The sequence below is a fragment of the Leucoraja erinacea genome, chromosome 24 (assembly GCF_028641065.1).
Source record: "Leucoraja erinacea ecotype New England chromosome 24, Leri_hhj_1, whole genome shotgun sequence".
Classification (NCBI taxonomy): domain Eukaryota; kingdom Metazoa; phylum Chordata; class Chondrichthyes; order Rajiformes; family Rajidae; genus Leucoraja; species Leucoraja erinaceus.
The window spans coordinates 19,758,699-19,814,804 of record NC_073400.1 but is presented as its reverse complement, the minus strand read 5'-3'; the positions used below and the strand labels follow the sequence as shown (position 1 = coordinate 19,814,804).

General features: G+C 44.6%; 1 protein-coding gene across 1 annotated transcript; it reads right to left on the bottom strand.

Annotated features, from left to right (window-relative positions):
- Positions 1 to 17,718: 17,718 nt before the first annotated feature.
- Positions 17,719 to 36,496, bottom strand: LOC129708734 (hemicentin-1-like). Its single transcript, XM_055654691.1, is given in 8 exon segments — positions 17,719 to 18,859; positions 19,775 to 19,863; positions 20,314 to 20,451; positions 25,429 to 25,710; positions 28,254 to 28,535; positions 32,924 to 33,241; positions 36,212 to 36,315; positions 36,317 to 36,496. Coding segments are annotated over 8 exon segments (1,518 nt in total). The 5' UTR covers positions 36,403 to 36,496; the 3' UTR covers positions 17,719 to 18,640.
- Between the last annotated feature and the right edge of the window lie 19,610 nt (positions 36,497 to 56,106).

Sequence of the window (56,106 nt, the reverse complement as noted above, 5' to 3'; positions counted from 1 at the left end):
CCAGCCTTCATGTCCTCTCCATGGTAAAAACCAGTGGAAAAATAATCAGAGGACTTTGCGCATCTCCTGTGTCTCCACACAGACATGACAGCATTAGTTTCTGAGGTGCCTTATTATTTCTCTAGTTACCCATTTACTTAAACAATCTCTGGATTTTCCTTACTATTGTCTGCCAGAGCTATCACTTGCCCAATTTTCGAGTATGGTTCCGAAACTGCTCTGGAGATAGTTGCTCCCATCTACCTGTATGGGACCATGCCTCTTTTCTCTTGCCCAGAGCTTCAATTTCTTTTATCATCCAGGCTTCCTTACTCACACTTGGCTTGCCATTCACTCTTACAGGAACATGCATGCCTGAACTTTTGTCATCACATGCTTAACGTCACCCTGCTGGGCGCCCATGCGTGTCAGGACCTGGGGTTAGTCTCATTCCACCACGGCATTCAACTCCAACCATGGGTGCGGTACCCCGACCGCTTTTGAGTAGTATCCCTCTTTCTGGATGATCCTTTGCCCACAAACAACCTGCTCCAATCAACTTGAGCAAGTTCCTGTCTAATACTAAAGTTGGGCTTGTCCCAATTCAGAATTTCAACGTGGGCCTTCCCGGTCTTTATTCATAACATTTCAGTTACTTGCTCTTTCCAATTTCGTACAGGTAGATTAAGCTTTGCCCTCACCCCTGTAGGGCCCTCTACATCTTGCCTAAGAAAACTTTCCTGAACACATTTGACAAACTCCACCCTGTCTAAACTCTCGGCACTATGACAGTCCTAGTCCATATTGGGAAAGTTAAAACCTCCCATTATGACAACCCTATTAGTCTTACAGCTGCTTGAAATGTCCTGGCATATTTGTTCTTCTGATTCCCTTTGCCTATTTTCGGGCCTGTAGTACACTGCTAACAAGATGGTCATCCTCTCCCCCCCCTCAATTTGATCCATATAGCTTAACTGGACAAGCCATCAGTTATGTCATATTGGGCTCTTTAATCAATACTCCCTTTCCTCGTGGTCACCCTTGTACTTCTTTCCTGTACCTTGGCAGTGATCACATCGCTATAACTCCTGTTTATGATGCTCACATTCACTCGATGATCTTGAGGTTGTCCAGCCTCAGTTCCAGCTCCCTAGCGTGGTCTGGAAGGAGCTGCTCTTGGACACATTTCCCACAGGTATAGTCATCAGAGATACCAGCAGTATCCCTGACCCAATGTAGGGGTTTTGCGGTTCCCTTTATTTCCCTTCAGGCCCAACTGCCCGAGTTATTCTCTCCCTTGTCGGGGGGGTCAAACGGCCACCACTCCACTCGAGCGGTTTCCAAGAGAGAGAATACAACAAAAGGGATTCCCCTAGGTTCTAGACCTCGGAATTATGGTGGGATATGATAAAAGTTTGAATTGACCAGAGTGTGCCGATGAGAGAAAACAGAAACCAAGATGGACTCAAAGCAAGTCTAAAATTTACAGGCTTTATTGAACAATGAGAAATCGAATCTCAGCAACACTGCATAATACGTGGCTAAACTTATGCTTTAAACTAAGACTATGGACGGAAAACTATCGGGCACATCGTAAAACTTACTTTACACAATTTTACCCCCCTATATTTTCTTAACCTCTATACTATTTCGGGAATTTCACCAGGTCACTGGGGTACTTACAGTTGGGCTCACGAGCTGTCCAGCAGAGCAGAAAGAGAGTTATAGTTGGGCTCACGAGCCATCCAGCAGGGCAGGAAAAAGAGTGAGTTCTGGCTTGACTCCTGTTTTTATACCTGAGCTTACTTTGAAACCCCCAGGTGGTCCTCTGGATGAAAAGGGTTCTTTTGATGATACCCAGTTTCGATCTGGCATGAACAATAGGCTTCCGATGATAAGGGGCTTGCTGATGTCATGATCCCTCAGCCTGATCGTTATCCCATCGCCTGGACGGGCTCCTATTGTCTCGATGGATGGGTCATCCAAGATGGTGATTGAGCTTGCAGCTGGCCTGTTTACCACCGTCTGCTGAGGCTTGGTTCCTTCCTTTGTGTATCCAAGATAATCTCGTTATCTCCGTCTCAGCCTTTCCTCCCCACACCATTCGCCCAGTTGTTTGATGCGCAAGTCCACATGCCAGACAGGTTTGTGGATTGGGGGGTTTTCCGTTGCAGCCAGCAAATTTGTCTTTTTAAAATGTCCATGTCCTTATCCGAGTTCTTCCATGATTTTGGAGGATTTGCCCCAATAAATTACACTAACATTTTGCAGGAAGAACATTTCACCATTCTACCTGCCATCTCTACTCCACAAAAACTAATAGGGAAAAAACACAATCATCACACAAAGAAACAGAAACTACCTTTACCTTCTTTCAGCCTTAGCAAAGCCTCCTGGGCCAAAGCCCTTCACTTACCCTGAACACGGCACCGCAACACACTTCACCTCAACAGTGCTTTACCTCAGTATGATGGCGCAGTGCTAGAGTTGCTGCCTTACAGCCCTTACGACACTGGAGATCCGTTTTCGATCCCGACTACGGGTGCTGTCTGTACGGAGTTTGTACGTTCTCCCCGTGACCGCGTGGGTTTTCACCAATATCTTCCGTTTCCTCCCACACTCCAAAGACGTACATGTTTGTCGGTTAATTGGTTTGGTGTAAGTGTTAATTATCCTTAGTGTGTGTAGAAAAAAGAAAAAAAAAAGGACATACATGGTAAATGGTAGGGAATTGAAGAATACAGTTGAACAGAGGGATCTGGGAATAACCGTGCATAGTTCCTTGAAGGTGGAATCTCATATAGATAGGGTGGTAAAGAAAGCTTTTGGTATGCTAGCCTTTATAAATCAGAGCATTGAGTATAGAAGCTGGGATGTAATGTTAAAATTGTACAAGGCATTGGTGAGACCAAATCTGGAGTATGGTGTACAATTTTGGTCGCCCAATTATAGGAAGGATGTCAACAAAATAGAGAGAGTATAGAGGAGATTTACTAGAATGTTGCCTGGGTTTCAACAACTAAGTTACAGAGATAGGTTGAATAAGTTAGGTCTTTATTCTCTGGAGCGCAGAAGGTTAAGGGGGACTTGATAGAGGTCTTTAAAATGATGAGAGGGATAAACAGAGTTGATGTGGACAAGCTTTTCCCTTTGAGAATAGGGAAGATTCAAACAAGAGGCCATGACTTCAGAATTAAGGGACAGAAGTTTAGGGGTAACATGAGGGGGAACTTCTTTACTCAGAGAGTGGTAGCGGTGTGGAATGAGCTTCCAGTGGAAGTGGTGGTGGCAGGTTCGTTGGTATCATTTAAAAATAAATTGGATAGGCATATGGATGAGAAGAGAATGGAGGGTTATGGTATGAGTGAGTGCAGGCAGGTGGGACTAAGGGAAAAAAGTTGTTCGGCACGGACTTGTAGGGCCGAGATGGCCTGTTTCCGTGCTGTAATTGTTATATGGTTATATGGTTAATAGTGTTAATGTGCGGGGATCGCTGGTCGGTGCAGACTTGGTGAGCCAAATACTCCGCGTTGTATCTCTAATACTCTAAAAACTAAAACAACTTCACTGTCAATGGGCCATTTTGCTACATTTAATCTTCCTTTCATTGGCTGCTCAATATGGCAATTTATTGGCCACTCATTTCTCCAATCCAATGGCTAGCTTTGGAAATCCACTATTGCTCAGGCATTGAAATACAGTCACTTGTCCAATCCAATACTTTTGCATCCAACATCTATCTTTTGAAGAGATTAAAGGAGGTGTATGTGAATATCTATTTCACCTGTACGGACTACGAGTCCTTGCTGGATGAGAGGGAGCAGGTTCAGGGACAGGTGTTAAAGGCGAGGCCATTGCGAAGACAATAAACAGATATTTATAAATAAAAAGACGTTTTTTGGAAAATATATTATTCGACTGAAAAATTTCCAAGGCATTCCATTAAACAAACTGCAAACTATGAACGTTTAAAAAGAAAAATACATGTAGTGAATCTAAAGCAAAAATGGAGCAAAAAAATCAGCAGGTCAGACAGCAAATGAAAACGGTTAACGGTTCAGGCCATATGACATCTGAACTGTGAAAAATACCAAAATGTTTGTTTTAATTTGCAAAGGAGAGTGATGGCTTGAACAGTGAATCTCTGATAGGATGGTAATTAAGAAGTTAGAAAATAACAAAGAAAAGTGGAAGTAGCAGGTCAGTGTGTGCTAATGGAGAGGCGACCAAAACCTGAGCCAATGTCACAAACAAATGATTTCCAGCAAAAACACATCACTTCTGATAACTCTGCCTGCATCAGAAGATCATGAATTCATTATTGGGTCAGAAGGCTGTATCATTGCCGCACCACCTGTCCTTGGTTGAAAAGTTCTTAAAGCCTCAAACATTTGACCACAATGTAGAAACAACGAACGACAGATGTGGATGTATATCAAAGATAGACACAAAGTGCTGGAGTATCTCAGAGGGACCTGAACCATCACCCATCCTTTTTCTCCAGAGATGCTGCCTGACCCGCTGAACTACTCCAGCACTTTGTGTCTATGTACCTTTGACTATAAGTCCATTGGGTAGTGGTCAGCATGGAACATTCTGAAAGTATACAAGACAAGGTTTTGATGGATCCTGTGGCATGGTATCCTGAGCAGATTATTTTGTCGTGTATTTGCCAAAATGCCTAATCGCCAAAACCCACCAACATACACCAAGACCTCACAAGGCTCGCGTTAAGAGACCCTCCCTGTAAAATCCTTGTACTGTCGGAATCTGACACGCTGCCCTCTGGACAGCTGCTACAGACACTGAAAAAGGGTCTTGACGCAAAATATCATATATCCGCATTCTCCAGGGATGCTGCCTGACCCGCTGAGTTACTCCAGCACTTTGTGGCCTTTTGTGTATTAACCAGCATCTGCAGTTCTTATTTCCACAGAGAGGAGACTGCTGCCCACCTCTTCACTGAGTGTGCATTTGCAAAGACAGTTTGGAGAATGATGCAAGGGTTCATCCTGAGCAGCTCCATAACTGAGCACTATCTGAAAGATGGGCTGTTCCCATGCCACATTCGGAGATGGACATCAAATGTTGCTGGGCGATCATCAACTCTGAAAGACAATGTTTGGTCTGCCTGAAACCTGACCTCCCAGTACAGCAAGATGTCCATGTTGAGGGACTCGCTGATGTTTGGTGCAGCCAACACCAAGGCTCTGTGGGGGAGGATCATATTCTCGGGTCCTTCAGCTGCTGGATACTGAGGGATGGAGTCTGGTGGGGACACCCCTCAAACGTGGGGCTTAAAACTGCTCAGAATTCGTCAGCACCTCTGCTTCTCTATCTTCTGCTGGGACACCCGTGGTTGACTCTCCAGAAATGTTTCTACCCACATGGCCTCATTTGAAGGGCCTTCTTGGATTTCCTTCCTCTTTTCTGAAGCAATGGATTATTTTTGGCTTTACTTGAGAGATACAGCACAGAAACAGTCCTTTCGGCTCAATGGGTCCGCACCGACCATTAACACTACCCTACATACTAGGGACAATCTTACAATTTTACTGAAGCCAATTAATCAACAAGCCTATACCTCTTTGAAGTGTGGGAGGAAACCGGACACCCAGAGAAAACCCACGCGGATACAGGGAAAACGTACAAACTCCGTACAAATAGCATCCATAGTCAGGATCAAACCCGGGTCTCTGGCGATGTAAGGCAGCAACTCTACTGTGGTGCCACTGTGCCGCCATGAATCAATATTAATAATAATAATAATAAATTTTAGTTATGGGCGCCTTTCAAGAGTCTCAAGGACATCTTACAAAAATTTAGCAGGTAGAGGAAAAACATGTAAGGGGAATGAAATAAATAGTAGAGACATGACTAGTACACAAATTAAAGACAGAATTCAATTCAAAACACAATATGAGGCAATTAATATTGCTGTCACTTCCTTTTTAAAATCGTCCTTTCCCATCATGCATGGTGTTTAAACATTTCTACGAAAAGGAAAGCTGTCCCCAGAGAAGGGGAAGTGAAATGTTCCCCATGTTGGCAGAGACTAGAACCAGGGGTCACAGTTTAAGAATAAGTGGTAGGTCATTTAGGACTGAGATGAGGAAAAACTTTTTCAGCCAAAGAGTTGTGAATTTGACAAATTCTCTGCTACAGAAGGCAGAGTTAGATATATCTCTTGGTGTTAATGGAATCAAGATATATGGGGAGAAGCAGGAACAGGTTACTGATTCTGGATGATCAGCCATGATCATATTGAATAGCGGTGGTAGGGCAGAATGGCCGACTCCTGCACCGACGGGTGCTTATCTGTACGGAGTTTGTACGTTCTCCCTGTGACCTGCATGGGTTTTCTCCAAGAACCTCAGATTCCACCCTCACACCAAAATCATAACAGGTTTGTAGGTTAATTGGCTTGATATAAATTGTCCCTAGTGTAGGATGGTGTTAATGTGCGGGGATTGTTGGTCCGTGCAGACTCGGCGGGCCGAAGCGCCTGTTTTCATGTTGTATCTCTAAACTAAACTATTTTCTATGTTTCTATAATGGCACACTCAGGATACACATGCTTCATTCCCTAGGAATAAGTGTGAGGAAGGGCACCGGCCTACCCTGACATATCCTCTCTCATCAGACAGTCCGAAAATGTGAGGACTTAATAAAATATGGATGTTTCAAAGGAGTGACAGGGCTTTACTCTGTCTCAAAGCAGTTCCTACTCAGCTGGTAAGGGGGCCTCACCTGATCGCATTCCCATTGCTCTGCTTTACTCGTCATGTTGATGCACACAGCACGAACCCTTCATTGGCGAAAGATCAGCTAATGTCTTTCAGATGGTCAGCCAAGATCAACATACTTTTTGTCATGCTATATTTTTAATCATTTGCATTTTAGCTATATTAACTTTAAAAATTAATCATTACACTTCAAATGTTGAACTATCGTGGCTCAGCAATCGAGAGTGGAGGTTGTTCCTCAGGTTTGACCTTCAGAGGACTAGTTGGCAATTATGCAGGCCTACTTATAGGCTGGTTACAGCTACAATGTTTCAAAGTGGAAAGCAAGTTAGGCACAGCCGTGGTGTCATAGATAAGAGTACAAGCCCAACACCAGACTCATGAAACTCCTGAAACGGACACTTAGGCTGTGGGCCGAGGAGCTTTATTCTACAGTTTCGTGAGCCAAGTCACCAAACTACATGAAATTTTCACATATTGTGTAAAATAAATTATATAAATCACCCCTGAAACTCGTCATGAAGAGGACTTGCACATTTTTTATTAAATTAGAGAAAAAACGGAAACATTTCGGGTCATTTTGAGTCCAATCAAAGCACGTTTAACATTGAGTTGTTTGCCAGTTGGCCAATCACACGCTTTGCTTCAGGCTAGCACACAACATGGCTGAGGCTGCCCCAGCAGATGCCTGTTTTACTGGAGATTCCGATTTGTTGTTCTGTGGAATAAATGTTGTGGAAACTTGCCGCAGGGTAATTGAATTTAGTGAGAAAAGCATTAAAAAGGCTGAAGAATGTGCTGTTAAGTAGATTGAAGTAGAAGAAAGCCTTGAAAGCAAAGTCGCTGCTGAGGTGCTGGAACACAAGAAGACAGCCAGGAATCAACTCTAACTGCAAGGTAAGATCTAAAGTCTGAATTTATGAAAATCTATCTGTATGGACTTTAATTAATTTAATTGCACCCTTTTATAATGTGAATACATTTAATTCATTCATGAAATTGAGGGCCTAAACTATATGTTTCCATAACACAGTCAATTAAACATTGTCACTAATGCCAGCTTGTTGTAGAGTAATAAGTCTTTAACAACTAATCTCGGAGCTGCCTGCGATAACTTACCGGGAAAAAGTGCTCCGATCGCGGGGCCTAGGTACCCGCGGTATAGTGAAGCCGCGGTCTCAATTAAGAAGCGGCCGATTCGCGAACGCGGAGCCGCACATCATCTCCGCAGGCGGGCGGGTGGGGGATGCTGTAGATGGTGCCGACTGTAGCTGCCGTTTTCAGGCCCCGACAACGGGAGAAAAACGGAGGGATATCGATCGCTATTTATTGGCTTCCATTGCAGTGAGAAATGGTCAGAAATGGTTGATTTTTCTGTAGAAATGAATTGGTGATATGTGAACTAGTTTTTCTATGGTAGTAACCTATTGTTATTCTCATTAACATTAAGAAGAGGTTTAAATTTTATGAATTGAAGTCCATGCAGACTTAATGACTACGAGATTTTTTTTTTTCTATAGCCTCTACTGAAACTTGAAATTACTTATCAATTGTAGTAAATTACAGTGTAAGTCTCATTGACATTAAATAGAGGTTGACACTTGTGTTTATAATTTGTTTGGTTGTTTTGTTGTTTGTCTTTTGCACAAAAGTCCGCGAGCATTGCCATTTTCATTTCACTGCACATCTCGTATGTGTATGTGACAAATAAACTTGACTTGACTTTATGAATTGAAGTCCATGCAGACCCAAGTACTATGAGATGTTTCTTTCTCTAGCTATTCTGCACCCTCTGCTCCTGCACTTGAACTTGAAGTCTTATCTATGGCTGTAAATTACAGTGTCAGTCTCATTGACATTAAGAAGAGATTGACGTTTTATGAATCGAAGTCCATGCAGACCTAAGTAATATGAGATTCTTTTTTTCTGCAGCTTCTGCCCCTCTATGCTTCAGAGCCTGTCCACACAAAAGTGTTTTGTGTGGACATTCACTGTGCTTTAATGAACACTAATTTGATAATTTGCAGACTTGCCATCCCACCTACCTGGACATGCACACATATTTAATTTCCTCATTGATATGTCGATATTGTCTTACATAATATGAAACATGAAAAGATGTAAAATACACCCTGACACATATTATCTTCTATTATTAGGAGGCAGCAGTGTATCCCGGGTTATCATGCAGAGTGCTTCTGCAACATAACAATAAATCGAGCGATAGCAAAGTCTAGAAGGAAGAAAGGTAATGATAGGACTCAAACAACAAATCTTTTTACTTATGGTCATATGATGTTAATTTGAAAAATGAAAAGATATATTTGAGGATGTTGATTTAATTTACTTTTCATTCCTATTCTGTTTTCTTTTTCCTCTTTCAATTGAGTTCAAGACGTTGAAAAGCCTGAAGCAGGTGAATTACCTCAAGAGGCAGTTCCTGATGGTGAAGCAGATGAGCCGGCCCCAAAGAGACTGCTTCGATCCATGACAAGTCATAGTCAACAAACAGCAACTGTCGAGCACACTGGCCGTAGGCATGTCCTACCAGCGCATTGCATCATTTGTAAATGTTCAAAGTACACAAAATAAATAAATTGTGGAAAAAAATTATTATTATATAAGTTTTATTTTAATATGGATCGTTTCACTGTTTATTTGGTCAAATTATTTAAACAATGAGTGAATTACTTATAATAATGGCGTGGCAGTGAATGACTGCGACAATCCACCCACTGATCCACACATACATACATACGCACACTTCCATGCATGCAAACACATACATGCACACATAAATCCGCACACAGACATACATGTACACATCCAAACATACATGCACACATATATCCATCCACACGTACATACAGCCACAGATACATGTTTGAAAGGCACACACAGACACACAAACAAACTACAGATAAACAATGCAACACTTTCAGGGTTCTTTTAGGTTTAAGGTAATAGCCCTCATTTGCAAAGGCACCATCGGGGATGGAGGGGGGGGGGGGGGGGGGGGGGGGGGGGGGGGCTATAACATAAATATAAGCTCATTGTAGCTTAAAATGAATATTCATCGAGTAAACAGAGCATTCGATTCTTGGCCAGGATGTGACATTTACATCAGAAATAAGACGGGTCTCTTACAGGTCTGGCACTGCCCCAGTCCCACTATGGCCGTCACCCCCACTCTCCCCACTTTGGCAGTCAGCGGGGTTCAGTAAATGGGGAAACCTAGAGGATCTGTCCTGATCCTTTAATTAAGCAGGTTCATGAGCCCTTATTACCTGGGATATCTGCTGCAGTCTCATTTAATTTCCTATGAAAGCGACTGAAACATGCATGCCTGGCACTGCCCCGGTCCCACTATGACCGTCACCCCCACTCTGCACACTGGCAGTCAGTGGGGTTCAGTAAAGGAAGGAACCCTCAAGAATTGCCCTAACCCATTAATTAGGCTGGTTCAGGAGCAGGACCTCTGCGACAGTGTCATTAAAAAAACACACTCAAAATGATATTCATCATATTATTTTTATTTTTTTATTTTTTATTTTTTTGTTTATTTTATTAGAAGTTAATACAGCACAAAACAGTACAGTGGAACCTAATTTTAGGTGCCAACTATGTAATACCGTAATCCATTCTATGTACAACCTCTAGTTTTATGTTATGAGAAGAAAGTAAGCAAGACAAGAAAAAGAAAACAATAGAAAGAGGAAAAAGTGGAAAAATAGATGGTAGAGTAGAAAAACATGAAGTGTGTATATAAAAAATAAAAAAGGAAGAGAGAAAGTGGAAAGTAGAAATAGAAGAGAAGGCCCCTTAAAAGAGAATTTTTCAAATCTGTATTCGGAGATGTAGATCTATCCGCGTCATGAACTGAAATCAGCAATCTTTACGGTACCGCTGCATCACATGATTCCAAAAAGTCGATGAAAGGAGACCAACTCCTTGAGAATTGGTCATATTTATCTATTAGTCGGAGTCTCATTTCTTCAAGGCGTGCTATGTCCATCATATTCCTAATCCACATTTTAACAGTTGGTGTGGTTGTATTTTTCCAAAATTTAAGTATCAATTTCTTTCAATATCTTCTCCTATTATTCCAAATATAATCCATTCCGTTTTGGGTTCTATTCTTGACTTGAAAAGCTTTGTAAATATATCAAATATATCACTCCAAAATTTATTCAACTTTGTACATCCTACAAATGAATGTGTTATATTAGCGTTTTGAAACAAACATTTATCGCATCTGGGAGAGACGTTTGGATAAAATTTATTCAACCTCGTTTTTGAATAATATAGTCTATGTAATAATTTGAATTGAATTAAATTATGTCTTGCGTTAATAGAATAGTTATGTGTATTCATCAAATACTTTTCCCATCTATCCTTCGAGATCTTTATCATTAGCTCATGTTCCCAATCTTCCCTTAATGCTTCTGTTGAGGGTGATTCTCTATTTAATATATTATTATAAAAGTATGATATTAATTTTTGTGAATCAGCCTTAATATTCATTGCTTCTTCTAAAGGATCTAAAAATATAGTTTGAAATCTATGTGTATATTTCTTCATAAAGTCACATACCTGTATATATTTAAAATATTGATTATCCTTCAATTTAAATTTTAATTTTAATTGTTGAGTTTGTCCACTTCATACATATCCCCTACTTTCCTAATCCCCAGTCTATCCCATTGTTGATATGTGTTGTCGATGAGAGAAGGTTTGAATGCGGGGTTGTTCAATAGTGGGGTTAGTACTGATAAATTATTTAATTTCAAGGATAATTTTATTTGTTTCCAAATTCTTATTATATTGTGAATAATTGGGTTCTTCTGATATATTATACTATTCAATTTTATCGGTGAGAGCAGGATCGTTCCTATATCGTGCGGATAGCACTCCTCTTTCTCCATTCTTATCCACTCCAACTGCTGAGTGGAACTATCCAGCCAGTACATTATGTTCTTAATATGCATTGCCCAGTAGTAATATATAAAGTTAGGTAATGATAAACCCCCAACTTCTTTAGATTTGCACAAATGCTTTCGTTGAATTCTATGTGTTCTGTAGTCCCATATAAAATTAGTGATAGTGGAATCTAATTTTTTGAAAAAATATTTTGGAATATATATTGGGATCGCTTGAAACAAATATATTAATTGTGGTAAGAAAGTCATTTTTATAGCGTTAATTCTACCTATCAATGAGAGCGGGAGCGTTTTCCAAAATTTAATCGTATCATTCAGTTTATTTAATAGTGGTATATAATTGGCACTAAATAATGATTTGTGTCTTCTCGTAATTTGAATACCCAGGTACTTGAATTTTTCTGTTGCAATTTTGAAGGGGAATTTTAGTAAGTGTCTCGAATCCTGTGGTTTTAAAGACATAATTTCGCTTTTATTCCAATTTATTCTATATCCTGAAAAAGAGCCGAATTCCTCAATTAGTGTTAATAAGGTGGGTATACACGTTTGTGTATTAGTAATATATAAAAGGATATCATCAGCATATAATTAAATTTTATTCTTTGAGTCCTTGCTGTTATATCCGTCAATATTCGGGTGATTTCTAATCCTTTCGGCCAGCGGTTCTATCATAAGGGCAAATAGCAATGGTGATAAGGCACACCCTTGCCTATTACCCCTTGATAAGTAAAATTTTGGAGATAGCGTATTGTTAGTTAATATTCTTGCCGTAGGTCTATCATAAAGTAATTTAATCCATCTAATAAAATTCTCTCCCGTATTAAATTTTTGGAGTACCTTGTATAAATACTGCCATTCTACTTGATCAAATGCCTTCTCTGCATCCAACGTGACCACTGAGATATCTTCATTGTCCTCATTATGAGAGTACATTATATTAAAAAGCCTTCTCAAATTATTAAATGATTGCCTTTTGGGTATAAATCCCGTTTGATCCGTATTTATTAAATTGTTAATATAATTATTTAGCCTTCTAGCTAGAATCTTTGCTAAAATGTTCTGATCCGTATTTAGAAGTGAAATAGCTCTATAAGAACCCGGTTCATCTAAATCTTTATCTTTTTTTGGTATAAGCGTTATTGTTGCTTCTGCTAGGGTTTCTGGTAGTTTATTTTCAGTATAAGCCTGCATGTATAAATTGAATAATCTTGGTACAATTGACTCCTGAAATCTTTTATAAAATTTATTACTAAAGCCGTCTGGTCCTGGGGTCTTCCCATTTTTCAGTGAGTTTATTATTTGTTTTATTTCTTCACTAGTAATCCGTGCTCCTAATTGCTCTTGTTCTAAACTATCCAATTTTGGGAGCTTGCAATTATCTAAAAAATTTGTAATTTTACTTACATCAGTCTTTATTTTAGATGTATATAAATTATGATAAAATTGGCCAAACCTCTTATTAATATCCTTAGGCAATGTTAGAAACTCACCCTTGTCCGATTTAATTTTTGTAATAGTTTTTTCCTTTTCTCGTTGCTTCAGTTGCCTCGCAAGTAGTTTATGTGGCTTATCCCCAAATTCGAAGTGTGCTTGTTTTGTAATTTGGAATAATCTTATTACTCTAGCCGATAGTATTCTATTGACTTTATATTTCAATAAAGTTATCTTATTATGTTTATTTATGGTTGGGTCAGTTGCATTGTCCAGTTCTAATAATTTTATTTTCTGTGCTATCCGCTGAAGTTCTCTTTTATTTTCCTTATTTTGAAAACTTTGGTAAGAGATTATGACACCGCGAATATATGCCTTGAAGGTTTCCCATAATAGCGGTGCAGAAATACCCGGTGTGTCATTTATTTCGAAAAAAAGTTTTGTTTGTTCTTTTATATACTCATAACCCTGCGGGTTATTTAATATGTGTGCATTGAACCTCCAAAAAGGTTTTATACTCGGCATTCCCTCAATTTTAAGTATAAAAGTCAATGGTGAATGATCAGAAATAATACTATTATGATATGATGGTTTATTCGTATACGGGATCAATTTTGTGTCCAATAAGAAATAGTCAATTCGCGAATACGTTTTGTGAACTGATGAATAAAATGAGTATTCCCTACCACTTGGATTTGCTATTCTCCAAACATCAGCTATGTTATTATTTTTTATATAAGTATTTAAAAATTCACAGGTCTTAGTTTTAACAAGACGCTTCCCTAGCTTTATTGATTTATCTAAGTATGGATCTATAACACAATTGAAATCTCCCCCCATTATTATATTTTGAAAATTATGCTCTGCGATTAAATCTATGATTTTCCTAAAAAATTGTGGGTTATCAAAATTAGGCGCGTAAATATTTATCATAGTTAATGGTGTATTGTAAATTTCTCCTGTGACTATAACATATCTTCCCTCTTTATCAGATATGGAATTCTTTAATTTAAAAGGTATGCCCTTCCGAATTATAATGGCCGTGCCTCTTGCTTTAGAGGTGAATGAGGAGTAATAGGTTTGACCTATCCAATTTGCCCTTAATCTGATCTGAGTTTGTTGTTTCAAATGTGTCTCTTGTAGGAAAGCAATATCCATATTTAATGATTTTAATTGTGCCAGAATTTTACCTCTTTTAATTGGCTCATTCGCACCTCTGATGTTCCAACTACAGAAGGTGAGACCTCCGATATTTATTCGACTATTATCTTGCATTGGCTATTATTACCAGACTGTATGATTCATGTGATGCAGCCAAGTACCTCAGAATCCCGAATCCAGAGTTGTCCTTCATAATTTCTACAGCAGTTCTACATCTCCTGACACTATTAAACATAATTAAGGGAAAGAGAAAAACATAAAATAAAGTGTACATAAAAATGATTGAGTCATACAACACATAATTGTGAATAAACAAAAAAAGTGAATGTAATTTATCAAAAAAGCGATAAATTACAAAAAGGCCACCTAAGGTAGCTAGATTTGTTTTTAAATTGACCTCCGTCGATGAGATTATGCACTGGGCCTTATCCCCCTATTAGAATTTGACCCAACGTTAGTCGGTTCCCTCTAATTGTTACCAAAATTATCATATCAGGTCATCGCTGAACAGTTTAAAATAGAATAAAATAAAAGGGAAGGTAGAAGATTTGGATTAAAATAAAAGTAATTATGGGTTAAAATACCTCGTCAAAAATTACACTTTTCATTTACCTGTATGTTAGTTAATTCATTATTAGTATTTAGTAATTAAAATATATGTCTATCCTCCCCCACCCTTCCTGCTATATAGTTAATCGTGTTAGTATAGGACATTACGCTTTTAACATTGGTTGAGTTTATTGCGCGTAATTGGATAATATGATAATAGGTCATATAGTGTGGAACAGATGCCTCATATCATGGCCATTTCAAAAGGAGACGGTCTCATAGTTCTCCGTGCTGAAGGGTTTGGTGACGTGCTTGCAACCTTGAGCTTTTATATGTGCTTTCAGTTCAGAAGATTAGTTCGGCCTGTGTTATTAACAGCACATTCTTGCCAGATAAGACTGTCTGGTAACTGTCTGAAGCGTTCTAGTGTTTTAATTTGAACAGAAAAAACAGTTTCACAGATAAAATGGCAATTAATCTGTTCCTCCTTGAATTTTGTTTAAAATCTCTATATTATTTTTATATAATATAATAATACTTAATTATCAATGATTACATTCATATTTACGTTACATATATATATATTGGTATAATAATATATAGTTTAAATGGACTGCAACACAGAAATAGGCTGCCCATGGTGTAATACGGGCATTAGCCACTAGACGGCGCCTATTTTTCCGATCTCATTTTCTAATTAGTTTAATTGATTAATGTGCAACGTTCGGCAATTACGAGTTATGACTTTCTTCTCAATTATATTTCATTCAAATCTGTGGAAATGTTCATGTAGTTTGGTGACTTGGGTCACAAAATCCTATTTCTAGACGCATCTTTGATGCTCGGCCCACAGCCTAACTGTTCCAAGCTCTAACACAGGCTTGGATTACAAGGTGGACAGATGGATGTGCTCAAAATTTCCTTGAAGAAATACAGCTTCACACTGTCTTCAGGGGGTCCTTGGCCCATGAATGTTCAAAATTCAGGATGGCATTGAGAACTTCCAACTCGTGCATTGGAAACATGCTTGGAGTCTTTTATTTTGTCTTTCTCATCAGTTGAATTCTATAAAGCTCCCAATCCACAGGCCTATGGCTATTTCTGCAACTTTATAAGCTTCTACACTTTACCAACACATACCTGTACCACCCATTAAAGCTTTGAGTCATCTGCAAAGTTGGAGATATCACATTTGGTTCTTTCACCTAAATCATTGATCCATGTTGTGATGGTTCAGTTCCCAGCACTGATCATTCCCCTACCCCATTGGTCACTGTCTCTCACCTGGTCCAAAATCTGTTCATTCCAACAGTTTTTTCTTTCCTGCACTTCTCAACCCATCCAAACCACCTGCTTTAATTTTGCTCACTTACAATTTTTCCGGGTCTTCATTAAAAGCTTTTGCACAATTCAATACACCTATCCACTGGTCACCCCTGATCTTTTCTACCAGTTGTCTCCTGTAAAAACTCCAGTTGATTTGTTAAGCATGATTTCTCCTTTTTAAACACAGGATGACTGTCTAACCCTGTTAGTTTCCAGCATTTTCTTCTTTACTGATGGTAGACTCACTAATATGATTCCTTGTTAATTTTCTCTGCTCTTTACTCATACTGGTTTTTGTCAGATACTTGGTTCCATGGAAGATTATTTGTGCCTACATTTATGAAGATAAAATTGAAAGCTACATATAATTGTTCTGTCATTGCATTGTTCCCATTTAGAATTATCCTGGATTCCAGTCATAGGGAATAAGGATCTGTTTTCACAATTCTTTAATAGCAGGGTTCAAAATTAACGGTTGCCCGGGTGCCATTGACCACTCAAAGCGCCGCCGAGCAACTAAACACCGAGTCATTTTGCATCGGCGTGCGGGAGGGTTTGTATTGAACACGCTGTTAGCGGGTTTGCAGGCAGCGGCCGCTATCAGGGAGGAGGAGGAGATGATGGAGCCGCTGCTGCTGTTGTGTGGGGCCCGTCATTCGCTCCAACACTTCTGAAGCAGCTGCATTAAAGATACTATAGCTATAGGACTTAGAGCTGCACCGCTCGGCCCCGTTGGCTGGCGGTGGCGAGGAGTTCCCAACGACCAAGGCAGTCCGAGGAGCGCTGACCTTCCTTCCTGCCCACCTCGCCCCCCTTCTCTCTCTTTCTCTCTCTCTGTCTCGCCCCCTTCAACCACACCCACCCTTATCCTGGGACCACTCCTCTACATCCAGCACTGATTCCCATTCCCGCCTCTATTCAGTCCTCACTGACATCCCCTGTGCTCATCTCCCCCCCCAATCTACTCATCCTGCGCTGATCACCCTATCCACCTCGCATTAATTCTCCTGCCGCCATACCCCCCCCATCCATCCTACACTTGTACCCTAATTCACCCTGCATTTACCCCTTTCCCATCCATCCTGTAACTCCACCTGTACTGATTCCCCCATCCATCCTGTACTAATCCATGCATTCATCCCATACTGACCCACCCTCCATTTACCCTGCACCTTCCCCTCATTCATCCTGCAGTGATCCTCCATTCATCCTGCACAGACCCTCAGATCCACACTGCACTGACCCACCTCCCCCCTTTCATCCTGTGCTGACCCCCCCATCCATCCTGTACTGATCCTCCCATTCAAGAAGAAGGGGGGGGGGAATAGTCTGAAGAAGGGTCTCGACCCGAAACGTTGCCGATTTCCTTCGCTCTTTAGATGCTGCCTCACCCGCTGAGTTTCTCCAACACTTTTGTCTACCCCCATCCATCCTGTAGTGACCCCCCCCCCCCCCCATTCAACACCACTGACATCCCCCATGCTCTCCCCTCACAATTTTACCTACTCCAACCAAGGCGTACTAATTCACCTGCCTCAATCCATCCATTCTGCACCGACTGCCTTCTAAGAGGTCTTCATTAGAGGTCTTTAAAATGATGAGAGGGATAGACAGAGTTGACGTGGATAAGCTTTTCCCACTGAGAGTAGGGAAGATTCAAACAAGGGGACATGACTTGAGAATTAAGAGACAGAAGTTTAGGGGTAACATGAGGGGGAACTTCTCAGAGAGTGGTGGCTGTGTGGAATGAGCTTCCAGTGAAGGTGGTGGAGGCAGGTTCGTTTTTATCATTTAAAAATAAATTGGATAGTTATATGGACGGGAAAGGTATGGAGGGTTATGGTCTGAGCGCAGGTATATGGGACTAGGGGAGAATACGTGTTCGGCACGGACTAGAAGGGTCGAGATGGCCTGTTTCCGTGCTGTAATTGTTATATGGTTATATGGTCTTATAATTTTGCTGCATGTCATTGTGGGATATATCATGTCTTGATTGGTGAATGTTTAGTTTGTGACTTTATTTGAAGCAGAAATAATATGGGAATGCTTCATTGAGTATAATTCCGACTGGCAACTACGCGCTTCGTCCGAGCATTTTATCGCACGCGTCATGCAAGCCATCTTAAATGACCACCTAAACTGCCATTTGGCAACCTAAAAAGCTGCCAAGGTTGCCCGGCTGGCAACAGAGAAAAAAGGTTAAGCGAGAGCCCTGAACAGTTCAGCCTGGTCCAGTCCCACAGTTGTGCACACTCACTAACCACAGGTGATCACTTTTCCCAACTGTGTGTCATGGAACCCCAAGATCCCATCCTTACCCTCCCCACCCATCCTTTCCAACCCATCCCACCTCCACCCATATTACTGTAGCTCTCCCACCTATCCACACCCACTGCTGCCGATGGGCTGAGGTTAGTGGGATCCTCTCCATCCCAACACCACGGGAACATCTGTCCAGAGATAAGTACATGCCCTTGGATCCAGGGTGGAGTATGGTCAACACCTGACCTATAAAGGGTGGGATTTTCCATGGGCTCGTCCTCTACCCTTGATTGAGGCAAAGTGTGGGATCCCAGAATAATTCACTGTTTCATACTCTTGGATCATGCTCTCCCTGGGGTTTCTGTGCCCTCCTCGTCTGGCTGGTCCAGGAACTGGCATCACAGGAGATTTCACTGTGTCATATATGGTGGCAGGAATCTCCAGCCTCTCCTTGTTCTGAGCCTGCTGAGAAAGCAGAGAGAGTTCAGAGGATTAGAGTTTATAAATTATGAGAGCGTTAGATAAGACAGGCCGTCAGAACCTTTCTCCCAGGGTGGAAATGTCAAATATTAGAGGGCATAACTTTAAGGTGAGCCGAGACTCAAAAGTGTTTAATTGTCATATGTATTGAAAACAGAAGAATTACATTCTTATTTGGAAGGGCAAATTTTAAAAGAAATGTGCGGGACAATTATTTTACTCAGAGATGCTGGGTGCCAGTAATGCCCCACTTAAGAGGCTTTTGAACAGGCACAATTATGGATGGATGTGGATCACATACAAACAGAGATTAGTTTAACGTGGCTTCTTGTTCAGTGTTGATATTATGGGCTGCAGGGAGCTTGTTTCTGTATGTACTGTTCTATATTATCCTTAGTCACCCATTGCATGGGCAAATTCATGAAGGCGTAAACACTAACTAGGTGTGTGGGGGTACACAGTGTACCCCAGTAACTGGGTGTGTGAGGTCAATGTACCCCAGTAACTGTGTGTTGGGACAGTGTACCCCAGTGACTGGGTGTAGAGACAGTCTACCTCAATCACTGGGGATTTGGGGGAGGACAGTGTATTACCAGTGAGAGTGGAGATGGATGAAGCAGCATCTCCTGTCCAACCTGAAGTGGATGTTGCTGAGATAAGTTTCAGTCTGATCTGAATTTTTTTCATTGAGTGCTTGGGATATTTCTGTGCCTTGTTATTGCTTTGAACTGTGGCAGAGTTCGGTGAGAGCTTACTCAACTATGATTTCTAATTCAGTGTGAGGTTGTGTTGTGCCTATATGGGATTCTGTGTCCTGCCTGCTGCAGAGATAGTAAGGATGGCCCCAGAGAACTGAGGGGTTCAGATCGCCCATCCCTGAGGCAATATGTGTCCCTTTACCATCTCGTTCTCCTCCCGAGGCTGTCTGTTGGCTGGATGTCTCTGTGATGGCTGGGGTTGTGCATAGATAGTCTCCATGTTTGATGGGCCTGTGGGGGAGAGTAAGAAGGATGAGTACCTGCCCTCACCACGCATCATCTCCTTTCCATCCCAGTCACTTTAACCCTCATCCCTGTCAACCATTCTATCCCTCCCCTCCTCACCCTTAGCCCTTCCCGATCTACCTCCTGATCATCCCAGTCCCTCCCACCTTTGTACTTCCTTCCCTCCCGATACTGCCCCCTTCCCCTACCTGCAATCAACCCTTGTGCTGTGACTCATTTCCCTTTCCAACCTTCATATTTCTCTGTTCTCAAATCTCTACCCCATTTACCCACTATTCCCTCCCCTCACCACTTCCTCTTCTCCCTGAGTGCACCTTCTCCATTTCATCCTCTGTCCTCTCCTGCACCAATTCATCATCTCCCATCTAGCACCATGTGCAGTCTTTCCTGGGACTGCGACCACTCTGGCTCATGGGCTGGGTATCAGATACTTGCCTCCAGTGACTAGAGCGTTTTGACCTCCTCCTGTTCTCCTCCTTACGATGAAGCAGACCAGAAAAATGATGCAAACAGCTACACAAGCTGCAACAACCGAAATAATAATAATAATTTGATTCCATGATCTCCTTCGTCCTAAAACAACAGAGGAGTCAAAATTTAATTATTCCATTTCCATTCTAGCTCTCCCACGGACAGAGAGTTGATGGGATCCATCTAGCCACATGGGTTTTGATGAAGTCCTCCATTAATACAGTTTCGGTGCCCTCAGTCCACCCTCTATCCACCCCTCAAAACATTCCCCTCCATCCCCACGTGGAATCCAAGGTGATTTACCTAATTGGATCCAAAATTAGCTTGGTGATGGGAGGCAAAGGGTAAAGGTGGAAGAATATATTTTTGATAGGATGTATTTGACTAGTGCTGCACCATAAAGGTGAAAGAAGATGTTGGTTTACCAGAAAAAGATACAATGTGCTGGAATAACTCAGTGGGTCAGGCGGCATCTCTGGGGGACATAGATAGGTAATGTTTCGGGTCAGAACCCTTCTTCGGACTGATTGTGGTGCATGGGGGAGGGGCGCATGGGGAATGCTGGATGAGTGCTGGGCAAAGCCCGGCAAATGATAGGTAGAAACAGGAAAGGGGGTTGATAGGCAGAAAGTTGGGCAAAGTCCAGCGATTTAAAAGACAAAAGGTGAGATAAGGATAGAAGAAATACTTTATTGTCTTTTAAATGTTATTATGGTGCCCGCTGCAACCACTTCATCAGGTTGCACATTCCATTTATGTACCACCTTCTGTGTGGAAAACATTGTCCAAACGTTTCCACTAAATCTTTCCCCTCGCACATTAAAGCTATGACTTCTATTTCTTGATTCTAAAGCCCTGGAGAAAAGACCATGTTCACCCTATCCATGCTACACGTGATTTTATACACCCCTGTAAGATCATTCAGCCTCCTACTCTCCAAGGAATAAAGTCCTAGCCTGCTCTACCTCTCTGTCTTTTGAGTCATGTCAACGTCCTTGTACATCTTTCTGTACGCTTTCCAACAATGGCATATCTCCTATAGCATGTTGACCAAAATTGAACTCAATATTCCAATGGTGGCTTCATCACGGTTTTGTACAACTGCAACATAGCATCCCAACTTCTATATTGAATGCCTATACTGATAAACGGCACAGTGCCAAAAGCCTTCTTCACCATCCTGTCAACCTGTGATGTTATTTTCAGGGAACTATGCACCTGTACTCAGTTCCTCTGTCGTATGAGACCCTCCAGAGATCAATGTTATAATACATTGATTAAGCCAGCTGGAATATATTGTGTACAATTTTGGCCATCATACTATAGAAAGGGTGTGATTTCACTGAAGCAGTGCAGATATTCACCAAAATGTCTGAGATTGAATGTTTCAGTTATGAGCGGAGACTGGACTGGTTGGGTTTCTTTTCTTTAGAGTGGAGGAGGCTGGGAGTGGAGGAGTACTATTATAGATGCATCACATTATGAGGGACCGAGATAGGGGAGATAGTGCAGGGCTCCCTTGGCAGCTTTTTAGGTTGCCAAATGACAGTTTAGGTGGTCATTTAAGATGGCTTGCATGACGCGTGCAATAATGTGCTCGGACGAAGTGCGTAGTTACCAGTCAGAATTATACTCAATGAAGCATTCACATATTATTTCTGCTTCAAGTAAAGTCACAAACTAGACATTCACCAATCAAGACATGATATATCTCACAATGACATGCAGCAAAATTATAAGACAGTATCTCAACTCTTTTTACACATTGCGTTGTAATTTCTATTAGTTCTTTCCACTTCCAAACAAAAATGTGGTTGGATTATTCAGCGTATGATCAACCCGTGTCAATAAATCCTGGACCATGGTAACATATATGCGTACGTATAGTTGTGAATGTTGCTCATTAAATAACTACAGTACTGATACTCCATATTAAGAGCATTGATTTGCCGTTAAAATAAATTCTGTATTAACTTGTCAACGGTAACAGTGACAATCGAACACTGCGGTTTTAATGTTTCATGTGTTCACAATTTAATTAATCCATCTTTATAGATTAAAACAAATAATAACATTGGGAATTAAAAGGCAGAATGGTTAGAAGGCAGTCGGTGCAGAATGGATGGATTGAGGCAGGTGAATTAATACGTGTTGGTTGGAGTAGGTAAAATTGTGAGGGGAGAGCACAGGTGATGTCAGTGGTGTTGAATGGGGGGTTCAGTACGGGATGGATGGGGATAGACAAAAGTGCTGGAGAAACTCAGCGGGTGAGGCAGCATCTATGGAGCGAAGGAAATAGGCAACGTTTCGAGTCGAGACCCTTCTTCAGACCTTTCGCCCCATTCTTCTTGAATGGGAGGATCAGTACAGGATGGATGGGGGGGGGGGGAGATCAGTGCAGGATGAATGGAAGGGGGGGGGGGGGGTCAGTACAGTGTGGATCGGAGGGTCAGTGCAGGATAAATGGGGAATCACTACAGGATGAATGGGGGAAGGTGCAGTGTAAATGGAGGGTGGGCCAGTACGGGATGAATGCGTGGATTAGTACAGGATGGATGATGGGTGAATCAGTACAGGATGGATGGAGGAGGTGCAGGATGGATGGGAAAGGGGTAAGTACAGGGTGAATTGGGGAACCAGTGTAGGATGGATGGGGGGGGGGGGGGGGGGGGGGTATGGTGGCAGGAGAATTAATGCGAGGTGGTTAGGGTGATCAGCGCAGGATGAATAGATGGGGTAGATGGGGAGGGGAGCACAGGGGATGTCAGTGAGGACTGAATATTGAGGCGGAAATGGGGATCAGTGCGGGATGTAGAGGAGGGGTCTCAGGATAAAGGGGGGGGGCGTACGATAGAGAGAGAGAGAGAGAGAGAGAGAGAGAGAGAGAGAGAGAAGGGGGGCGAGTTGGGGGAAGGAAGGTCAGCGCTCCTCGGACAACATAGTCCCGCTGCTTAGGCCATTGGGAATTCCTTGCCACCGCCTCCCTCCTCCGCCGGCCAACGGGGCCGAGCTGTGCAGCTCGAAGATCCTATAGTTATAGTATCTTTGGTGCAGCTGCTTCAGAAGTGTCGGAGCGAATGACGGGTCCTGCACAGCAGCGGCAGCAGCTCCATCTCCTCCTCCTCCCTGATAGCGGCCGCTGCTTGCAAACCTGCTAACGGCGATAACCGCTTTCAAAACAAACCCTCCCGCATGCCGAGGCCTCCTCCCTCCCTCCTCCCAACCTCGGCGTGCGGGAGTGGTTTTTTTTAAGCGCCGTTAGCGCATTTGCAAGTAGCGGCCGCTATCAGGGCGGGCGGGGTGCGGGAGGAGGAGGAGATGGAGCCGCTGTTCGGTGCCCGTCATTCGCTTCGACCCTTCGTCACCACACACCTAGTATCTTTCTCACGCAATACAGCCGTCACCGCCGACACAAAACGTCTCGTTCCCTTTCTCCTGAGATGCTGCCTGACATGCTGAGTTACTCCAGTTTTTTGTGTCTATCTTTGGTACAAACCAGTATCTGGTTGCCAAGCCGGGTAAAATGACTCGGTGTTTGGTTGCCTGGCGGCGCTTTGAGTGGTCAATGGCACCCAGGCAATCGTTAATTTTGAGTCCTGTAGTGTGAATAGATTTTTCTAATAGAAGATATATATTTAAGGAGAGTAGTGAAAGGTTATAGAGGATCTGTGGAAGATTTGTTTCGCCTGGAGGGCAGACAAAATCTGAAACACACTCCCTAAGAAGGTGGTGGGGCAAATATTCTCACAGTATTAAAGCCTCTGGGCAAGGGCATACATTTCCAAGGCTAGAAAGCTATGGATCAAGTACTGGTCCCATTGGGCAGACTATACAAACATTTACAACCACACACTACCAGCCTCAGGACTCTAACTCAGGAGTCAAACTACTGAATGGTCCACCCATAAGCCAGGTATAATCCTGATCTTGCAATCTACCACATTGCCAACATTGGACTTTTTCTTTGAAACTAACATTACAATGCTGCAAATATATATTCTGCATTCCGGTATTTTTCTTTTGATTGTGTATAGCTTGATTGTAGTTATATGTATGTTTAAGAAGGAACTGTAGAGGCTGGAAAATCAAATGTAGACAAAAATCCTGGAGAAACTCAGCGGGTTAGGCAACATCTATGGAGCGAAGGAATTAGGCAACATTTCGGATCGAAACCCTTCTTCAGTCTGAACATGTTACCCACATTATTCTACATTTGTTAGATCCTTGCCCGCTCACTTAACTTGCCTTATTAGCCTTTAATAATTACCTTATGCTCATTCATAACTTACTTTCCTACGTTTTGGGCCTTTTACACGAGTCATGTTAAAATTCATATACTGGTGGAGGCTCCAGAACGAGCCCTTTGGCAATATTATATGTTGTTCATTTATGCCTACTCTGTTTCCTGTTATCCTGCCAGTCTTCTGTTCACTCCAACACAAATTCTGCTGCACTACAAGCTTTTATTTTCTTCAATAACGTTTGATGGAACATCTCCATGAAATGCCTTATGGAAATCTAATAACAGTGCACCTTCATTAGTTTCTGTTCCTTCTTGTTTGTAACAAAGTGCCCTAAGACACATTTCTTCCCTCAGTGATTCTCTCTGGAGCTAACTTATTTCACATAGATTCAAATTGCAATTTCACTTTTTGTATTTTGGACCCACCCAAGCTTTCAGGTCTGTTCAGCATGATGTTGAATAAAAGTTTGGAATCCTACAGTTCCAGCATGGATTTCTTTCTCTCTTCTGTAATTCATCTCCTATTTGCACCTTCTACAGCCAGGTTCTGTACAGAAAACAAGTATTCACCATCTCTCAGCCAGCATCACCATCGCCTCTGTTATGTGTGTGTCTCTCTGTCGCTATCATTGGCATTCTCTCAGTATTTCCGATTCCACCTTTCTGTCACATAAAATACATTTGATTTCTAATTTTTCCAATTTCTGACATAAAATCATCGACCTGGAATGTTGGTTATCTTTCTCTCATATCATTGGCTTTTGAACCGTTGGAGCATTTCCAATATCTTCTGTTTTTATTGCATATTTCCAAAATCAGCAGTGTGTTTCACTCACCCGATGTGGCCTGTTTGCAGTCGTCCGTCAGCCAGATCTGGGCCGTGCCCTCACTGACCAGGTTGCTGGCCTCACACTTGTACTCAACGTCCCCGACCCCTGCTGTGTGATGAACCTCTATCGTCTCTCCGTGTCGCCGGGGGCGATGGATGGTGCCGTTTCCCAGAGGTTCTCCTCCCCTCCACCACCTGAAGCTGGTGGGGTCGCCAGAGGTCACGGAGCAGGTCAGCTTGCAAATCCCGGTGATGTTCTGAATCTTAATCTGTGTTCCTGTCACGGGCTCTGAGGATGGGGTAGAGAGAAGAAAGATGAGTAAAGGAGATCCTTGTGGACCCCACGATACCCAACACCCCGGCTCCAAGAGCCACGTCAACATTAAGCCACTCCCAGCTAATTTCCACCCACCAGTTTAACTCTTCCCTGCCCCCCCCCCCCCCCCCTCAGTTCAGCGAGTTGTTGCTGTGAGAAGTCCACACGTGATGCGCCCTCTTCACATCCACCAACTCTCCACCATGTCCTGCTTATGGCTCTGTATCTTAAGTGATAGGAGTTGAATTAAACCATTTGGCCCATCAAATCTACTCCACCATTCAATCATGGATGATTGAACCTGGGGATTCTCTCCAGGCGCAGGGTTTTTTTTCACTTCCTCAAAAGGTCCCTGCGTCCCTTGTGCACCTGAGTGTGACCCAGCCCAGACCGGTCCTGAACCTGATCCAAGAGTGTCAGCCCTGTGACTGTGATGAGCACAGACCCAGACTGGGATAGTGTGCCATGTTCCAGAGTGAATCCAGCACCATGCAGATCCTGGGTCACACACCGTCTCCCCCACAGAGACTGAAACAGCTCACAAATCGGGGGTGTAAATAGCAAGTTGTTCCCAGTCTTGTGATGGGACACATTCTGAGAGGGGAACCAAGTTGTCAGAATGAAAAAATGTCAAAATGGACAGAGCAGAGATCTGGGGCTGCAGAGTCACCCTCACTGAAAGCAGATACATGGGCAGGGAAATCTCCTGATCACTGCCCCCCCCCCCCCCCATCCTCAGCAGATGAACTAGCTCTACCCCATGTTGGACCACACTTAGAATGCGTCCTGAGACCAGCAAAGGCCAGAACGTCCTCTAGGTGGGGATTTCAATGTCCAACATGGGAGTGGGTTGGTAGCACCTCCACAGACTGAGCCTCCAACTCCTGAGGGACAGCGGGCCATGGTGGGCTGCGACCAGGGATAATCTGGCCTGACCTGGCCATCCCCAGGCTACCAGTGGCAGGTGCATCTGTCCCTGACACCAATGATGAGACTTATCACTGTACAGTCCTTGTGGAGACAAGTCTGGTCTTCACACCAAAGGCTCATCCCCATCATATTGTGTGGCACCTACAATTGAGCTCAGTGGGAGAGGCTCAGAATAGATCATGCAGCTGACAACTGGGGTCTATGCGTTCCTGTGGACAGCAGCAGAACTGTCCACCACGCAGACTGTAACCTCATGGTTCACGCCACCATTCCTGTCACCGAGGGGGGTCAACCCTGGTTTACTGAGGAGCGCAGAGGACATGAAGCAGCACCAGGTGGAGATAAACACGACAATGTTATATTCACAAATATGGCTTTATTTTCTCCCTATGTGAACAACACACGTAAATATTATTTTATTTACTCCCTTGCTGGGTCAGCAGAGCTTGAGAGACATTATAAACACACATCAAGCAGGATTAAAGAGGGCCTTAAATTGTTCAGTTCCAGCTGCATTCTTAAGTAAAAACCAAAAATGCTGAAAATAGTTAGAAGGTCAGGCCGCATCTGTGGCAAGAGAAACAGTTAACATTTTAGGTTGAAGACTCGTCTTCAGTCATAGTCTTTGACCTAACGTCTGTATGACGTTATGACTGCAATCACTTACTAGTTGGGTAATGTGCTTCTTTGTTATTAAACAATTTACCATGTTATTCTACATTTGTTAGATCCTTGCCCGCTCACTTATCTTGCCTTATTATCCTTTAATAATTACCTTATGTCCACTTCATATCTTACTTTCCTACATTTTGGGCCTTTTACACGAGCCATGTTAAAATTCATATACTAGTGGAGGCTCCAGAACAAGCCCTATGGCAATATTATATGTTGTTCATTTATACCTACTCTGTTACCTGTTATCCTGCCAGCCTTCTGTTCATTCCAACACAAATCCTGCTGACCTACAAGCTTTTATTTTCTTCAATAACTTTTGATGGAACATCTCCATCAAATGCTTTATGGAAATCTATTAACAGTGCACCTTCATTAGTTTCTGTTCTTTCTTATTTGTAACAAAGTGCCCTAAGACACATCTCTTCCCTCAGTGACTCTCTCTTTGGAGCTAACTTATTTCGTGTAGATTCTAATTGCTATTTCTCTTTTTGTATTTTGGACACACCTAAGCTTGCAGGTCTGTTCAGCGTGATGTTGAATAAAAGTTTGGAATCCTACAGTTCCAGCATGGATTGTTTTCTCTCTTCTGTAATTCATCTCGTAATTGCACCTTCTACAATCAGGTTCTGTACAGAAAACAAGTATTCACCATCTCTCAGCCAGCACCACCATCGCCTCTGTTATGTGTGTCTCTCTGTCGCTATCATTGGCATTCTCTTTGTATTTCCGATTCCACCTCTGTCACATAAAATACATTTGATTTCTAACGTTTCCAATTGCTGACATAAAATCTTCGAACTGGACTGTTGTTTATCTTTCTCTCATATCATTGGATGTAGAATCTTCGGAGTGTTTCCGATATTTTTTGTTTTTATTACACATTTCCAGTATCAGCAGTGTGTTTCTCTCACCAAATGTGGCCTGTTTGCAGTTGTCTGTCAGCAGGATCTGTGCCGTGCCCTCACTGACCAGGTTCCTGGCCTCACATCTGTACTCAACGTCCCCGACCCCTGCTGTGTGATGAACCTCTACCGTCTCTCCATGTTGCGAGACGTGGTGGGTGCTGTCATTTCCCAGAGGTTCTTGTCCCCTCCACCACCTGAAGCTGGTGGGGTCGCCTGAGGTAACGGAGCAGGTCAGGTTGCAGATCCCGGTGATGTTCTGAGCCTTAATCTGTGTTCCTTCCACGGGCTCTGAGGTTGGGGCAGAGAGAAGAAAGATGAGTAAAGGAGGTCCATGTGGGCCCCACAATACCCAACACCCCGTCTCCAACAGCCACAGGTGAACTTTAATCCGATCCCAGCTCATTTCCACCTACCAGTTTAACTCTTTCCCCCCCCCCCCTTCAGTTCAGCGAGTTGTTGCTGCACAAAGTCCACACGTGATGCGCCCCCTTTCCAACTACTACTGCCCGCAATCATCCACCAACTATCCACCATGTCCTGTTTATGGCTCTGTATCATGTGATAGGAGTAGAATTAAACCATTTGGCCCATCAAATCCACTCCGCCATTCAATCACGGATGATTGAACCTGGAGATTCTATCCAGATGCAGGGTTTTTTTCAATTCTGCAAATGGTCCCTGTGTCCCTTATGCACCTGAGTGTGACCCAGCCCAGGCCGGTCCTGGACCTGGTCCAAGAGTGTCAGCCCTGGGACTGTGATGGGCGTAGACCCAGACTGGGATAGTGTGCCATGTTCCAGAGTGAATCCAGCACCATGCAGATCCTGGGTCCCACACCGTCTCCCCCACAGAGACTGAAACAGCTCACAAATCGGGGGTGTAAATAGTAAGTTATTCCCAGTCTTGTGATGGGACACATTCCGAGAGGGGAACCAAGTAGTTAGAATGGAGAAACTGTCAAAAGGGACAGAGCAGAGATCTGGGGTTGCAGAGTCACCCTCACTGAAAGCAGATACATGGGCAGGGAAATCTCCTGATCACTGCCCTCAATCCTCAGCGGATGAGCTGGCTCTCCCTCATGTTGGACGACACTTAGAAAATGTCCTGAGAGCAGCAAAGGCCAGAATGTCCTCTAGGTGGGGATTTCAATGTCCACCATGGGAATGGGTTGGTAGCACCTCCACCTGGCCACCCAGGCTACCAGTGGCAGGTGTATCTGTCCCTGACACCAATTATGAGACTTCTACCTCGTCAGTCCCTATGTCTTCCCTCGCAAGGGACTGAATTCCATCCCTCACCAGCCGAGCTACTCCCCCTCCTCTGCCCACCTGCCTGTCCTTTCTATAGGATGTATAACCCTGAATATTAAGTTCCCAGGCTCGATCCACCTGCAGCCACGTCTCAGTAATCTCCACAATGTCATATCTACCAACCTCTAACTAGGTATGTTGCAAAGCGTACCTGAAGCGTCACTGAAAATCTGTCCCAGCCCGTGTGCTCGATTTTGGCGCCGTTTAGAGGGGGGCGGGTTTAAAACGTGATTTTCTCTAGGCTGTTCAAATCGAGTTTGTTCAGCCTAGTTAATTATTAACGAAAATTCGCTGGTAGGTTCCCTCACATGAGCTATTATTAGTTTTACGAGTTTTTCCTAAGTGCTATAGTAGTTTAAAAATTAACCTCTAAACCCCCGACGGCTCGCAACCAGCTATAGAGCAGAAATCTGAAGGGTAGCAGTATTTTTTTACATTAAAAAGGGCTTCTTAAGATCACTTTATACAAAGTTTAATATTGCGAGTAGCTAATTTTGGGCCCATTATATCCCGCAGTATTTTTCTGGGCATTTGAGAGCACAAATCTACCACAATGTGAACGTTCTAAACCAGCGCGTTCACAGGATCCCACAAGAAAGCGGATTTAAAATGGACTTTAATTCACAGCAGTTGAACACTAAATTCCTTCCATTTGGCCTATAAATTAATGTAAATGAGATTTAAAAATCATGTTTTATTGTGAATTATTTGTGAATATTATTTGGACACTTAGGCTATTTAAAAATGTTAATCATTTATTAAGAAATGGATAGATGTTTAGATCTAGTAATTGAAGTTTGAAATTAGCTACAAGTGGGTAACTAACTAATTATATGCTTTAATTTCAGGTCATCCGAGTAAGATTATTTTATATTTGTTTCAGAATGCTTCAATCTATGATAACTGAAATTTCATTCAGTTCTCTTAATTTTTAAGAAGGTTATGTGCTTTTGACTGTTCACGATCACAGCTTTTTTGTTATGTCCATAGAAAATCAATAGGGAACAAGATGCTAATTTCCGAGTATGAAAATGGCCATAACTTTTTAAATACTTGAGATATGAAAGTGAATTAGGTGCCAAATTAAACTTCTTTTTATGCTTTATCTGATGGGATAAATTACAGACTTGATTTTTTAAATCTCAAAATTTTGTAACATTGCTACTCTAACTGAGCCTCAAGCTCATCTACTTTACTCCTTATACTTCGCACATTCATATACAATAACTTTTAATTCCTAACACATCTCACCTTTCACATCGATCCCTCTTACACTTGGCCATACTCTCCTATCCCTTTGTGAGCTTCCTTTCCCGTTAATTCTGGGGTCATTAACCATCCCTTTACTCTCTTTCTCTTTAACTCCGTCCTCGACTATCCCATTTGACACCCCACCCCCCTTATTCAGTTTAAAACCACCCGTGTAGCAGTGGCAAACTGCCTGTCATAACGCTGGTCCCCCAAAAGTACCATATGTCCTTTTATTCTGAGGCTATGGCCTCGGGTCCTGGACTCAATCATTAATGGAAACATATTCTCCGCATCCAGTCTATCCAGGAAACAGCAGAGAGCCCCTATACATATCCAGCTCCAGGCAACTTCCAAGCTATAGTACTGAAGACCTGTACTCCTGAAGTCGTGGCACGTCTGGCCAAGTTGTTTTTGCAACATTGGCATCCAGTGACAATGTGGAAAATTCCCCTCATGTTTGCTGTTCAAAAACAGGATGAATCCAATCAGCTGATCACCTTCCAATTGGTCTACTCTTGATCACCAGCAAAGTGAGAGAAGCTATTGTTGACACTTCTATCAGACAGCAATTACCAATAACCTGCTCACTGAAGCTGAAGATCTTATCTGAAGATCTCATCAGGCCTTTGGTCCAAGAGTGGAACGAAAAGCTGAGTTGCAGAGATAAGGCGAGGATGACTGTCCTCAACATCAACGCATTGTTTGACTGAGTGACATTAGGGAGCTCTTGTAAAACTAAAATCAATGAACATCCAGGGGTTAACACTCTGACGTGAGTCACACCTCACACGGAGGAAGATGGTTGTGGTCATTGGAGGTCAGTCAACCGAGCCACAGGTCATCACTGCAGGTGTCCCACAGGGCAGTGTCCTGGGCTCAACCAGCTGCTTCATCAATTACCTTCCTGGCATTGCAACATTTGACTGATGATGGCACAATGTTCAGTTCCATTATCAACTCAACTGCATGCAGCAGGACCCAGAGAACATTCAGGCAGTGGCTGATAAGTGGGAAGTTTGCAACCACGTGATGGAAGTGTCAGCAGGAGACAGCCCCGTGCTTGAGACTCAATGATTCTCCCAGCAGCAAGTCCCACATCATCAAAACAACGGAACAGCAACTCAACAATACTAATTACACATGCTCTGTGGCTATTGGAGAAAGTTTGAGGCTGGGTATCCCGTAGGAGTGACTCACTTCCTGACACCCTGACCTTTCCCCGTCTACATGGCACGTCAGGAGTGTAAAGCGCCTGTCCCACTTTCACGACCTTTACAGGCGACTGACGACCGTGATAGGTCGCCAACATTTTCAACATGTTGAAAATTCAGCGATGACCAGAAAGATGCCACGACTCTTTGGAGACCTCTCACGACTACGGTCGCGAGCGGTCTCCCATGGTCATGAGTGGGCACCCGCGACATGTCACCAGGGGTCGCCTGTATGGTCGTGAGAGGTCTCCAAAGAGTCGTAGTGTCTTTCTGGTCGCCGCTGAATTTTCAACATGTTGAAAATTTTGGCAACCTATCACGGGTCCCAGCAGTTGCTTGTAAAGGTCGCAAAAGTGGGACAGGCACTTAAGGGAACACTCTTCAAATACCTGGGTGAGTGCAGCTCCAACATCTCTCGAGAAGTTGCCATCACCTACAACTGAAGCAGCTGCTTAATCAGATCCCTACCCACTTCCCTAAATACTCCCACCGTCCAGCAGCCTAAGCTCTTCCTCCTCCATCCTAACATCATCCTTCTGCCACTCTGAGCACTGGCACCACCACCCCAAGCAGTCCCTCTGTCCAATCCCTAAACATTCCATCCCTCCACAAATGTGGGTGGTGTGTGTGTCATCCAGAAAATTCACCAGGGAGTCTGAAGGAAATTCCCTTCCCCGTGGAGCAGTGAGAACGTGGGAACCGTTCACGATTCGATGCTTCACGGCCCAGCGTCCGGGATGTGATGGGTCTGTCCCCCAGCCTGGCACTACACTGGGACCATGACCCCCACTCTGCACACTGGCAGTCAGTGAGGTTCAATAAACTGGGGAATGCACAGGATCTGCCCTCGCCCATTAATTGGGAGTGTTCAGGAGCCGGGGGCTTCCGCGGCAGTCTCACTCACCGTACACCTCCAGTCGAACTCTTGCCCGAGTTTCACCTCCTGAACGTGTAATAACATCCACCTGGTAATCACCAGCGTCATCTCTCCGTAAATCACGGATTTCCAGACTGAAGTTCCCGCAGTGAAGAGTTACCCGTCCCGTGTAGTTGATGGTATAGTATTCAATAGTCTCAGCCGAGCACTTGGCTATCTTGGTGTTGGGTGATGTCCGGCTCCACTCAATGCTGTCAACATCCGGTGCAGCTGTGATCCCAGCAGGTAAGGAGACCGAGTGTCCCCGAGCTCCGGTCACGTTGGCAGCGGCGGCCCCAGTCCCAGCTGAGGAGACAAGAGAGGCAGTCAGCAGGAGAGCTCGGTGACTGGAGGAGGAACGGAGCTGGGAGAATCACAGAGCACAGGAGTAGGCCATGCGGCCCATCGTCTGGCTCCCGGCTCTGTTAGAGACCCGGCCCACAGTTCCTACATCACATAGTGAGCCCACGGGGGGAACAGAGTGAAGACATTCTGCACCGGGGCCGAGGAAAGAAGTTACTGCCGGCAGCCAGATATAGACGGATGGGTCAGGGGGAACAGACACGGCAAATGGGACCTGGTCTGAAAATGAAGGGGGATGGGGTGAGTTTGGAGAGAGTGAACATGGTGGAGGAACGGGGTAAATGGTAGGGTGTGAGTAATATGGTGGGGCAGATCCCTGGAAAGAAGCAGACCCCTGGAGTGCACTTACACAGATCCCTGAAGGAGGAAGTAAGGACAGGTGGGTGACTGAATACCACACAAGAAACTGGATCAAAAGGTGAGAGCACATGATCCAGGGAAAATTGGCCAATCGGATGCAAAATTATCTGGGTGATTGGAGGCAGAAGATATTGGTAGAGGGTTGGTTTTGTTATTGGAACCCTGTGACCAGTCGTGTACTGCAGGGATTGTTGTTGGGATTCTTACTGCCCGAGTACAATAAAAATGTTTAATTCGTAAGTTTGCAGATGACACAAAAAAAAAATCAGTGGAGTCATTGTTCGGAACATGGTCATAGACTGTAGAATATACTGTTAGAAACATAGAAAATAGGTGCAAGAGTAGGCCATTCTGCCCTTCGAGCCTGCACCGCCATTCAATATGATCATGGCTGATCATCCAACGGTATCCTGTACCTGCCTTCTCTCCATACCCCCTGATACCTTTAACCACAAGGGCCACATCTAACTCCCTTTAAAAATATAGCCAATGAACTGGCCTCAACTACCTTCTGTGGCAGAGAATTCCAGAGATTCACCACTCTCTGTTCAGTTGTTAAAATGGGCAGAGCGATTACAGGTGGAATTTGTTTCTAATAAGTGCAAAATTTGCCATTTTGGGAAGTTATAGAATTAGAACATATTAAGAATGGTAGGGTCATAATGAGTGTTGAAACACAGAGGGATCTTGATATACTCGGTCCAAGGATCTCTACAGGTGGCAGCATAGGTGGATCTGGTGGTGAAGGTATACGGAATATTTGCCTTCATTGGTTGAACACAAGTTCACCTGCACTTTGTCTAGCCTCATCCACTGCATCTGGTGTTTATGATGTAGCCTCCTTTACATCAACAGGATGAAGCATAGATTCGGCAACCATTTTACCGAGCACTAGCCCTCGGTCTGCCAAGGCCTGCTGCATCTCTTGGCTGCTAACTATTTTTAAATCACCTGGGCCTTTCTGTCCTGGACCTCCTCCATTGTCAAAATGAGGCTACATGCAGACTGGAAATAGCACCTCAAATTCCATCTGTCGCTTACAACCCATAGAATTCTCCAATATTAGGGAACTCTTCTGCCTGGCCACTGTTCTTTTCCACATTATCCCCGCGCACCCCACTTCCCAGCACAATCAGTCCGGGGGAAGGGTTCCAAGATAAAACGTCACCTATCTATGTTCTCCAGAGATGCTGCCCACAGCAGTTACTCCAGCACTTTATATCTTTGGTTCTTTTTTTTGGTAAACCAGCATTTGCAGTTCCTTATATCGCCATACCAAAGGTGTTAGAGGTTATGGTGAAAAGGCAGGAGAATGGGGTTAGGAGGGAGAGATAGATATTATATATAATATTGAACACCCAACACAGATCCTTTTGGAACTCCATTGGTCACAGACCTCCAGCCAGAATAACACTCTCCCCCCACAACCTTCTACCTTCTATGAGTGAGCCAGTTCTGAATCTGAATGTCCAAGTCGCTGTGGATCCCATGAATCTTAAATCAGGCCCTTCATCCCAGTGCTATGACATTATCTGGCTTTCAACCTCTCCAAACACCAACCATTTGCTGGTTCATTTATTGTGTATTCCCAACCTTGTTTTGCTTCTCCAAACATCTCACCACACACCTCTCTGGAGTAAACTTCATTTCCCTGCCCAGCTGACCAGATTTCTCCTCCTCAGTTCTTCATTCTCCTCCTCATTGTCAATGACACACAATTTTTAACTTCTGCAAATTGACCCCTCTCTCTCTGTCTTTGTTTCTCTCTCTTTTTCTCTCTCTCCCTCTCTCTCTCTCTCTCTCTCTTCATCTTCCCCCTCCTCCTCCTCCATTTGTGTGTGTGCAAGGAACTGTCTCTGCTGTGTTGTGCCATTCTGTTATTAGACATCTCACTTGGAGTTGGGGTTCATTACTGTTATCCATCAGAGCTCATAGTCTGAATGCCCAGAGCCCTGTAGAAGTCAGAAGCTGCTGTCAGGGTGCAATGAGCTGGTTCTGATAGGGAGGGTGTTTGGTCAAACATTGCATCAAATGGTGGCAGGAAGTGGTTCAGGCTCAGAACACTTTGCTGAACAAGAAGTATGTGAAGTGAAAAATAGAGCTGGACTGCGGATGTAAAGCGAGAGTAGTGGAATGGGTGGAGGGCGGGAGGTTGTTGAAGGGAGGGAGGGAGGGAGGGAGGGAGGGAGAGAGATAGCGAGGCACAAATGGCAATACAATGTTAACTACAGAGAGGTTTGTAGAGATGTCAGGAACCAGCAGAAAGTGACAGAACTGGAGAAAGAGGCACAGAAATAGGGTCAGTGAGAGAAGGAGTGTTTCGATAGAGAGAGAGATAAAGAAAGATAACATCAGCAGAATGGAAGAGGGGCTGTGAATGACAGAGAGATGGACCGAATGAGAGACCAGTGTGTCCCACCTTTATGACAGTGTGGCAGCATTTGGGCTAGCATGAAGCCAGGAAATTACCACAATGGGTTGAATGGGTTGGAAAACCTGCACAATCCTCATACCCATCGATAACCAGAGTTGATCATTAATATCTGTACTTACCTACAAAGACGGCGATGAGGGATGCACAGAGTAGGAAGGGGATCCTCCTCAAAGAAAAGTGCCACATCTTGAAGTGATGTTTCAGCGATGCGAGATTTAAAATAAGTGAAAAGATCAGGAACTGACTCCTCCTCAGACCCGCCTGTGATAGGGTAATAGGCAGCATGTTCTGCATGTGACAGAGGATACATACAGAGAAGAAACACATTGCACTGACCTCTTCCGTACCAACATTCTGACTTGTTTGCTTTTTCATTTTGTTTTAATTAGAATCTCTATCCCAGTCTCTATGCATCAGTTGATCTCTGTCTCATGGACCGTATTATTATAACTCTCTACATATGTGACTCTCTCTACATCGTTGCATGTACCTCTCCATGCACACATCCGCACACAGTCCTGTTCTCTCTCCACCGCACTCTCTCTCTCTCTCTCTCTCTCTCTCCTCTCTCTCTCTTCTCCCCTTTCTCTCTCTCTCTCTCTCTCTCTCTCTCTCTCTCTCACACACTCTCTCTGTCTGTTTCTCTCTCTCTCCTCTCTCTCCTCTCTCTCTCTCTCTCTCTCTCTCTCTCTCTCTCTCCACTCTCTCTCTCTTATCTTCTCTTCATCCTCTCCTCTCTCTCTCTCTCTCTCTCTCCTCTCTCTCCCTCTCTTTTCCTGTGTACTGCAGTGCAGCCAATGTAACTCCACTTTCCAGTGAGTGAGAAAAGGGGGAATTATAAACCAGTTAGCCTTACATCGGTAGTGGGGAATAGAGCTGGAGTCGATTATAAAAGATGTTATAGCAGCGCATATGGAAAACAGTGACGGGATCGGTCAAAGTCAGCATGGATTTATGAAGGGGATATCATGTTTGACTAATCTTTTGAAATTTTTTGACGAGGTAACAAATTGAATGTATAAGGGAGAGCCACTGGATGTGGTGCATCTGGACTTTGAAAAAGCCTTTGAAAAGTTCCCACACAAGAGATTACTGCGCAAACGTACAGCACATGGTATTGGGGGTAAGGTATTGACATGGTTGACATGGGTAGAGAACGGATTGGCAGACAGGAAGCAAAGAGTAGGCATTAACGGGTCCTTTTCAGAATGGCAGGCAGTGACTAGTGGGATGTCGCAAGGCTCGGTGTTGGGACTCCCATTGTTTACAATATATACTAGACTGTGGGTGTAGGCGGCATGCAGCGTCACACACACTAACTATCTCCCCCGCACTCACGCTAATTACCCCCCTTGATATTATATTAATATTATTAATTTGCTCCTTTTACCCCATAAACACCTTATCTACTGACGCATAGCCCCCAACTTGCAGTCACACCTAGAGAGGGGGGGAGGGGGCGGGTGTAGAGAGTGAGGGCAGAGAGAGAAGGGGCAGAGACAGAGACACAGAGAGAGGGGCAAGAGGGAGAGGGGGGTGGAGCGGAGGAGAAGAGGGAAGGGGGGGAGGAAGGAGGGGAGGAGAGGGTGAGAATGAGGGGGAGATAGAGGGGGTGTGCTGAGAGGGGGGTGAGGGGGAGAGGTGGGGAGCAGGGAGGGGGAGGTAGGGGGGAGGGAAGAGGGTAGAGAGTGTGGAGGGGAGGGGGTTTAAGGGGAGGGGAGGGGGGGGAGAGGTGGGGGGTAGTGGAGGGGAGAGGGGGGGTGGGGAGAGAGAGAGGGGGAGGGGGAGGGGAGGAGAGGAGGGAGGAGGGAGAGGGAGGGGGGAGGGGGAAAGAGGGGGTGTGCTGAAAGGGGAGGGTGAGAGGGGGGGAGCAGGGACGGGTGGAGGGAAGGGGGTAGGGGTGTGTGGAGGGGAGGGGGTTTAGGGGAAGGATGGTGGGTGAGGGGATGGGGATGGAGGGGGAGAAAAAAGGGGGGGAGGAGGAGGAGGAGGGGGGGAGAGGAGAGGGGGGGGTGGAGAGGAGAGGGGGGGGGGGAGAGGAGGAGGGGGGAGAGAGAGGAGGGGGGGGGAGGGGGAGGGGGGGGAGAGGAGAGGGGGGGGGGGGGGGAGAACCTAAAAAACATTTTAGAACCAAAAAAGACACATTCTGCAAGCATTGTAGAACCAAAAAAGAGACACTTTTTGCAAACATTTTAGAACCAATAAACACTTTTTGCAAACATTTTAGAACCAATAGACACATTCTGCAAGCGTTTTAGAACCATTAAGGCCACTTACGTTTGAGTAGACATGTGTTCAGTGTTATTCACAGTTCAGAGAAACGTGACCCTCTGCCTTCTTCCAGCTTGCAGACACTGATTGAGGCACACCACTTCCTGGTTTTATAGTCCCTCCCCCCTGCCGCCAGCAGGGGCAGCAGAGAGAATGGGGAATTTTGTAAAATCATTAATATCTCTGTCATTTTTCATCGATGGGAAAAATCCTCGGCACACATATGGCGGAGGGGCGCTCTGAGCAAGGTGGCCAAAAATGACGGCCGTAGGTGGTGGCGTTCTCTCGGAAATTGCAGCACAGATGGCCAAAACCGGTCAAGAACAGACTTTTAGTAATATAGATTAACGATTTAGACAAGGGAATTAAATGTAACATCTCTACGTTTGCAGATAACACAAAGCTTGGTGGCATTGTGAGCTACGAGGAGGATGCTATGAGGCTCAGGGTGACTTGGATAGGTTGGATGAGTGAGCAGAAGCATGGCAGATGCAGTATAATGTGGATTAATGTGAGGTTATCCATTTTGGTGGCAAGAACAGGAAGGCAGATTATTATCTGAATGGTGTCAGATTAGGAGAAGTGGGGGTGGGGGGGTGGGGAGGGTGCAACAAGACCTGGGTGTGCTTGTACATCAGTCACTGAAAGCGTGCAGCTACAACAGGCTATGAAGAAAGCCAATGGCATATTGTATTGAATTTCCTTATTGTCATTGTCATTCAAACTATTTTACCGGAGATCAGCGCAGACGGAGACGGAGATACGAAAAGGAAAAGGTCACATCCCCGTTGAAGGAAGAGGTTTTAAAAAAGTTTCCCCCACCCCCCACACATACACAACTAAAAATAAACTAAAACATGCATCTAACAAGACAAAAGAAAACAAAAAAAAGAAAAGACAGACAGACTGCAGGCGAGCCGCAGCAGCTTGACAGCGCCTCCACTTCCGGAATTTTTCAATTAGTTATGAGAGGATTTGCGTTTAGGAGCATGGAGGTCCAACTGTAGTTGTACAGGCCCTCGGTGAGACCACGCCTGGAGTATTGTATGCAATTTTGGTTTCCTCATTTGAGGAAGGACATTATTGCTATTAAGGGAGTGCAACGTAGGTTCACCAGGTTAATTCCCGGGAGGGCGGTACTGACGTATGATGAAAGAATGGGTCGACTGGGCTTCTATTCGCTAGAGGGAATCTTATAGAAACATATAAAACTCTTAGAGGATTGGACAGGGTAGATGCAGGTAAAATGTTTCCGATGTAGAGGGAGTCCAGAATCAGGGGTCACAGTTTAAGAATAAGGGGTAGACCATTTAGGACTGAGATGCGGAAAACTTTTTTCACCCAGTGAGTTGTGAATCTGTGGAATTCTCTGCCATAGAAGGCAGCGGAGGCCAATTCACTGGATGTTTTCAAGAGTGAGTTAGATTAAGTCTTAGGGCTAAGGGAATCAAGGGATATGCGGTAAACGCCAGAACGGGGTACTGATTTTGGATGATCAGCCATGATCATATAGAATAGCTGTGCTGGCTCAAAGGGCTGAATGGCCTACTCTTGCACCTATTTTCTCTCTCACTTAATCTCTCTGCCAACATCACTCTTCCTTTAATTTAGCCGGTCTGTCTGTTCCAATATAGGTCTCCATCCATCCCTCTTATTCTCACCTGTAGTTGCCCTGGATCTTTCTCCATGTGTCTCTCCGTCAGTCTCCACCCTTCTTTCTCAGCGTCTTCCTCTCTCAATCTCTTTGTATCTCACTCTCACAGTGTCACGCTTTTAATCTGAGTTTGCCTCTCTCTCTCTCTCTCTCTCATCTCCTTTCTCAATTTCTGTGAACCTCCCTTCTACAATCTCTGTGTATCTCTGTCAGTTTCTCTGCTCTTCTCTCTTAATTTCGGTACATCCTCCCTTACAATCTATGTAATTGTCTCAAATCTTTTTGTGTCTCACTTTCTCAATATTAATGCATCTCCTCTATCTCTCTGCATCTTTCTTCCTCTATCTATGCGTTTCCCTCTAACTGTATTTGTTGCAGTGACTCTCTGTTTCTCTCCTTGTCTATATGCAGTTGGTACAGGCTGGAGGAGCCAAGCAGTGTCCTGTGCTGCAACCATCCTGTATCCATCTGTGACAGATCTGAGGCCAATGTCCAGCCTTGCACTAGAATGGTGCATTGTGTGGATCCCAGCCGGAGATGCACAGTTTGGACTGATGACTGGGTGATGTTACATGCAGATGTGGTGAACCCCATGTTCTCTGGGTTACTGTGATTTTCTATCATGTCCACAGGGAACTGAGCACTGCGCAAACCACTCTTCAGAGCCCTCTCCCTGTCCAGAAACATGCATAGTTTCTGTTCCACTTGTTCAACACGTTCCTGCCCAGATATTAAAAGGCAGGCACTGGATTGGCTGAGTAAATCAATTGCAGTGGGAGAACAAAGGGAGGTTTCAAAATGCAGCCGTTAGAGCTGTCGTGGTAGATGACTCGTTAGTTATGAGGGGCGCACAGGGGAATTTGTGGCAGCAATTGAGACTACAAGATGGTGTGTGGCCTCCCTGGTGCCAGAGTCCAACATGTCTGAGTGGTTACATGGCATTGTCAAGGGGGAGGGGGAGCAGCCAGAAGTTGTGTGCCTGTTGGCACAAATTTCATAGGCAGAAAAAGGGATGAAGTCCTGCAAAATGAATATAGGGAATTAAGCAAAAGGGCAAACACCAGGACCTCCAAGGCATAATCTCCCGATTACCCCTAATGGCACATGCTAATGGGGGTAGGTTTGCTTTATTGTTTAAAGAGAATGTCACAACAGCAGTCCAGATTATGTTACTGATAGTTCACCCAGTGAGGCTATAAGGGTGGAGCTGAGAAGTAAAATAATTAAAATGGGGAAGTTTGAGAGTTTGTTGAGAGTTTATTTTAGGTCCCCAAATAGTCAAAGGAAATTAGAAGAACAAACATGATGAGAATTTTCAGGCAGCTGTAAGGCTAATAAGATTGTCATAGTCGGGAATTTTAACCTTCCCAATATAGACCGGGAATGTCATAGTGCCATTGGTATTTGTTAAATATGATCCAGGAAAGTTTCCTTGGGCAATATATAGATTCTACAAGGGAGGGCAACGCTTGAAATGCATAATGCATGGTAAGTGTATTCCTTCGGTTTTATATGAGGTTGATATTAGTAGCGTTACGATTGTTTGATGGAGGATTGGGATAAATGTAAGACAGGCCATGCGTGTTTAGCATTTGTTTGAGTCCTGAATCAATCATCTGTAGTTTATTTTACTTAGTAGATATTTACATACTTGGTTGCTTAGTACTGGCATCATAGTTGGTAAGACCGTGTATTGAGGCAGATGGTTCTGTTACATCTTCCTGAGGTGTCATGGGCCTAACTCAATGAAACACTAGTGAAGGGAGATGCTCACTTGATAACCTCAATGATATACTAGCATCTACATGTTGGCATGGAGTGTGGATCAAACAACACCATTACATATACTAATAACCTATATCCTTCTGAACAAATTGGTTACCCTAAGAAAAAGCAACAGGATTTGATAGCACTTATATGAACTCCCTTGCAAAATATCTATCAAATCAAATTGTACTCTTTCTTTTCTGAACTGCTCACTCATCCGTCCTCTCTCCTCCTCATACCTCTCACAATGTACAATGACATGCTCTATTGTCTCTTCTTGCCCACAGTATTCACATCTGCCTGTATTATGCTTGCCTATTATAAAAAGTGTACTGTTCAGACCAGTGTGTCCAAATCTAATTCTTGAAATTACTGTCTCCTCTTTTCTGTTTTTTCCTGCACATCTCATTTCTCCCACTTTCCTCTGGACTCTGTAGAACCACCGTCCTTTCCGCTCTTCCTCCCATTGCTTTTGCCATCTTTCCTTCAGTCTTTGCTTAATAATGTCTTTGATTTCAGTTTTACCTATGTTAATACTTAAATCAATCTTACTTCTTTTTGTTACCTCTTTTGCTACCTTATCTGCCATTTCGTTTCCTCTAATGCCAATGTGTGCTGGTACCCATAAAAATATGACTGTAAGCCCCATCATTTGAATTCTGAATAGTGTTTGTTGTATTTCAATCAAAATGTCTGGTCTACTGTCTGAATGGCTGTGCTGTAAACTCTTTATTGCTAAACTTGAATCTGAACAAATAACTGTCCTTAAAGGCCTAGTATCCTCGACCCACTGTACCGCTAACAATATTGCAATCATTTCACCTGTGTATACTGAGACTTCATTATTGATCCTCTTCCCTACTTTGATGTGAAATTCTGGTACAATAAATGCTACTCCTACTTTATCTACTGAATCTTTTGATGCATCTGTATAAATTTGGACAAAACTGTAGTATCTGTCAATGTATTCCTGTATGATGAATGAATTATACATATGTTGTTTATCCTTGTTTTTCTGTTCTAATATTGTAAAGTCTACTGTTGCATCTGGAAGTATCCAAGGTGGAATTGAAGGTAATGGAACCGTTGGAACCACATTTAATTGTGCTATGCTGATTTGTAATGCTCTCTGGGTCACTGTCCATCCAAAACTTTTTGTTTCCCTTCTCTCCTTTTCCCAGCATGGTTTGACAGTAACTTGTGCTGGGTGTTCTTGACTGTGGCCCTGTAGGTTAATCCAGTAATTCAATGAAAGCTGTATCCTTCTCATCTCTAGAGGCATCTCCCCCATTTCAACCTGTAATGCTGCTGTTGGAGTTGTTTTTATTGCACCTGTACATATTCTCAATGCCTGATATTGAATGTTGTCTATTTTCTTAAGAGAAGTACTTGATGCGGACCCATACACCACACAACCATAATCTAACACAGATCTAATTAACCCAGTGTATATAGCCTTCAAAGCTGTTCTATCTGCCCCCCAATCACATCCAACTAAACATCTCATTACATTAAGTATCTTCTTACATTTGTCCACTACTTTCTGAATATGAACCATCCATGTAATCCTCTCATCAAACCATAAACCTAAAAATTTATAGTATTTTACTCTCTCCAATTCCTGGTTATATAATTTTAGTTTTAACCTCACTACCAATTTTCTTCCTAGTAAAAAACATTATCTTTGTCTTTTCCACAGAAAATTTGAATCCCCATTTATATGACCACTCTTGTACCTTTATTATAGCCCTCTGTAGTTTCTGCACAATAAACTTCACATTTCTCCCCCTTTTCCAGATTGCCCCATCATCCGCAAACAGTGAAACTCCCATTTCATTTACAATTTCTTCATATACATCATTTATCATTACTAAAAATAGTAAAGGACTTATTATGCTCCCTTGAGGTGTTCCATTTTCAATATCTAATGTTCCTGAGTATTGATTTCCAACTCGTACTTGTATTGACCTCCCAAATAAAAAATCCTTAATCCATTTAAATATACGACCTTTAATCCCCAATTTACCTAGTTTCACTAATAACCCTTCTCCCCACATCATATCATATGCTTTCTCAATATCAAAAAATACAGCTACTACACTTTCTCTGTTAATTTGTGCTCTCCTAATTTCATGTTCTAAACATATAGCTGGATCCATGGTGTTTCTCCCCTTCCTAAAACCACTCTGGTAATTGGATAAATATCCTTTATTTTCTACATAATATGTTAACCTTTCATTTACCATTTTTTCCATTACTTTACATATGTTGGATGTTAACGCAATAGGCCTATAATTCCCTGGGTTTGTCAGATCTTTACCTGGCTTTCCTATTGGGATTACTACTGCCTCCTTCCAGCTTTGCGGTAATTTCCCACCCTCCCACACTTTATTATAAAATTCTAACAAAAAATCCTTGGATGTTTCACTGAGATGGTTTAACATGGTGTAACAAATCTGATCTTTACCTGGTGCTGACATCTTGGTTTTTCTAAGAGCTCGGTTGAATTCTGTCTTTGTGAATGGTTTGTTAAGAACATCGTTAGTGTCTTCCTCATGTCGTATTAACTGTATATTCTCTGCTATAGTATTTTCTTTTCCTTTTCTTCCTTCTTCACTAACATTGTCTGAACTGTGAATTTTAGCAAAAGATTTTGCCAACATCTCTGCTTTCTCTTCATCTTTCACTGCTGTAATTTCACCGTCAGTTAGGATTGGATATTTGTATTCTCTTTTAATTCCTTTCATTCTCCTTATCATTCCCCAAACTTGACCTACTTTTGTCTCCCTTCCCACTGAGTTACAAAATGTCCTCCAAAATTCCCTCTTTGCATTTTTTATTACTCTTCTTACACTTGCTTGCAACCTTTTGTATTCAATAAGATTCTGAAAATTGTGATTTCTTTTCAAAATTTTAAAAGCTTTATTTCGACACTTAATTGCTTTGTCACACTCCTTAGTCCACCATGGTACACTCTTCTTGTTGTGCTTACCTCCTTTCTTCTTAATGGACTTTGTTGCTGCCTCTAAAATGGCTTCACAAACAGAAATATTTAAATTATCCACATCTTCATAAATATCAATTTTCTCCATTTCTTGATCACTAATAATCTTAAACTTCTCCCAATCAGCACCACTAAAAGACCACTTCTGTATTCTCTCTGTATTATACTCCTCTAAACTCACTCCTACTACTATTTCTATCGGGTAGTGGTCACTTCCTACCGTTGTTCTTCGAATTACTTCCCATGAACAAACACCCGCCAATGAGTCTGACACTAGTGTGAGGTCTATGGCTGATTCTGACCCTGTTCTGATGTTGATTCGTGTCCCACTTCCATCATTAAGACACACAAGGTTTTTATTCTCCATTAAATCCTCAATCACCATCCCATTTTTCATCATTAGAATCATCCCACAACGTGCTATGAGCATTAAAATCTCCACAACATATAACTTTCCCCCCTAAATACCCAGCAAGTTCGTCCATCAACTCCATCGAAAGCCTTTTACACGGTTTATAAAAATTAACAATTTTAACCTTACCTTCTCTTGTCCAAATTTCAACCACTAAATATTCTAATTCTGTTCCTTTCACCAACAATCTATACTGTATTCCTTGCTTTATAAATATTACACACCCCCCTCCACTCCCCTCCCCCCTATCTCTACGGATACTATCATAACCTTTGATGACAAAGTCTAATGAAGGCTTAAGCCAGGTTTCTTGAATACATATGACTTCTGGTTTCTTCTTTAACTCTTTAATGAATCCTTTAAACTCTTGTCCATTTGCTATTATGCTCCTTGCGTTCCATTGTAATATAATCAATTTGACCTATCACCAGAACCTTCCTGCCTTCCATCTGCTTCAAGCTTTTTATTGATACTCTCCCATGATACTTCTTTTAAACCCAAAAACTTCTCTGCTCCCTTAACAATGATTTTTATTTTTTCTGTTTTGTGTTTAACCTGATCAGTACAGTTGATTACATATGCAATGAAAACAATAAGCTTATCAGCTGTCAGTTCTGTGTGAGTTTTGACTGCTTGACTTTCCTCTAATCTCAAAAACGGATGATTCTCTCTCCCAATTATATCCACTCTTCCCCTTTGTCCTTGCACCTTCTTCACTGCCTCTGAGTAGCTTATGTTACTTACTGTTTTCACTTGCTGAATCTCCACAGCCCTCTTCCTGACTTCACATCCCCCATACGTTACCCTGTGCGGTCCTCCGCAATTGCAGCATTTATCCTGCATATTTTCTCTGCACTCTTCAAATCTATGCTCTCCTCCACACTTGGGACACCTCTGCTTCCCCTTACACACCGCTGCTATATGTCCATACCTCTGGCATTTATAACATCGGAGCGGTGGAGGGATATAAGGCCTCACTGGAAAGCTCATGCATCCGATTCTCACTTTTTCTGGTAGTTCAGACTGCTGAAACTCCAGAAGCACAGACAAGCTCTCTACCCTCTTACCCTCCACTGTCCTTAACAATCTCTTAGCTACACTCACCTGGCCACCAAAAATACTCCGTTTGAGTTTCTCCAGGTCTTCATCTACAGGAATACCTGTTATTACTCCCCTTGTCACTCTACTCTCACCCAGAGTCTTTCTTTCACTGACCATCTTCTTGCAAACACTTTCAATCTTCAGAGCCTTATTTTTCTGCTCCTCCGTTTTACATATTATTAACAAGTTCCCGTCTCTCAAAATCTTAGCTGTTTCCACCTCTCCTACCTTCTTCTTTAGCTCCCTGGATAAAGCTATCGGACTTAAATTGACATGCTCATCTTCCTTTCTAAATTTCAAAATTATTTTAACCTCCTTCCTTTCAACCTTTTTCCGAACTGTTCTCCTATCCTCTTCTGAACTGTTCCCTTCAAAACTCCTTTTGCTGCTTTGGCTGAGCTCGTTTTGCCTGACTCCTCCTTCTCCTTGATTCCTCCCTGATCTCCGACTAGACACTGACGTCCAGTCACCAAAAGCCCCATCATCTTGGTCTTCGTCATCCTCTAATCCTACCTGAGTTGCCATTTGATCCCGGTGCCAGATTGTTCTCAGCATTCATGCAAGACTCTCCAGCGATTTCCCGATTGCCTACACGGATTCGAACCTGCCTGCCCCTGACCATTCCGTCCTGTCGTCTTCCCGGATATCACCTCAGCCTTCTGTCACCGACCCCGGCCTTCGTCCCGTACATCCTGGTTTCTGTCTGCCTCTCTCCTGGGCTGTTTGGTGTATCCCTGCAACGGCTCCTCGACTTCCTGCCTGGCTTCGACTCTCCTCTCGTCTGTCCCTCGCAGGTTTGTTTGCATCGTGTGTTGGATCTCCTGGTTACCGGACCTTCCGCTACCCCGACTACATCTCCTGCCTGCCCCTCTTCGGAACCCTCGCTCAATTCTGAGCCTCTGTGTGAGTACAGTGTACCCATTCCTGTGTTACTACTCTGTGTTACAGTGTTGTAATAAAGTTCATTACCAACTATACCTGCCTGATTCTGTGCTGCTATTGGGTCCAAGCTATACCCGTTACAGTACAATCTGGCCAACAATGGACTCAGCGCACACAACGTCTCCGTCAAACCGTTTCGAGAGGATTGAGCACACGCTCCTGCAGCACGAAGCTATGCTCACTGCCTCCAACTCCGAGGTTCGACAGGCTGTGTCAAACCAAGAGCAAGCATTGGTTGCACTAGCCACCCAGGTCCAACAGCTGACGACCACCCTCGCCCAGGCTACACCCCATGCTTCGCCTCCGGCTCTGACTGCACCAGCTCCCAGTCCGCCAGGACCATCACCTGAGCCCCGGGTGGGAACCCCGGAGCACTACGCTGGAGACCCGGAGGGCTGCAACCCATTCATCATGAGCTGTTCCATTCTTTTCGCCCTACAGCCCTACACCTTCGCCCAGGAAGCGGCGAGAGTGGCGTTTACCATTAATCACCTGACTGGCAGAGCTCGGCTGTGGGGAACGGCTGTATGGGAGCGACGCACGCCGGCTTGCTCCTCTTTCCAGGCTTTCGCCGTGGAGCTTCGCAAGGTGTTCGGTGAGGTTTCGATGGGTCCGGACGCTGCGGGAGGTCCGCTGGGGTTGAGCCAGGGGAACCAGAGCGTCGCTGACTTCGCCATCGACTTTCGCACCAGGGCCCGTCAGAGTGATTGGAATGCCCTGGCCCAGTGTGACGCTTTCTTGCTGGGCTTGAATGACTTTATCAAGGATGAGTTGGTGTCCCACGACCTTCCTTCTTCTCTGGGTGGGCTTATCGAGCTAACGACCCATCTGGACCGACGCATCCTGGCGAGACGTCGGGAGAGGCGACAAGGACAGGGGGTCCGCCAGCTATCCACCCAAGCTCGTTTTCCTCCGGAGACTGGACTACCCTCGTCGGGGCAACCATCGAGGCAACCCGAACCCATGCAGGTGGGTCGCACCAGTCCCACCCCCCAGGAATGGGAACGTCGGCGTCGGGGGAACCTCTGTCTCTACTGTGGCCTGGCGGGTCATTACATCTCCAAGTGTCCAGTAAAAGGGCCAGACTCGCCAGTAGCGGAGGAATTACTGGTGAGTCAAACCTCTGAACTTTCCTCTGCCCGACGCCCTCTTTGTCATGCCCGTCTGCTGTTGTCTGATGGTTCTCACACCCTCGCCACCTTCATAGGCTCTGGTTGTGACATTAATCTTATGGACATGGAACTAGCCCGTCAGCCAGGCATCAGTTGTGTTCCCCTGCCTAAACCTGTTCCCGCCAACGCCCTCGACGGCCATCTCCTGGGGACTGTTTCTCACCAGACGGTCCCAGTGCGCATGCTCCTGTCTGGTAATCACCATGAGACCATCCAGTTCCACATCCTGCAGTCTCCCCGTCTTCTCCTCATCCTGGGTTACCCCTGGCTTCGGTGACACAACCCCAACATCGACTGGAGGATGGGGGTCATCTTGGATTGGAGCCCTTCCTGCCACCAAGTGTGCCTGAAGCAAGCATCATCTCCTCAAACGGCCTCCTGCTCCAGTTCTGCTCCAGATCTGACGGGGGTCCCAGCTGTGTACCATGACTTTGGGGAGGTTTTTAGCAAGTCTAGGGCCACCTCCCTCACTTCTCATCGGCCCTATGACTGCGCCATAGACCTCCTGCCTGGTTCCGCTCCTCCTAGGGGCGCCTTTATTCCCAGTCCGCCCCTGAGAGAGGCGCCATGGATAAATACATAAGCGACTCCTTGGTTGCTGGTCTCATCCGTCCCTCCTCGTCTCCTGCTGGGGCTGGGTTCTTCTTCGTGGAGAAGAAGGACAAATCTCTGCGTTCCTGCATAGATTACCGGGGGCTCAACGGCATCACGGTGAAGAATCGCTACCCTCTCCCACCCATCTCCTCTGCTTTCGAGCTCCTGGAGGGGGCCACCATCTTTTTGAAGTTGGATCTACGCAACGCCTACCACTTGGTCCGCATCAAAGAGGGAGATGAGTGGAAGACCGCCTTCAACACTCCCATGGGACATTATGAATACCTGGTGATGCCCTTTGGCCTCACCAACGCCCCGGCCGTCTTCCAGGCTTTGATCAATGATGTTCTCAGAGACATGTTGAACAAGTACGTGTTCGTCTATATTGATGACATCCTCATCTTTTCACAGACCAAGGATGAACACGTACACCACGTCCAGGCAGTTCTACATCGGCTCCTGGAGAACTCGCTTTTCCTTAAAGCTGAGAAGTGCGAGTTTCACTCCCCGTCAGTCTCCTTCCTAGGATACATCGTTGGCCAAGGGAACATCAAGATGGACCCCGCCAAGGACTCTGCTGTCACCACCTGGCCTGTTCCTGACTCCCGCAAACAGCTCCAAAGGTTCCTGGGGTTCGCCAATTTTTACCGACGGTTCATCCGTGGCTACAGTACTGTGGCCACACCCCTCACGGCACTCACCTCCTCCAAGTTTCCGTTTCGGTGGTCTGCCGCGGCCGACGAAGCTTTTCGGACACTCAAGACACGGTTTACATCGGCCCCCATCCTCCAAGTTCCGGACTCAGACAGACAGTTCGTGGTGGAGGTGGACGCCTCCGACGTGGGGGGTGGGAGCTGTTCTGTCCCAGTGGGCTGCCGGGGACCAGAAGCTACATCCATGCGCCTTCTTCTCCCGACGCCTGACCCCTGCTGAGAGGAATTATGACATTGGCAACCTGTTGGCGGTTAAGTTGGCGTTGGAGGAATGGCGTCACTGGCTGGAGGGAACCGAGCAGCCTTTCTTGGTTTGGACTGACCACAAGAACCTTGAATACCTCCAGTCAGCCAAGAGGCTCAACTCTCGTCAGGCCGCTCGTCTCTCTTCCTCACCCGCTTCAACTTCTCCTTCTCCTGCCGACCTGGGTCCCACAACGTGAAGCTCGATGCCCTCTCTCGACAGTTCTTGGCCCCCAGACCATCCTCCCGTCCTCGCACAGGGTTGCCTCCCTCACCTGGGAGGTGGAGGAGAAGGTCAAGGCGGCCTTGGAGAACCAGCCGGGACCCAGCGCATGCCCTCCTGATCGCCTGTTTGTGGTTTCTGCCCTGCGGTCCGACGTCCTTCAGTGGGCCCACAGTTCTCGACTCGCCTGTCATCCCGGCATTCAGCGGACCAAGGAGATGGTGCTACGGAGGTTCTGGTGGGCATCGCTGGAGGAGGACACTCGGGAGTTTGTCAACGCCTGTCCCGTTTGCAACCAGCACAAGGTCTCACACCAAGCTCCTGTGGGTCATCTGCTTCCACTGCCTGTACCCCATCGACCATGGTCCCACATCTCCCTGGACTTCGTTACCGGCCTGCCCCCATCCAGTGGTCACACCACCATCCTGACCGTGGTCGATAGATTTAGCAAGATGGCTCACTTCGTGCCCCTGCCCAAGCTTCCGTCAGCCAAGGAAACTGCCGAGCTCATGTTACTCCACGTCTTCAGGCTCCATGGTCTCCCCGTCGATGTGGTCTCCGACCGGGGACCCCAGTTTGCCTCTGTGTTCTGGAGGGAGTTCTGCACGCTTGTGGGGGCCACCGTGAGTCTGACGTCCGGATTTCATCCCCTGTCCAACGGCCAGACTGAACGGAAGAATCAGGAGATGGAGACGGCGCTGCGGTGTATGGTGTCCAAGCATCCCTCCTCCTGGTCCCAGCAGTTGTTGTGGGTGGAGTACGCCCACAACACCCTGACAAGCTCGGCCACTGGGCTCTCCCCTCTCCAGTGTGCCTACGGGTTCCAGCCTCCATTGTTCCCGGCGCTGGAGAAAGAGGTTTCCTGCCCGTCCGTCCAGGCCTTCATTCGTCGCTGTAGCAGGACGTGGAGCCAAGCCAGAGCGGCTCTTCTCCGCTCCATGGATCGTTACGCCACAGCTGCCAACCATCACCGCACCCAGGCCCCCACCTACCTCATGGACCAGAAGGTGTGGCTGTTGACCCAGGACCTTCCCTCGAGGGTGGAGTCCAAGAAGTTGGCACCCAAGTTCATCGGTCCCTTTGAGATCCAGAAGGTCATCAACCCAGCGGCTGTGAGGCTCAAGTTGCCTCGTTCCATGCGGGTCCAACCTACGTTCCACGTGTCCAGAGTAAAGCCAGTCCGGGAGAGCTCCCTGGTCCCCGCAGTCCATCCTCCTCCACCTCCTCGTCTCATTTGCCTTTACGGTGCACCGCCTCCTGTGCTCCCGCCGTCGCGGGAGGGGTCTCCAATACCTGGTCGATTGGGAGGGTTACGGTCCAGAGGAGAGGTCCTGGATCCTGCTCGACACATCCTGGACGCCTCCATCATCAGGGAGTTTCACCAACGTCATCCCGACCAGCCGTCCTAGTCCGCCACTGCTATAGGGGTCGCCGCCCCTGAGACTCTGTCCCCTCTTCCGTCTGAGTTATGACGAGACGGAGCTTTCCTCTGATGCCATGGAGGAGGATGCGGACATGGATGTCTCGGACGAATATTAGCCCACCGGTCCCCCTCCTCCCACCCAACTCTGCGTGGGATTGGGTTTTTTGTTACTACTCTGTGTTACAGTGTCGTAATAAAGTTCATTACCAACTATACCTGCCTGATTCTGTGCTGCTATTGGGTCCAAGCTATACCCGTTACATAATTAAGATCTCACACATAAGTTCATAAGTTACAGGAGCAGAATTAGGCCATTTGACCCATCAAGTCTACTCTGCCATGCAATCATGGCAGATCTATCTTTCCCTCTCTACCCCATTCTCCTGCCTTCTCCCCATATCCTTTGGCACCCTTACTAATCAAGAACCTGTCGATCTTTGTTTTAAAATACCCAACGGCCTCCACAGCCATCTGTGGCAATGAATTCCCCAGATTCACCACTCTCTGTCTCAAGAAATTACCCCTCCTATCCTTTCTAAAGGTGCCGGGTACTTCCTTTTATTCTAAGGCTGTGATCGCTGGTCCTAGATTCTCCCATGAGTGGAAACATCCTCTCCACATCCACTCTTTCGATACGTTTCAGTGAGATCCGCATCATCCTTCTAAAATCCAACAAGCAGGCCATCCTTCAACTCAGTGGACATCTTCTCCTTTTGGACCCACTGACATGCAGAGGCACGTATACCTCTGTTACAGGGGAATCTTCTGATTCCATAACGCTGTCCTCTTGCTTCAATTTCCTCGGGCCTTTGCAAAAGCCTGGGGCCAAAGTGCAGGCTCTTGCTCCTTCAGGGTCTCACTTGGAGGTGATTCTTCTTCACTCACTTTCCATCCGATCAGACGCTTCTCTCACTCCAGCATTACCCATACCACATGCTTCCCTGGGATTTGATATGATATTTATTTAGTTCTCATCATCACATCGCCTTTTAATGAGTCGACTCCGTCATGGTTCCACAATTCGTACAGCTTCCATAGTCATGGCCCAGTGGGATAATAAGCACCAATAGACTGGTTGACTGCACAGATCCACCCTGGCCAGCACTGAAGCCTACACATGATCACGAGGGAAGACCCAGTTTCTGCTCCTTGACCTTAGCTGAGATTGGCTAACTCAACCCAAATTTGGAATTGAACTGTGAACACCATGAGGTGTTTGAGTAATGAAGATATGTTTATCCCCATGTACATGGAGCCACTCCTTGCAATGTCTGCATGTAAATGTGTGTTGAGGTGGAGCAGTGAAATCATGCATTCATGTGCTGCATGTGACTATCTTTGCACATTTACTACATTCTCAAAACCCACAGGGGAGAGATCAAAATGGAGCTACATAGAACAGTACAGACCAGGAAATGATTCATAGCATTTTAGAAAAGAGGAACTCCACACAATGAGTCAGTGCATGTTCCTGGTAGAACATCCGGTCAGGCGCATCCTTACAGATTATTCTTGTGTCTGATCATGTCCCTTTCTGAGGACATAAATTTTATCCTCAAATGGTCGTGAGTTCCAGATCTTGGTAGCTGTCTGAGCAAATGTTTTAGAACTGAAGAGACGAACAGACTGCCGGCGGAGCTGCCATCGTACGGCGCCCCTGGTGGTATTATGTTTCAGTCTTATGGGACATTGATCAGATATATCTGGAGTCTCTTACCTTGCCGGAGATGCGATTGTTTTCCGGATCGTATCTCTGGTTGCTCTGCGGCCTAACATCATGGAGCTGGTGGCCTTGCTCGAGACTGACTTTGCGCCCCAATGCGCTGCCGTGGACTTACCATCGGAGCCTACGATCCCTTGCCTGGGATTGACACTCCAACCGTGGCCCGTGGACTTTAACCTCGAGTAGTGTAAAAGATTGTATTTGTGAATTTTAAGAGGAATGTAACATCATGGATGTGTAAAAGATTATACTTGTGGATTTTAAGTTCCCCAATAATGACTGGGATTGCCAGAATTGTTTAGTTGGGGGTTGTAAGCATGGTCCTAAATAAATATTTCTCACCTATATTTACAGAGAAAGACATGATAGACAAAGAGCCAGAGTAAGGGATGGTGATGTTCATGAGCATGTTAGTAATAGGAATGAGGAGGTGCTAGATGTCTTGTGTTACATCAAGACATATGGATTCCCAAAGCCAAATGTGATTTACCCCAGGCTGCTGTGGAATGCAAAGGTGGAGACTACATGTCCCCAATCGACATTTTACATCTTCATTAGCCACAGGTGAAATACCAGGTGAATGGAGGATAGTAAATGTTGTTCCTTTATTAAGAAGCTCAGCATATAACAACTGGTCAGTCAGTGGAAGAGTAACTATTGGAAAAATATCTAAGGAACAGGATATGTTTTCACTTAGGGAGACGGGGATAGATTAGGGATAATCAGCATGGCCTTGTTCATGCAAAATCCTTCTCACAAATATGACTGCGTTTTTTGAGGATCTGGTTGAACATGTTATTGAGGGGAGTGCGAAGACATTGTCTACATGAACCTCAGAGTCATAGAACATGGAAATAAATCCTGTGGTCCAACTCGTTCATGCCGCCTAAGATATCCCATGGAATCTCTTCCCATTTGATCACTTTTGGCCCAAATCCCTCTTTCCTCTTCAGGTAACCGTCTAAATGTATTTTAATTGTTGTTATTGTCTACCTCGACTACTTCCTTTGGCAGTTTGTTCCATGTAACCACAACCCTCTGTGTGAAAAGGTTGTCCCTCACTTACCTCATATCTTTCCCCTCTCACCTTAAACCTGTGCCCTCTACTTTGTGATTCCTCTATCCTGGGAAAAGGACTTTCTACATTCACTCTATCAATTCCCCTTATGATTTCAAACACCTCTCTTTGATCTTCTCTCATTCTCCAAGGAATAGTGAGACATTTTATAAGGTCCCATGTACTAGGCCAATCAAGCAAGTTAAAGCTCACTGCGTTCAGTGCAAACAAGTAAATTAGATGCAAAATTGTTTGGTAATAAGAGGCAGAGGGTGGGGGTGAAATTGTTTTTTCTGATTGGAATTCTCTGACCGAATCTGTCCCACAGCATATTTAGACCTTTGATGTGAAGGTATGAAGTGTGATAACTAAGTTTGCTGATAATATGAAAATTGGTGGTTCTCATGGAAAGCCATGTATTGATTGCAAGGAAAGTTGTCCAAGATGGAAAGACTGGCTGAGAAAAGAGAAAATGTAATTTAAACCTGACAAACACAAAGGAGGGCATTTTGGGAGGGGAAACAATGGTGAAACATTAATAGTAAATGGTGGAGCCCTAGAGTATGTTGATGAACAGAGGATCCTTGGGGTACAAGTCCACAGGTCCCTGAATGTCCCAGTGCAAATGGATGAGGGGTGAAGAAGCACACTTCAACCTTTTTGTTTGTTTTATTATGTGATCAGTTGAGTACTGTGTTTACAAACTTCTTATGCTGCTGCAAGTATGAATTTCATTGTTCCGTTTTTGTAAATATGGCAACTAAACATTCTTCACACTTGAACCGTGTTTAGTATGTGGCTTCCTCTACATGAGAAAAACAAGTGCAGATGGAATTACCTTTTCACAGGCATCTGTGTTCAATCTGCAGGTGTGTCCCTGAGCTTCCCTTTATCTCCCACTTTAATTCTCCATCCCACTCCCATTCTGACCTCCCTGTCTGTGATCACCTGCTGTACCTGTATGTATGTTCTCCTTGTGACCGCGTGGGTTTTCTCTGGGTGCTCTGGTTTCCTCCCACACTCTAAAAACGTACAGGTTTCTAGGTTAATTGGCTTCCAGCGGGCACCACAGAGCCATGCAAGGAGGGACCCGGCTGGCCTGGCGAGAACGTGGCCAGACCCGGCAGCCGATGAGAACAACCAGCGGCATGACAGGAACAAGGATGGAACCGGCGGCCACCGTGTGGCCGTGCAATAGCAGACACTTGGCCCACAATGTCTGGGCTAAACATATGTTAAACTAATCTCCCCTGTCTGCACGTAATCTATTTCCCTCCATTCCCTGCATATCCATGTGTCTAACAAAAAGCCTCTGTTGTGTCTTCCTCCACCATCACCCCTGGATGCACATTCCAGGCACCCGTCATTCCGTTTAAAAAAACATCCACACATCTCCTTTAAACTTTACCCCTCTCAACATAAAGCTACCCATTTCATTCTTTGACATTTTCACCCTGTGAAAAGGTTCTGCTTGTCTACCCTTTCTATATCTCTTACAATTTTATACACCTCTGTCAGATTTCCTCTCAATCTCCAATGCTCCAGAGAAAACAATTCAAGTTTGTCCAACTTCTCCTGGCAGCCAATACCCTCATGCACCAATCTGGTATACTGCACAATCTACAAAGTCTCCACCTCCCTCCTTTAATGGGCAATGGGAACCACACACACTACACCAAATGTGACCTAACCAAAGTCTTACAGTATAAAGCTGC